The sequence below is a fragment of the Oryzias latipes genome, chromosome 21 (genome assembly GCF_002234675.1).
Source record: "Oryzias latipes chromosome 21, ASM223467v1".
Lineage (NCBI taxonomy): Eukaryota > Metazoa > Chordata > Actinopteri > Beloniformes > Adrianichthyidae > Oryzias > Oryzias latipes.
This window is the reverse complement of record NC_019879.2, coordinates 17,932,837-18,004,925: the sequence shown is the minus strand read 5'-3', so window position 1 is coordinate 18,004,925 and position 72,089 is coordinate 17,932,837. Positions and strand designations below refer to the sequence as shown.

The window sequence follows — 72,089 nt, the reverse complement described above, 5'->3', positions numbered from 1 at the left end:
AGGTTCTTTGTTTGGTTGAAAAGTTGTGGTACGTTTGTCGTTATAGATGTTATGTTCTTTGAAAGTGTCAAAGGTCACAAGACAGCACCTAAACATCAGCCTGAATTTGTTTTTCTTTCCTGTCATCTCTCAGTCCATCAGCAGTCTCTGTAGTTTGCACCGAACAGACCCACCTCTCACATGCGAGTTATCACATCAACTCCCATTTCACCACACCATAATATTCAATATATTTTGATCCTAAGGGTGCACACTTGGTCTTAAATAGAATTGTACTCAACATCCTAGCTTCCCACCACAAACTTACACAGGCCAGAGCACTTACACAGCCTTACACATTTCAATTTGCAACAGGAAACAGGAAGTGATTTTGGATGTCAGAATTTTAGTTTTAGTTTTTTTCTGTCTAAATGATTTATGTTTCTAACTAATTTCTGTATTTCACACGTTAAAATCCTGTTTACAATAATAATTTTATTTTATGGTTTATGTTTAAGAATTCTCTGAGTTGTAAGGTAGAAACTTGCTTAGATGAAATATTTGAGTAATTGGCCTGTGGGAAGGGCTAAGCCTTTATCAGGGGGAGAGCTCTCAACAAGCTCTCCAAGAAATGGTCAAATTTCACTTTAAAAATTAGATACTTTTCATTTGTTTCTTCTTGGTCAGATTCTTTACACCACATTACCCCCCCCCCCCCCCAAAAAAAAATCGACCCAAAACCGCATTGATGCTCAAACAAACCATAAAAAACCAACAGTCAAACTGAATTGGAAAGGGAGACAAATGCTGGTCAGAGTGGTTCAGGATCTTCATGTTTTGATTTAGAAGTTCAGAAGTGCTTCCATGCAGTCACTTTTAGCTCTAACCATCCCAACATTCAACCACAAACTGAAACTTATGCTCACTCAGGGAGATAAAACAGAGCAGGCAGCATCATCAGTTCACATAGCTGCACATTTTTCAGATAAATAATCAAGAAATCCCCACCTAAAGTCAAATCTTTTTTTAAGAAGCTTTTGAGAAAGACATAAGACAGGGAAGAAAAACAATACAAATGTGAAGGACATTTTGACCGGTAGCCCAACTGTAAAAAAAATGAGACAATAGTTGGGAGATTTTTGGACACTGTCTGCGTTAAACAGTAGTGACATATTTTTTTCTCTTTTAACTTACCCAACTTATGCATTTTTTGAAGAGAATTTAGGAAAACAAGTCTATCAGAAGCATTCTTGCCTCACAGTGAGAGAGAGGGCCCTAGTTCTGTGTATTTTCATAAGGAGTTTGTATGTTCCCCCCATGCATCCGTGGGTTCTCTCTCAGTACTGGAGCTTCCTCCCGCAGTCCAAAACTATGCATAAATTGATGACTAATTTGTCCCTAATTGTAACTGTGTGTGGTTGCAAGTGTGGCCCTCTACTGAACAGGAGTATACAGGGTGTGCCCCGTCTTTGTCTGACAGACTGAAAGGCTCCAGCAACCTCTCAAAAAGAGATTAAAGAGATTAAAGTCCAAATTCAATCATCTTCTGATCTATTTTTAAGCCATGGAAGTATAATTATGGTATTTTTAGCCAAAATCAAAGACGTACTTGGATCTATTTGTCTGCAAGTGAAGGGGAGCAGGGAGCTTGTGGCCCGCCGACTGAAGCACCTCCTGCTACAAGCTTTATTCAACAGCATGTTCCTCAGAAATGCAATTTTAAGCTCAATTTTCATTACACATGTCCTCCAAAATCAGAAAAATGCCATTAGAACATGTTAAGAACACCAAATCCACTATTTTCATTGGAGTGGGTCTTTAAGTGGTTTTAGAACATGGATGGAGGTCTATCAAGTAAAATGCATCTCAAAATGTCCAAATTACAGGTCAATCAGTGTCTGGGTGTAATTCGAATACTAGAATAAGTGGGGAAAACTAGTTAAACTTAATATTCGGTTTAATTTTTCTATGAAATTAAAGTTTATACAAAGTAAGGTTTTGCCTTATCAGTACTTATTAAGATGGAGTAGGTGATGTTTTTCCCACTAAAGATTGATCAAAATACAACCATGCCAACCTAAACCTAGACAAACAGGTACCCACTTCTGTCTCTAAGTTTTCATTTACCTTTACAACTGCTGGTAAAACACAATACTTACCAATTTTATTTTTCCTATTTTGGTAACCTGCAGAACATACAACTCTTGCTTTGTAAAATTAGCTCTGCTTTGTGTTAGCAGTAAAAAAAAAAAACTATGAGTCACCCTGGCAAACTCTCCTTTCGATGAAAGCAAACCTCAACTGCCACCTCAACCATGTCCACCTCCATCAAGCATTTTCAAGTTAGGATGAGGTAAAGGTCCAAGGTTTTTTATGGCACAGACTTCCAACTCTTGCTGCATTTAATTCATGTGAACCCAGGCCGACCATTATGTCTCACATGTGGTTTTCATGTGTGAATGATGTGAACAGCAACAGAGAGGTACTGGCATTAATCAAATAAATAGTGATAGTTAGACCAGTCTATAAATCTGGGTTACAAAAGTGAACACAGCAGCTATAAGTCAACCACCACAAAATGAACTGTTCAGCTGCAGCATGGCTGACTTCCTGAACTGCATTTGTCCAATTAGCAAACCCTTATTCATCCAAATATTATATGGCAGCTACGTTAGCACAGAGCACTTCAAACCAACTGTGACCGATACACGTTTGACACGCAATTAGAACATGATTGTCAATTAACAACCAATCTTCACTTCAAATAGTTGCACCGTCATCTGCACGGGATCTTGCCTCTGCCTCTCTTCATTTACCCCCGTAAATGAATTTTTTTCACTTGTTACTTAAATCTATTTAGAATTTAAATGTAAATTCAATAAAACTAGTTCTAACAGATCCAATCTTTCTAATTATCTCTGCAGTGTTTGCCAATTTACTTCATTTTTTCTAGGCATTGCTAAAAACCATAATGAGACTAGATATTTGGACAAATAAGGATTACATTTATAAAGCAGCCATGGTGTATTGGCTGAACCCAGATATCATTGAAGATCAGCATGCATATGGACTTTTAGATGAGAATAGCCGGCAGGAAAATGAAACAAGTTGCTGAGTAACGTTTTAGAAACTTATGGCTACATGGCAAAAGAACTGTCACTTATAACAAATAATTAAAGATAAAAATGGTTTGATAGTAAAAAAAAACTGTACCTAAATTTGTTCACAACATTAAGTCACACAAGCTGTAGTGGATCTGTATATTAGTCTTATTTTTAAAAGCAAAGAGAAAAACCGTATTACTAACTGACAGGATCTTAAAAAAAAAACCACACAAAATCAGCAGTCTTTAACAGTTCTTAGGGTTTTTTGAGTTGTGTCTCACAGTTGTATATTTTCACACATAACATGATGACAGTGCTAACAGTGCAGTGATAACAGAAATGGCATCTTATATGACTACATTCTTTGCTGAAACACAAACCACATTTATTTTTGTCAGCGTTTCCCAATTCTTGTCCTCAAGTACCCCTTCGGTACCCTTTTTTCTCACGTTTAACACACAGGTTTCAGCTCATCAGCTCTGTTGGGATTTGACAATGAGTCACAGTTATTTGATTCAGGTGTGTAAGACGAAACAATTATAATAACTGTAGGGACTGGGATGCTTGAGGCCAGGATGGGAAACACTTGATTTGATTTGATTTGAAATGGTTTATTTTAAGCAATCAAGTGTCATGGCTACAGAACACTTTTCGAACCCAGATGCTGAAACCCAGAAGAAACACAGCGGGAGGCAAGCATGGCAGGTAAGAGGTTTAATACGTGGAGCAGAGAGCAGAGCGTGAGCAGGACTGGATGTCGGTTCCAAACTGGAGACAGAGGTTAGCGGCGTCACTGGTGGATTTCTCCGTAGGCAGATGCTGGCGAAGGTTGGGATACTGGAGGTGGCAGAGGCTCGTGGTGGGACCGCAGGGGAGGACAGATTGGCGAGAACGGCTGGAAGCTGATTCAGGCGACCACTCGTGGTACTGGATTCCTGAAGGTGAGTAGAGAGAGACAGATTTAGTCATAGACTTGACGTAGCAAACGAACTATAGCTTGACTTGAAGACCAACTATGCACCATCAGGGGCAACGGACTGGCGAAGACTGATGATCCTGTGGCTCCTTATGAAGGCGGATGAGGTGATGAGGTAAGTGGTCACAGGTGTTGAGAATCAGCAGCCAAGCGGAGAGGAGAGGGGGAGGAGTCTGACAGAGGCACCATATCAGTACCCCCCCCCCTCAACGACCGCCTCCAGGCAGTCAAGGGCGGCGATCAGGGTGGGCACGGAAGAAATCCTCAATGAGCGAGGGGTCCAAAATAAACGAGCGGGGAATCCAGGAGCGCTCCTCCGGACCGTAGCCCACCCAGTCGACCAGGAACTGGAATCCACGACCCCTACGACGGACATCCAAAACCCGGCTGACGTCATAGGCCGGAGCGCCGTCGATGACCCGGGTGGGCGGTGGGGAAGTGGACGGCGGGCACAGAGGACTGTCCTGGACTGGCTTGATCTGGGAGATGTGAAACGACGGGTGGACCTTCAGGGCTTTGGGCAAACGAAGACGGACACAGGTAGGGTTGATGAATTTGTCTATGACGTAAGGACCGATGAATCGGGGAGCCAGTTTCTTGGAGGATGCCTGAATGGGTATATTGCGAGTGGAGAACCAAACCCGCTGACCAGGTTAATAGTCGGGTCCCACCACCCTGCGACGGTTGGTGATCCGGCAGTTACTCTCCTTGGTGCGGAGGAGAGCGGCCTTCGTCTGACTCCAGACGCGTTGACAACGCTGGATGTGATGGTGGACGGAAGGCACTGCCAGATCCAACTCCTGGGATGGAAACAGAGGTGGTGAGTACCCTAGGGCGGCCTCAAAAGGAGAGATCCCGGTGGCAGATGAAGGATGAGTGTTATGGGCGTACTCTATCCATACCAGGAAGGTGGACCAGTCCTTTTCATTCTGTGCCGCCAGACAGCGGAGAGCTGCCTCCAGCTCCTGGTTCGCTCTCTCCGCTTGGCCATTAGACTGGGGATGATAGCCGGACGAGAGACTGACCGTGGCCCCCAAGGCCGAGCAGAAGGCCTTCCACACTTGTGACGTGAATTGGGGGCCACGGTCGGAGACAATGTCCATAGGGATGCCATGGTGGCGAAAAACGTGGTTGACCATTAGGTCAGCAGTTTCAGTGGCCGTGGGGAGTTGAGGAAGGGGAATGAAGTGAGCCATTTTCGAAAAACGATCAACAACAGTGAGGATAGTTGTGTTACCGTGTGACGGGGGGAGACCGGTGATGAAATCCATGGCAAGATGGGACCAGGGTCGATCGGGAGTGGGGAGTGGATGAAGCAGACCTGCCGGAGCAGAGGATGAAGATTTTGATCGGGCACATGTGGAGCAGGCTGCAACATACTCCCGCACATCCTTTTCCATGGCAGGCCAATGGAACCTTTTGCGAATAAGGTTAAGAGTCCGGTGAATTCCCCCATGGCAAGCCAAGCGGGATGTATGCCCCCAAGTGATGACCTCGGACCGGAGATCAGCAGGAACGAACAAGGTACCCCTGGGGACAGGAGGGTGATCATTATTGTCTCTCAGGGCTTGGAGTACCTTGTTTTCAACGTCCCACGTGAGGGCTCCGATGACGCAGGTGGAGGGAAGGATAGTGGCTGGGGCGCGTTCTGAAGGGCTGTACTTTCGGGACAGGGCGTCAGGCTTGACATTTCGGGATCCGGGTCTGTAGGTGATTACAAAATTGAAGCGGTCAAAAAAGAGACACCAACGAGCTTGCCTGGAGTTGATCCGTTTGGCTGAGCGGAGATAAGCCAGGTTCTTGTGATCGGTCCATACGATGAATGGCTGTTCTGCTCCCTCCAACCAGTGACGCCATTCCTCTAATGCCAGCTTGATGGCAAGTAGTTCCCGGTTGCCGACCTCGTAGTTCTGTTCTGCCGGTGATAATTTGCGAGAAAAAAAAGCACAAGGTTTCATTTTGCCTGTTGAGTCTTCTTTTTGGGAGAGGACGGCCCCCACACCGGTATCAGAAGCGTCGACCTCGACGATGAATTGGCGAGATGGGTCAGGTTGGATGAGGATGGGTGCGGATACGAACAGTTCTTTCAATTTGTCAAAGGCTTGTTGGGCGTCAGTGGACCAGACAAAGGGGTGAGAAGTAGAAGTAAGGCGCGTGAGAGGAGAAGCTATGCTGCTGTAATTACGGATAAAGCGCCTGTAAAAATTGGCGAAGCCTAGAAACTGTTGGAGTTTTTTTCGAGTGTCTGGAGGAGCCCAGTTGGTGACGGCTTCTAACTTAGCAGGATCAGGTCGGATGCAACCGGCCTCAATGATATAGCCGAGAAACTGAACGGTTGAGACATGAAACTCGCATTTCTCAAATTTTACATAAAGCTGGTTTTCCAATAATCTCTCCAGCACGAGACGTACGTGATGTTCATGTTGGGCCTGATCATGAGAATAGATGAGAATGTCATCTAGGTATACGAAGACGAACCGGTTAAGGAAATCACGGAGTATGTCGTTAACCAACCTCTGGAAGACTGCAGGGGCGTTGGTGAGGCCAAAAGGCATGACCAAATATTCGTAGTGGCCTAAGGGGGTTTTGAATGCAGTCTTCCATTCGTCGCCTTCTTTGATGCGAACCAAATGGTACGCATTGCGGAGGTCTAATTTAGTGAAGATACGAGCTTGTTGAACGGAGTCAAAAACGGATGTGATTAGCGGCAGGGAGTATTTATCTTTGACTGTGATCTGATTAAGTTCGCGGTAATCGATGCAAGGCCTGAGTGTCTTATCTTTTTTCTCCACGAAGAAAAATCCAGCCCCCACAGGGGAGGAGGAGGGACGTATGTGCCCTAGCGAAAGCGCTTCCTGGATGTACTGTTCCATGGCGTTTCTTTCGGGGCCCGACAGGTTGAATAGCCGCCCCTTAGGTAGAGGAGCACCAGGAAGGAGGGTAATAGCGCAATCGTAAGGTCTATGCGGGGGAAGGGCGCTAGCCTTAGTTTTACTGAAAACTGCTTTTAAGTCGTGATAACACGACGGAATGGAAACAAGATCTACTGAGACGGGACTCTCGGTATCAATGGAGCACACACGGGGAACCGCGGACAGTAAACAGTTAGCGAGGCAGTACGAACTCCATTGAGTGACAGATCCTTGAGCCCAGTTAAATTGGGGATTGTGCAATTTAAGCCAGGAGAACCCTAGCACTATGGGAGTATGAGCGGACTGGGTGATGTAAAACTGAACTGATTCCCTGTGATTACCTGACGTGACGAGTAGAATGGGCTTGGTACGGTGGGTGATACGAGACAGGTGTTGACCCCCGAGGCCAGAGGCTTCAATGGGGTTTTCTAGGGGCTCTGTGGGGATAGACAAGTGGTTAACTACATGAAAGTCAATAAGGCTCTGTTCCGCCCCAGAATCTACGAGGGCCCTAAGATCATGAACTTGGAGATCGAGGCATAACTTGACAGGTAAATACAAAAATTCTTTACCAGAATCTGTGGCAGATAACTCCCCTCGCGGCCTGTCGTCTAGCGAGGGGCTTGGGAGTTTAAACGTACTGGGCACCCTGAGAATAAATGGCCTTTAGCCCCGCAGTAGAAACAGGCACCAGCTTCGCGTCTTTTGCGCCGCTCCTCTTCTGACAGCCTTGAGTGACCGATATGCATGGGTTCATCCATAGTCTTGGAGGGGACAGGACACTCAGCATACGGGCCCGGAACGATCGGTGGAGCGTGGACTGACTTAGTCGGGAGACGTGGAGGCGGATGACTTCGTTCTTTTTGGCGTTCCCGTATCCTAACGTCCGACCTGAGAGCGGCGGAAACTAACTCCTCAAAGGATCGTGCTTCCGATTGAGAACAAAGGTGGTCTTTAATTTGTTCATTCAAGGACTGGTAGAAAACACCTTTGAGGGCCAGATCGGGCCAGCCAGCTTCAACCGCTAGAATGCGGAAATCGATGACGTGATCGCTAACAGGACGGCTCCGCTGTTTGAGTGCAAGCAGCCGCCGGGTCGCCTCTTCCTGTTTACGAGGTTGGTCGAAAATCAGGCGGAATTCGCCGAGGAAACGCTCGTAAGACAGGTGAGAGATGGGATTGGCAGAGAGAAAGGCTTGGGCCCACTGGAGAGCTTTACTTCGTAGAGAATTGATGATGAGTGTGATCTTACTGTGGTCGGTCTGATAGAATCGGGGAGCTTGTTGACATATTAACTGGCACTGCAGCAAAAATCCTCCGCAGGCTTCCACATCCCCGAAGAAAGGTTCCGGTTGGAGTCGGATGTTTTCGGGTGCGGACGGCGATCCGGAAGTGGAGGAAGCTGGGATGACAGGAGTATGGGCTGTGGCAGGCGAAACCTGGGAAAACTGGCTGGTTAGTTCATGTAAGGTCTGAGTCATACCATCTAGGCGATGAAAGAGATCCTGCTGGGCCGCAGCCATTTGAGACAGAGCGTCCGCTTGACGTCCCAGCATAATGCCTTGTTGGGAAACGGCTAATCTGAGTCCTTCTGGGTCAGCTGGGTCGGAGTTATGGCCAGTCCGTTCTGTCATGGCTACAGAACACTTTTCGAACCCAGATGCTGAAACCCAGAAGAAACACAGCGGGAGGCAAGCGTGGCAGGTAAGAGGTTTAATACGTGGAGCAGAGAGCAGAGCGTGAGCAGGACTGGATGTCGGTTCCAAACTGGAGACAGAGGTTAGCGGCGTCACTGGTGGATTTCTCCGTAGGCAGATGCTGGCGAAGGTTGGGATACTGGAGGTGGCAGAGGCTCGTGGTGGGACCGCAGGGGAGGACAGATTGGCGAGACCGGCTGGAAGCTGATTCAGGCGACCACTCGTGGTACTGGATTCCTGAAGGTGAGTAGAGAGAGACAGATTTAGTCATAGACTTGACGTAGCAAACGAACTATAGCTTGACTTGAAGACCAACTATGCACCATCAGGGGCAACGGACTGGCGAAGACTGATGATCCTGTGGCTCCTTATGAAGGCGGATGAGGTGATGAGGTAAGTGGTCGCAGGTGTTGAGAATCAGCAGCCAAGCGGAGAGGAGAGAGGGAGGAGTCTGACAGAGGCACCATATCATCAAGTTAGAATAATACACAAAAACAATACAATCAGCAGGTATACGTTCATACACAGACGTATCAAACTTAGAATAATTAGACATAAAATTAAATATTGCTTGAAAGGGAGTGGAAGGAAGCAAACTTTCCCTGTATGTACTGAGGATTGGCAACAAGATTTCTTTAATAAATTGTTTTTTGGACTGAAGAACTGCCCCTTCAGGAGAACCGGAGATTTAAAAAAAGTGTTGAATTGGAGAAAGTCGCATTCCTACTTTGTTGGGACATCATTTGGTAGTTTAACCCTAATTGTACCGGTAACCTTAATCCTAACTTCAACCCTTCCTGTGGTCCGTGCGGGCAAGAGAAAAGTTGAGGGCTGGCAGCAAATACTTCCAAAAAAACTTTAAAGGGCAAATATTACAACAACAATGTCCCAATATTACAACAACAGTCGCCTCAATGGGCTTTACACCGGTAATTGTATAGTAAACATAAAATCAAAAGGATCATGAAGTCATAGAATTCAATAGGTACGTTCTAAACAAAACTAGCTAAACAAAGTAAACTAAACTGGGCATCCCTGCCCTTAGTCCCTTAAGGAAAATCTCCTAATGGATTCCGGAAATAAAAGACGAAACCTCAGGGGTGCCAACATGAAGGAGGGATCCTCCCCCAGGAAAGACAGGCGATGTACCAGAATTCTTAGAGAAGAATTAACTTATCTAACGCTACAACCACATATTTAAATAGTTCAGCAGATAGGCTTCATCCAGATGGAGTTGGGGTACGGCTGGGGGCGCGAGACGAGCAAGTGGCAGGATCCACAGCCAAGTGTAGGAGCAGGAGCAGAGACGAGCCAGAGACGAAGTACACGATCAGGTACAGGGGCACAGACGAGTCAGAGGTGAGGACCACAGCCAAGTACAGAAGCCCGGATGAGCCAACTGGAATCTGGATTCACTCCCGCTCCCCTAGAGGGACAACACATGAATCCCACTTCAAACACAGACATGGAGAACTAAATGACAAATAAATGAATAGAGGAGAGGAGGAGAGGAGAAGTAGATGAGAGTAGAGGATAGAACCCCAGTGCACCATATTTTCCCCAGGTTCTTTCTTCTAGCAGCCTACCATACTGGCAACTGTCATTGTTTTTTAAATTTAATTCAAACATGTTAATAATGGTAAGTTAAATACTCTCTGATTACTAGCTAGTGTAGCAATAAGCCTGTCCAAAGAGAAATGTAATAAGCCTAACTTGGAATGTAGAAACTGTGTTGGCCTCTCTTACATGAGCTGGGAGCTTATTCCGTAAAACAGGGGCTTGGTCCATTTTTAGGAAATGAGATTATCTGTAGTAGAAGATATTTGGAGATTGCCAAATGTTAGAGAAATTCAAGACCAAACTTCCACTACCAACTGCTGACTCTCAGACAGTTGTTTTGTGTGAAGCTTATGTGAACTCTGGTGCAGACCAAAAAGGGAGTCTCTACTCTTTCAATAAAACAAAACTCTTGGCTTGATTGCAAATGAACCCCTGGTGTTGTCACATACATCTGTAAGGGAGGTTGTCCTGTGTGTTTTTGGGTTGTCTGAGCCCGCCTAGGGTTGTAGAGAGGAGCAGCAGAAACTGCGGCCACCACAAGAAACACCATTAACATGGTTCGCACCATTGTTGTGCGTTTATGGTAAGTATTAGTAAGGCAAATGTAAATTGCACACATTAATTATGTATGGATGATGCAGTTGCATAAATCATTTACAGCACATTCTAGTAATTAGCAAGGTGCATCAACTGGTTCCTTTTTAACATTGAGGCTGCAAGCAAAGAGTGCTTACTTGCCACTTTAACAGACTCCTTGCGCAGCCCAAAGGATTTTATTTATTTATTTATATATATATTTTTTGGGGGGGGGTTAAAAAATATAAAAGTCATACAACACGCTTGCATCTCACCAACATTACCCTTACTCCCCTTGCGTGATGTCAAATAGTTTTGCTACTACCAACACGCCTGTTGGAAAAAAATGTGCATATTTTCCGTGGGTCTTCTGCTCTTCAAGTTGAGATGGAGTCACTCTCACTCCTGCAGCTGCTCTTTCTGATCAAAGGAAAGCTGACATCCATGACACTGGAGAATATTTTACAGTTCATACTCTTATTGGTTTGTGAAGATTTATATAACCAATTTCATGGACTAAGTATACCTCTGCCCTGGCAAGTTGTGATTTGGCGAAGTATTTCACCCAAAAAGAAAAACAACATAATTTAATATGCAGTGCACTTTGGTTCAAGTGCTTTCCATTATGCTGCTTTCCTTTTCGAGTCCAGAAGAAATCCTATTTGCCTATAATGTGAACCTGTTCCAAGTGTTGAGAAAATATCATCAACTGTCCAAAAGAAACACATTTGTGTCTGAGTGGTAATGGAAAACATCTTTGTTCTTTGCTAAAGACCTGGTTTTTGTCAGAATGTCATCTTTTGTTAGTGAAACTCAGCAAATATGGAAGGGAGATGAATCAGCTCCTATTTATAATCAATTTGGTTTCACATCAATCCAGAGGACAGAGAGGAAACCTGGGAAGTAGACTGAACAAAAACAGTCTGTGAAAACACACCAAGGGAGGCATTACAAGCAGATGGAAGATCACTTTGGAGGATATCTTCATAAATTTGCCAAAATATGTCAACGGAACTGACTAAATGCAATGATATTTATAATAAATCATAGCAATATGCTAAATTAATTTCCCTCGGGTGATTCTTTGCTGTTAATAACATATTCATTCAAAACCTAAAACAATGACAGCAGCCTTTTAAGTTTTAAGACAAGAAATGAGTGATCATTCGTATGATGGATTTTCTTTCTTTTTATTTTTTATTTTTTGAACAGCTGATGCTAAAGGGTAGAGGTGATTCCAGTAGCATTTTATGCATACTTTTATGCATTCTATCATGGTCAGTTTTGTTTTTGTTAACCTTTTTGGACGACATTCCTTTCAAAGCTTTTGGTTCTTTTTTTCTAGTAATTTGTTGCCTGAAACATCAGTTTATTTTTAAGATGATTGGATTTGTGTGTTTAGATCACTTGAAATGGGTTTAATCCAGCAACTAAACTGAATGTGAAAAGCCAATTTCTCAGAAAAACTCTAAAAAGGTTTTAAATAACCTCAAGAGAATCATTTTTACAAACTCCAAAAAATACATCTACTTACTTGCTAACGAATATCAATAACATTTCCACAGATACTAGGACAGGGTATGCTTTTATAAACTAACTAGATCAAAAGTCTTAATACTGATAGGTTTGGATAGGACCAGTGTATGACTAAAACAGGGTGAAACTTGCTCTGGTTGAAGCAGGATGGACCCAGATCAGGCCTTTGGGGCTGCAGAACTCCTGTCTGGTTTACAAGCTTTGATCCTTGTTCTCCAATTTGCTGTAGATGCAAAACATGCAGAAGAATACACATGGAGGATTTTTATGCAATCAATCTTTGTTACATCTGTTCAAATTAGAGTGCTTGTTTATTGTTAACACTATTGACTAAGACGGTCAAAACACGAGAGCATTGAGAATTTTTCGTCTTAGAATAATTAACATTTACCATCCCTGCTTCTCAGTGTCTGTATTCATAGCAACAGAGTTCACTTTTTTGCCCACATTTTTTTGCCCGATATAATTTAATTAAAATATTACATCAGATCAGAATCTATTTACAATTTAAACAGAGCAACATGGCTGGATTTTATCTATAAGGAAAAACATATGGAAGGTTGTTTGTTGGGACAACACAAAGGATGTCCTTGAACCATTTACGGTATCATATTCTAAAAAAACAAATATGAAGTGAGCAGCAGCTGGGAAGATGATCCTTGAGGACTACAGCTTCATCTTTGTCAGGGATAAGAGGTTAAACAACCAGAAAAGATGTTAAGAAATGGAGGCTGGTATCGGTGTTCCATAGAAGTGTGTAAAATGTAAAGTAAGCCACCAAATAGAAATGACCTAACAGTGCTGAGATGTTTAACCTGTCACACCAGATACCATCAATCAATATGTTTTTCTGTTGATAAGGAGTTTTGGGTGATTTTTGGGCATGTGGTGGAATTCTGTTAGTGCTAACATGTAAAATGTAAATCAGAGATGTTAAGAAAAAACACTATAAAAATAGACAAATGGTATTATAAAGACCAAATGAAAAGAAAATGCATCAGCTTTTTTTTCTGAGCAGGCTGTAGATAATCTGGTTTTTAGATTTTCAAAATTCAGTTATAATTACAGTTTACCCACAAAAAAGAAACTTTAAATAGTTTTAAGATTGTCCATCAGTGACTCACTAGAAGAAATTACATAGACACAATACTTAAAATGTTAGTTAAGTAGCACTTGAAATAAAGCAAGAATTTTGCAAAATGCAGTGTGTATATCTATATGTATTAATATACATATAGTCTGCTGCCAGATCTGATGTTTGGTTTTATTGTTAATTAAATGAGCAACAACTTTATTCCATTATGAGCTGAGACTTCATGTAAAAAAATGCTACTGCCATTTAAATATGATCAAGAACAGATGAACATTAGGCATGAATCTTCCTTAGAAAATGTAAATTCCTAAAAAATGATAACTCTTGAAAAATACATTTGCTCACTCTTTCTCTTCCAATCTTACTTGGATGAGAGTTGAGTCAAACCATTAACAGTTTAAACAAATACAAAGTGTAAAAAGACAATTTCATTATTTTAACAAACCACAAATCGCAAGAGGAGACAATTAAATTCAAAATTTTGAGTAGGTCTTTTGAAACAGAAATCCATCCGTTTATAAAATAAGCACCATACACTACTGTAGTTCAAATCCACTTGTAGTAATCTCTCATCACGTAGAACCTCTGGGAGCAAACACTGGCCCAAACTTCTTGCTCCTGATGAGAGCATCATCTGTCATGTAGCCACTCCAAATAAAACACCAGGAAATGGAGATAAAGTGACACGGCCTACCCTAAACTGGACAACATAGAAACTAAAGTCTTGTTAAATTTCATTACATCCTGATTTTTTATGGGCTAGTCACTTTCTTGCAATTCATTGCAAACCACTAATATTTCATTTCATTGCAGCTGGATGGAGTGGATAGAGCGAGGCCAAACTCCCTTTTAGAAGGAAGATGCCTACAGGTAATTCAGAAGGAACAGATGCCAGTAGCTTCAACCAATGCTCTATGAAGAGACAGAAAGAGACCAATAATGAAAATTAAGTAGTAGCCAAGGTTACATACAGTAAAGAAGATGTATAGAAGATGTGGATCATACAATATCTTCGAGCTGTCTGACCCTTTAAAAAGCATAAAAAACAAGATGTCAAAGCAGCTACAAGCACTATTTAAAGGATGTATGAAGTTGGATGTTTTAATGCAAGTTATAATGACATGCTTAGATAAGTCCATTTATTGCTGATATTTTCTCAGCAACATAAATCAAAAGCAAAATTGTAATTTATCTCGTCAAACAAATATTTTTTTTAGGGGGGGAATTTATATTAGTTACCTAGAATGCAGTTATTAAGTGAAGCTTAACACAGTCTTTTTTCATCTGACAGCCTCTTAATTTTTAATCATGTTCATCTGGGTTTTTAACCATATCTCCATAACCTTCTGAAAAAAGCGTTTGTACATCTTTAAACATTAATCCCTGATTACAAAATAATAAAAGGATACATTGATTGAAGAAGAGACAAAGGCTGCAGTTAAACTATCGTGGTATGCTATGAACTAATTGCAGCTCTACATATGATTAGTTAAAGGCTGTTTATACAAAACTGTTAATAAACTATTAAGAAGTAATATGTATGTAGCTCATTTTTTAAACCCCAAGAAACCAGAATTTGTGAATTAATAAATACGTTGAGTAGACAAATCAAAATTGAAGTCTTTTAAATTGTCTCTCCAAACTGTTTTGGTTAGCAATCTCATCCAGCTGTTGATTTATAAATAAAATGCCAATGTACCATCCATAACTCGTTAGGAATTAAATCTACTGGCTTATAAAAAAAACAAATAGAATGAGGATTCTCTATTTAGCCACAGAATGTTAATTTATATCAAAATTCTTCAAGTTTTCTACTTACACATAAAACTACAAGACACTTTGAATTTTGCTACAGAGAACCTTTGGCAGCAATAGGTGTTAGATGTTCCACTAAGGCCGTAATGTTGGCACACTTGTGACTTTTTTTTAACTTATTGGCAGAATCTTTTAATTATTTGAAACCAGGTTTAAAGGGAAACATTATTTTTAACAAACTCTAAGAACTTTGTTGTGGATAAAAGCTGGACTTGGGGTTTTTATGAAGCTAAAACAGTGTTTCCTCAGTGACATGCCTTAAGCCTTCTTCTTGTAAATGCAGAACTTAATAAATCGGTATTGTCACAAAACAGGCAGACAGCTGGTTACAATTGCAGCAAGTTTTTTTTTAGCTCAGCTAAAAGTCCACTGAGTTAAATCAGGGTCAGGCCGACAGAGGTCACTAACAAGCATGGGAGCATCAGAGAAACAACGAGAATAGTCAGGATCCAAACGAGAGTCGGGGCAGGGGGCAGGCAAACAGATTCAGAGACAAAACAGGGTCAGGAAATCAGAAGATCGGGTCTGGATGAAACACTCCGTAATGCAGGCAGAGTGGCACAAACAATACTTTGCACTGAGTGAGGCTCAGTACAGTGCTTACGTGTACTGTGAGTGATTGCGAAAGAAAGTCAGGTGTGTGGCATCCAGAAACTGTTCACTGGGGTTGCTGGGAGATAAAGTGCACTCAGAACTCGGTTCCCGCTGGTGACCAAAGGGGGAGACAGAGTTCTAACTTCTGACAGGTCTTGCATTGTTAGAGTTTGGCTCAAAGCTTTAAATTGGAAAAATAAAAACAACTACTTTCAAACACAAATATTTATTTAAAAAAAAATAACCCTAATGGAACGTATAGCATGTAAGTAGTAATTTTTCCAGTAATGGCTCAGCATCAGCTGTAAAGTAAAAACATTCATGACTGAACCTGGTGTTGAAATTACTATATTTGCTTGGAGAACTTAAAAGAGCTTCATTGTGTCACTTTGTTTAGTGTTGCAGACTCCAACTCACAGGTGGGTTTGACTTTGTCATGCAAACAAAATAAGCATAAACTATGCCTGCAAATGAGTTAAAACAAATGTGGGTGTCCTCTAATATCCTCTGATTTTTTCTTTGGAAAAAAGTAATGTTCTAGTGCCCTCATGTGGATTAAAATGGTAACTGCTCTGTGTTGAACTGATTGAATGGAAATATGGCAAACCCAGATAACATAGAACAGGATAAGCTGACACAAAAATTGTTTTTTTGGTAAGAAAATAATTAGTATTATATGAATGTAGAGCTAAAAATGAGCAACTCACAGATCCAAATCCTTTTAGCTTGGACTTAAAAATACATAATTTCCAAATTCCTATCACTTCCCCACTATTCCTAACACGATCAATATAATACAGTAAAGATTAATTTATTTGATTTTCAATCGAGTTCAGAACAAATTTTAAAACAAGTATTCCATGTCTCATTGGATTGAGGATTAGTTGTCAAAGGTTTCCGAAATGTCAAAAAGACTAACAGCAGGGCTGTAACGAATTGTAATCATGCCAACACCCAAACATATTTCAAATACTTAAATCGACAGCAGCTGCTTCATAGACTCATAAAGCCATTGCCATCAGTGATGAAGGACAAAAATTCCACAGCTTTTCAAAAGAATAAATGTGGTGGTCCTGTTTTTAGCAATAAAAAAAGTGCACATTAAACCATTACTTATCCCAGAAAGCACCTCCTAACAAAAGGAGACACCATAGTACAGAATTTCTGCGTACTGACGTTGAAGTTTTTGAAACAACAAATTCACAGTAACCTCGTAGTGATTTCACAACTCTTACTGACTAGTTTACACATAGTTTTTATCTATTTCACATACAAGAAAAGTACAAAAATAATAACAATGAAGTGGATAAAAGTTATAATGTTGAAGGTGCAGCTTTACACCTTGTAGTGCAAGAAGGGTAAAACAAATCAAGTAACATGGTGTGTATATATGGCTATAATGACAAGAGCTTATGCACAATAGAAAAAAAAATCAGAAAAGCCACTTTTCCTTTACAAGGACTGGAATTCACTTTCAAAAACACAATCTGCTCTTCTCAAGATTTAATTTTATGAGAACAGTCTTGCTTAAAATAAGACATTTGAAGCTACTTTACCCTTCTCTTTTCTTTGATAAAGGAAATCTTTTGCTGCTGTGTAGTTATGCTAACAGGCCAGCAAGAGGCAGTGTTTCATCACGGAGGCAAAAACCCCTGGGTTTATGTACACTTCATTGACATGGGTTATATTACAGTTTTACTCCATTGGTTTGGCTCATTTTTTGAAACAGAAATTACATTCTGAAAATTCTAAGATCATTTGGCAAAACTGTCTTACATTTCAGCACAACACTATAGCTCACTTGCAAAATCTAATATAGCTCCCAAAACTGTTCACTCATGCTTCAAAACTAAATTCCTTTCCCATGTAAAGAGTCAGTGCCACGAAAAAGGCAAAGATCCTTCTCAGTGGCTTTGGCTCATTTCTTGAAGCAGACCGGACGTTCTCAACACTCTTGGTGCTTTTGCCAAAATAATGTGGATGGTTTGGCACAACACCATGGTTCACCTGCAAAAGCTCATATCTCTCCCAAAACAATTCACTCATGTGTCTAAACTAAATTTCCTTCTCATTTAAACAGTCAGTGCCCCCAAAATACTTTGTCCCTTTGGCATTGTGTAAGCACTGCAAGTCAAAATGATTAGATGTTTTGTCACTATAGCAGAGGACCATTGAAATATCCCTCATGTCCACCTTTCAGTCTTAGCTCAGTCCTTCATTGGCAATGGTTACTGTACTGTTTTTGTATAGCAAACAGAATACAATTTTGTATAAAACTGAAAAAAAGGAAAAGGATTAGAAGGTAAGAGTAGCCTTTACAGTAACAGCACACATTGCACTCATACTGCCAAGGAAATCCTTCATACACACAAAGTAACATCAGAGTAAAAAGAAAATGTATACACTTTATAATATAAACACAAACAAAACAATGAAAATGATATGCAGTCTACAGTGCTGTAAATAATGCTTGAGTTTCACAACTAACAGTTCTTCACTGGTCGCTGTCCTCACCCTCTCTCTCCTGGCCATCGTCCTCCCCCTGCTGGCCGTCCTCACGCTGCTGTCTGTCTGGCCACAGATTCGTCCACATCTCAGCATATATTCTCCCTTGCGATGCAACGAGGGAAGAAACGGCGTGCATGTCGCAACCAGGGACCTCTGATCTTGAGCCCGATGCTCATACACTCGCCACCTCCAAGCGGAGAAAAACTACTCAATAGGATTGAGGAAAGGAGAGTAAGGTGGAAGGAACACTATGACCATCCTTGGATGTGTAGTGAACCAGGCCCTGATGAGCGAGCCACAGTGGAAATTAACATTGTCCCATACAATAACATATAGTGGTAGGTGAGGCCCTAAGAGACCTCTCTCATATTCAGGGATCAAATCAAAATAATAATAAATGCATAGAATGTTCCAAGGGATTCCTATATTGTATTCATGGTATTATGTTCTGGACTAATTTTGAGGATTGAACAGACTATTGTGCATGTGATGACTTACACAATGAAATGATGCTGGCTCATTTTGGAGTGAACAACCATTAGACTGAGAATCAACAGTCAGTTTAGATCAACACAATCTATTCCCTTGGAAATTGTGCTAAATGTAGGCTACCTGTACTTAATCATTTGCAAAGATGTACTGAGACAGTGAGACATGTACTAAGACTTTTGCAATTTGATGAAATTAATGAGAAATTCCATTCTGTTATAAACAATTGCCAAGTTGTTTGGAGGTTTGTCCATGTTGTTTGGAGAATATAATTTCTGTTTCAAGAAATGAGCCAAACCAATGGAGAAAAACTGTAACTACAGTATTCCACCAATTATTTACCTTATGAAAACCTGTAAAGGGGTTTAAAATTATTCACAACAGTAAGATTTTAAAATTATGATAATGCAAGTAGATATCAGGGTAACAACAACGATAGCAACAAAAATGTTTTTGTTGTTATTGAGTTGTTAAGTTCTTCATTAAATTTATTTAAACTTAATATTTAGCAAGTAGAATTTGATAGGCAGAACTGAATTTGCTTTTTTTTTTTCAAACCAATAGCTTTTAAAAGTTAACTTTCCCTTCTGAGTTTAACTCTGTAGTAGCTTCAGGAATGAATGCCAAAGTTTTAAAGATAAACTCTGCAGGGCTGAGACACATACTCTATAATTCCATTCTGCAACTGCAAGGAACTTTACCACCTTTGGTTCATTTTTATAAAGATGAAGACATTTGTGGGATCGGCAAAGCAGCTGTGTCTCCTACCTTTTCAAATAGAAAAAGCCAGCTTGTGCAGAATTAGCTCTATATATGTAACTGGGTTCTGTTGCCATTAAACAGTATGGTGTCTTGAAAGTGCTGATCGGCTCTTTGTTGTGGCAAAGTTCCTGTGCCTTTAAGGCCCATGTTATAGCATGCTGTCTAAATAGTTATTGCAGTTCTGCCTGTTCACTGTAGGTGTACACAAACACATATGCTTACCCTTGGGACACAACTAGACAATAATAATCAGTGTTAGTCACTGAATTAGCAGCATATTGCCATATTGTATTGCTCAACCAATTATCACTTGTCTCATAACATAAAAGCCATGTGCACACACACATTCAAGTAGTCCCAGTCTCAATTAACGTGGCATTGCCAGATCTCCGCTGTGAAAATGATTGCTTTTCAATTGGCATGACTTTTTGTGTCCACAGAGAAGTATTATGTATGCTAATGCAAGCTGTAAAAGCGGATGTGCAGTTCAGGGGGGTGGACCCAGAGCAATTACAAAGCCTCTGAGCTCCAGACAGGATTGCGCGTCCCATTGGCACGCCCAGTAATTTTACGAGCTCCTCTTTATTAAAAAGTATAGATTTTTAAACCTACAGGCTGTAAAAATATAAAACATAATGGATACATACAGGATGTGCATATTGCCATACAATTTTCTTTAAATGCAGGAGTTAGATGAGATTTATTTGTAAGTAAACATGTCAAAGATTTTTTCAGTTAAAATCTGAAGTCTTGATGACAGAGCTGTTGATACACACAGATCTTTAATGCCTATTTGCATTTCACTCTTTCTGTTCCTGCTTTAGTTGGGGTTTGCATTCCATTTCACATGTTTATTCTTTTTCTCATTCCTTTGCTCAGTAATCAGATAAACTCCCCCACCAACTTTCATATCTCATATCGGGTAAAGTTTAGGTAACACATTTTTGCTTACCAAATATTTCTTAGACCAGTAGCATAAAATAAGGCAATAATTGTAAAGTTTTTGCCTCTTAGTTTGGGCTATTTGAGCTCAGTTGTAGTTCTGTTCTTAGGTTCATGTCTTTTTTAGTTCAAAAACTGTTCGTGGGTGACACCACTCTCGAACCAGGAGTGTCGGCCAGAACACTTCTTCAAGGCCTGGATGAGGCTGTTTCTGTTAGTTGGTGCGTGGAATAAATGACAGCAGGCAGGAGGGTGGCTTCAATAATAATTATAATCCACGATTCAGGCTTTACATCTTTTGGTTTGACATACAGAGGCAGGTAAATTTCCATAGGTGGATGAACACAGGTAGATGTGTGTGTGGTCTCTAATAAACACAAACACAAATATAAACTTAATATGCAACTTAAATCACATAAAAAGAACAAAGAAGTCAAGAGCGCCCACGTGCGCTTCATGCTCATTATTGACTAATTAACGCTTATAAAACGGGCAACAAGTTGTGTTGAGCAAAGCACAGATCAGTCAAGGTACATATGTTAAACTACAAAAATGCATTTGTCTACCTTTTCTATTACTTAAACTAAGAGAGATTAAGGGGTTCTAATCCCCTTGTCCTGCTGCACATTATTCTGACTCATTCAATCTCCACAGCTGCCAAAACCCTGGACGATTTATCCATCATATCAGCTCATGCTGTAATAGCTTTGCCAGATTATATTTATTAGATTAATTTCAGCTACTTTAATTGATACATGAATATTTTAATGAAAGCCTTTTATACACCATAAAAGGCTTTTGGTGCTCTAGGAAACCGCGGATGAGAAATTCACTTTTAAATACACTCTTTTTGGAAAGGAAAATGTGGGACAAATGCTTTTAATTATTTAATGGATTCATAGTTAATTCAGACTTTGGGATTTGTTTAATTATTACAGTGCTGAAATAGAAATAGGATTTAATGATTATAGTTAAGTAGGCAGCATAAAAGCAGGCTGGAACGTAAAGAAATATCATTTTTTGTACTGGTAATGTCTCTACTCTTAGCTATGGAAAAGCAGGCACTTCAATTTTTCTTTCCTGATCCACTTCCAGTTCTATTGGCCTCATGCCCCCTATTCTTCCTGATTTTATTACAGTTTCAGGTTTCTATTGCTAATGTAAGTGTGCATCTGAAGAGATTTTGCAGTTTCTTTTTTAACTACCTTCAGCTAAAAGTAATTTGTAGGACTTTGTCATGCAGTTTCTATTGTTTTTTTCTTGCAGGGTTAAAAAGTGCCCCATTCGTGTTTTGGTCATTACTCAATTTTTTTAGCGTACAAGAAAATGTGCAACATTTCTTACTTTGAATGACCCCTCCATTGCAAGGAAACACCAGACGTCACTGGCAGATGATCATTCATCTAAAAATTCAAAATGGTCACTTAAGTTGCGTCAAAGCCTTCCTCTAAAACACAAATGGCACTTTTTGCTCACATGATGAATAGAGTCACTGTTTAATGGATAGCTGCTACTGCCAGCCTCTTTAGAAGCTGAATACATTGACACAAGCCATGATGGCAAAGACTGACCTAAACTCCTACTCATCTTACTCACTGTTCCTGCAGAGTAGTTGGGCTGGTTAATAAAATAATCATGCATTTTGTGGTAGACGTTAGCCACAAGAAAATCCAAGATTTACATGTACTTACATACATATAATTGCATTATGTAGGTAACCCTCAAATCTAAAAAACTGCATTTTGTGCAGCCTTTTGTTGTGATTGGGGCAAATACACAATTGCGAGTAAAGCATCATCTTTACCAATGGCTTCCAATTTTGGATTTTTCCTTGTGGCTAATGTGCTTTCTTAAAGACAGGATCCTAAGGTACTAAGGTAAAAAGCAAAATTTGTCTGAAACATCTACTTAACCCGCTAGAGTGTATGATTGTGTGAGTGTGTAACTCTCGAAGATTTGGAAATGTTGATGTTTTTTGTTTACATACTTGTAGGTGTGGACATATCACCCAAAAATGTGTTTTACTTACAACACAATCATGTAAAGCAGAACCACTTGTTTTTAGAGTGTGACAAGAACATTAGGAAAACATAGTTTTACAGGTTAAAAAAATGTTGTTTTTAATATTGACAATTTTGTGGCATCAAAGTTACCAAAAAAAAGCATTTCGAAAAAAAAAAACATTAAAACCTATGCTAGACAGTGGAAATTATACAAAGTAAGACATGAAAAACACAGAGATAATATGTATGTATAGATTTACAGTCAGAGCATTGTACCAACAGAAATATGTTAACATCTATGGTAGTCTGTACAGTGCATGAGCTTCTAATTTTTTTCTTTTAATAGCCATATATAGTGAATGTTGAATCTCGATCTTCATCATAAGTCATGATTACGTCATGCGTTCTGTAGCTATTAACCCTTTGAATCTAGACTTTAGGAGACATTTCTACACAACTGGCATGAGCCAAACTAATCAGCTGGGGTTTGACCTTTTTTCCAGGCACATTAGATTAAAAATAACAAGTTGTTCTCTATTTATTGTAGTTCTTTTTTATTGAGAATGTAATCCTGCAAATCCATTGGATGAGAATAAAATGCCTGCCGGTTTGATAGATTTTTTAGTTTTCCTGGCCCTTGAGCTGTTACTTTACATCATGTTTTGCTTTGATTTTGTTTAAAAGTTTAAGTTTACTAGGTGTGGGGTTCGTTCTTTAGTCCTCAAGGTGATTAAGTCTATGGTTTTCTGTTTTTTGGTGCCAGATCCTCTCATTTTAATCCCTAGTCATGCCATGCCATGTTTCAGGATTTTGTTTTGTTGTGTTTTTATTTATTTTTTTTCCTTTTTTTATTGGATCAAGCTTAATAATTAAATTAAGTTTCTGCCTTTAAGCCTGTCTCTTTTCATGTTTTTCTTTCATGTCTTTGATCTCCATCAGATTAGGATCATAATTTTTCATTTAATGTAGGACTTTGGCTTGGGATGTTTATTTTTTTATACATGCTAGTACGATAATCAACTTTACGTGATACATTTCTGGCTGTCCGCCATCCTTGATTACAGTTCATCTGCATTGATCAAATTATTGACGGTTTATATAATGCACTCGTCCTCTCCAGGTCATGCTTCTGCTTCAATCTTTGAAAGCTCTTAAGAGTAACTAATATTATGGAGAATCTCAAGGAAAAATGCAGGAGGACAGAAATAGAGGGAGGAAAATTGAGAATTTTTTGGGAGGGACTAAATCTATGAGAGGACCTTCATTGGCGACCTTAACGATGTTGTAATTCCTGCAGTGTGGAGTCATGTAGGATGTTTCTGGGTAGTCTCAGGGCCCAGCAGCCCTTTTTAGGGAATGTCATGTTTTAACAACTCCATTGCCTTTTGATTCCTGCTCCTGAAAGTCTGTCTGGATGTAATGGAATGTGTGTGAGGCAGCAGGCCAGACGCTAGTATTTGGAAATAAACTGTCTGCCCGATCTGATTGGCCTCACTCTCAGGGACGTGGGAGCTGGGAGTTTGCCAGCATGCTAACCCCCCCCCCCCCCCCCCCCACATGCATGCACAAGCATGGTTAGAACACACCTTACAGCAACATTTCCATTCAATCAAAATTATGTATATATTTAACACAGTGCACATGATGAAATCTTTGCAATTACACTAATAACTGAGCTAACTTAACACATGGCCATAGGCACACACTGAAACCAGTTCAAACCTCAAACAAGCAAACATGTTCATGTGAGATTCTGGATTTCAGATTTTTTTCAAAGATAAACAGAGACATCAATGGAAAAGCTAATTCCTTTTTTGTTAATGTTATTCCCAAAACAGCACTGATGGGGTTGATGGAATGGATGCAATTGTACTGAGGGAAGTTCCTAGGAGACAGAAAGAGAGTTAATGGACCGTGCGAGTTCATAGCATCGGGTTTGTGTGGTGTGTTTCCTCAGTCTCAACGGGAGGAGCGGTGGAGGAGTGATGAAATAAGCTACAACAAAAAGGAAGACATAAAAAGGAACCTAATTGTTCCCTAAGGGCCTCGTGCTGGAAAAGTGACAAGAATAACTAAACCTCCCACATCTGTGCAGAAGTATGGACAATAAGTGCAGTTCAGGCTTTTACTGAACTACAACACCAACAAAAACAAAACTGAAATAACCAAAAAAAAAAAAGACTTTCAGACAAAGGTGTATTTGGAGGGTTCAAAGACAGATGCAGTAACTTGATAGAGATTAACCTTGCAAAATTTGAATACTTTGAGGAATGTTTGACACCATGTAAACTCCTACAAACCAGGTTGGTGACTTCAAAGGATAAACCAATGTAAGATTTTAACAACCTACAAAAACATAAAATTATAAAATTATCATTCTTTGTGAGTATGATTCCTGCAGACTGTTTTTGAAAGTCGAGGTGGTTTGTCAGAGAACTTTTGGGTTTGAAAGCACTTCATAAACATTTTGGGTAACGCTTTCTTTTACAGTACAGTACTTACAGTGTACTAAAGTGGTATTTACACGGTACTTATTGTGTAACTACTGGGTACTTTCAGGGTACTTACAAAATTCCATAAAAAGTACCATGTAAGTACCCTGAAAGTACCCAGTAGTTACACAATAAGTACCACTTAAGTACACTGTAAGTACTGTACTGTAAAAGAAAGCGTGACCTTATGCATTATGTTTGGTCAATAACTGTAGAAAAGAAAAAGGTGATCATTTTGACATGAAGCTTAACAGAAATGGTTTTAATTGCATTATACTGTATTTATCTTAAATTTTTGATTATGAGCTCTTCTTGCAAGTTAGTTTTATTCTACTTTAATCCTGTCTTTTATTTTGAAAAGAAAAAGAATGAGAATCATTACAAATCAAAAACAAAAATAAAATCTGGTTACTGAAAAAGCACATAAAAGTTGCATAAAAACCAAAACACGTATTGGAAAAACTGTATAATGCTTAGATTAGTAAATTACTTTCATCTGAAATATTATACCTTTGGGAAATTTTTGCACAGACCTTCAAACTTTAGATTATCGTCAGAGTAAATATACAGCAAAGAAAAATCTATTAGAAGGAAAAGGAAAAGTTTAAACAAGTTTTCATATGAAATAATATATAGTTGTGATGTATTGGAACTAAATATTTATTAAATATTTTTATTTATTGGAAAAAAAATGTTTTTTATATATATTTTTTGTGGAAAAAAATGTAGCTCAAATAGACTTTCCTCCAATATTAGTTGACCAACTTAAGAAGTCTGGCCATAAAATTGTGTTCCTCATAATGCAAAACAAATAAAAAACATACCAACATTGGTGGTGGAGATGGATAGAGAAAAAAGCAATTATGCTATTGTAACAAATCCTATGCTTAAATAGTGGCCTTCTATTAAGGCCAGAAGGGCTTTATAGTCACAAGTTCCATACACACATATTCAGTGTCCAAAGACACCACTCTACCTCTGCACTTATTCAGAAAATCTGAAGTCTTATCATCATAGGAAACGTTTTATAATATAAGATTTTTAAGATTTTAACATCATGTGGTTAATTCATACTGACAAAGTTCAGCCTTTTTGTTAATTCAAACACAAATCTGTATCTTAATCTAGTCCGCATCAAACAGCAGCCATACATTTGTGAAAACGGAAAATCATAAGATGGAATGGGAAACTCTTTAAAGACACATGTAGGTGGCCTAATATTAGTGGCTTTGTGGTCTGCATATCAGTACTACAGGCTCTCTAGTGACAGATGAGTTGTATAATCTTTTGTTCGTCCAAAAATTGTTCTGTGATCAGACTATTTTTATTTATATTTGTATGTTTTTTACATTGATATCTATATCGATTTACTCAATGTAAAATGTGTTTAGGTAATTTTTGTTTTTTTGAATTAAATCGCTATCAGCCATCTACTTTAGATTAAGTTGCAAATCTGACAGCCAAATTGCCCCACTTGAGAAGGAACATGTATCCTAACAGAGGGGGTTGTTCTCCTCCATATCCTATTAGCATTTTCCTTGGAGTTGGCCTGTGTGCATCACAAAGTCTTTCCCTCACACAGACACACACACTCATATGAGAGGGGCGTGCGTGGGCAGAAAGAAAGCAGAGGAATCCGCGATAAGCCAGTGGCCTGGCGGACGACACAGAGAGAGGAATGGCAGCTATGTCGAGCATTCACAACACTGTGTGGTGTCACCAAACAAAGCTTTCCCTTCTCCCGCCTGTCAAAGACACCATTGTGTCATGAGGAGAGGGTCTTTATATCACACACAAATTCCACACACTCTGTCCACCATGCACATACTCAAACTAAGAATTCTGTTCTTTATTACAAAATTTGTGTTAAAAAACCCAATTATTGCAATGAAAGGATTGAGACTATTGAGACCTGTGCTGACAGGATGGATGCTGTGTGCAGAGAGGATGGAGTAAAACCCCTAGTGAGAGTCACCTGTGAGTGGTGGGAACAAGAGGAAGCCACTTGACATGCTGGAAGCCAGGGAACTTAATGACAGCTGACACACTCACAGGGGGTCTGACGGTGAAAGTGTTGGAGGGTTGCTCCTGAAGGAGAGAGGGAAGCTGGCTGGCGGTGTGCATGTGACTGTGTTAGTCTCTTCCTGTTGCTCTGACAAGCTCCTGACTGCTCCTGCCACCTCCACCTCAGCCACAAAGGACTCATGGGAAGGTGGACATGACAGGAGGGTGGGACTCCCATATGCCACATGTCTGACTTTCCAGTACCTCTTGAAACATCTGTCAATCACCCCCGGAGCTTAGTTACAGCAGGAATAAGCAAGTTTGGACCAGAGAAAAATTACTACAACCAAACTTCTGATTTAAATGACACGAAGAAGACAATCCTGTTAGTTTGGGAAGCAGACATTTTGATCTAATCTGTTTCATGTCTCTTTGATCACAGTGTTAGGAATAAATTAAATTTTTCTGCCAATACACAAATGACTCATGGCAGGATAGATTGTGATGCTGTCACAACTATCATTCACACACTGATGGTGGCAGACCTGCCATGCAAAGTGCTAACTAGACCACCAGGAGCAATGAGGGGTTCAATGTTTTGCAAAAAGACACTTTGATGCATTGGTTAGGCAGGTACCCGAACCTGGAACTTTGTGGTTAGAGGTCCGCTCTATCTCAGCTCTCAGCTCTATCTCTGTACCAGCGCATTAAACATGCATTAGAAAAAAACAGAAGGAAACAAAAGTTTTCACATTTTTTTTCTTTAATTTTGATTGTAGGTTTTGTGTGTAGAGGGGGGTTCCGGGGCTGCTGATACAAGTTAAATTATTTGGGGCCGGCGCTCCTGTCAGCCATGCGGAGAGATCCCCAGCATGGGAGTCACTATCACAGAGGAAGCTCCCAACTTCACTTCCACAGATTACAGTGACAGGACATGCTGGGTTTCTGAGCCTGGACAAGAACCCCTGCTGAGGTACTTTTTATCTGCAGGGAGACTGGCCCGATTGGTTAATAAAGACCCAGACAGTGGGGGTAATAGTAGAAAACACAGACAATAAAGAAACAATGGACAATCAGTAGGGAGAGGGAGAAATTTACCTGCCAATTAGGCAAAGTTAAAGTGAAGAATGATGGGTGTCAACCTGTCAAAACCCAGGGAGGTGAGAAACCAACTGGATAAGTCATGTTATCCCTCAGATTACACTGCTGCTTACGGACATGATCACACACTCAGGAGCACACACACCCACACGGGCACTCAGGCATGCAGGGCAAATGGGTTGGAAGCATCTTTACAACATTCACACGAGTGATTCCAATTATTTTAATGATACAACAAATCAATAATCCTTGTAGGGCAACTACAGAAAACAACTGGTTGTAAACGGAGCGACAAAGAGGTTTTTGTATTTGTGAAGTATTAGATAAGACCAGATACATTCAACAGGCACAAAAAAAACAACTCTTTAAAATGTTATGATTATCAAGAAACATATTAACTATAAATATTGGGATTGTTATTTGTCTGTATGAAACACACACAAACTGTAAAAACACAACTTCAGCATAGAATTGACCTCTAGTCACATTTAAAAAAGCTTCAGATTAAAGAAAACTGTGTTTTTAACATGTTCTTGTAACATTTTCGTCATACTGGAGGACATCAATAAACTTAAGACAAAAGTGCATATCTGGGTATTTATTTATTCAAATTGTTGTGAATCAGGGGCAAACAAAAACCTGCTTTTTTAAAAAGCCAGTATCAGGGACATACTACCTATTCAGTTGACAGGCAACAATCTCCCTGCTCCTCTCCATTCCGATGCATCCACTTTCTGAAAAATAGATCCATGCGTTTCTTCATTTACTTCATCTGAGCTGGCATCTGGCTCAAAACTGAACAGCTTTGGGGTGTGTATTGGCAAGAGTCTATAGCGATACGATATATCTCGTGATACATCCAAAGACTTCCAGAACACTTTTTCAATATTCTTTTAGAGAGTATGACTTAAAAAAAAAACTCGACTTGAATATTAATATGCATTTCATTGTAAAATAAAATGTTAAAATTCAATTTATTTAATGATCACAACATTAAGCACTCATGCACAGGTTGTTCTAACCCAAACAATTTCATAGTGCTTTTTTTATGCCAAATTAATATTTATTTGTCCTTTATGAGCCAAGCGAAGAATGAATGTGCCCTAATAAGGTTGGTTTTGCAAATGTCTCAAAGCTTAAGCATCTTAAGAGCTGTGATCCTTTTTTTGTTTTACCTCAAAGCAGCACTTTGCAGGACTGGTCAATCTACTTTTTTATTTTTTCTGTAGTTTTTTAAAGAGCATACCTCAAGGGTTATCTTACAAGATCAAGAAACACTCTAAAATGCTTTAAAAATTTGCATTTTAAGGAAAGAATAAAATTAAGGCAGAAGCCTATAAAAATCTATCTTTTTTTCAAGATGTTGTTAAGTTTTTGACTTCATAGCTCAACCAGGATTCTGTGTTTTGTTTTAGTTGTCTTTGAGAAAATGGTTCCTGCGTTAGTCATGAATTGTAACAGCATTTTCTGTCAATCGGACAGGAATGCTTTCTGTGGCTCTGGCATGTGTGGTATGGTCGTTATGGAGAGCATGGGACAGTAGCAGCAGGTAGGGTCACACAACAAAACTATAGATGATGGACAAGCAAAGGTCTAAGAAATTCCTCATGACTGATGGGACATTCTCAGCTCTTTTTTCCACAGATCTAACCCAAAGCCCATCTCCACAAAGAATTTATGAAGATTTCTAATGTCATAGTCTCAACAGCGATTAGAATATATCAAAGGTCTATCCTGCTTAATATTTCTAAGGAGAAAATACATTAGTAAAAGTAATTTTCAAACAAACAAAAATCCTTACTTCAAAATGTGTGCAAAAATCATGGCTCTGGGTTATATACTCAAGTAAAATGGCTGACACTTTATTGGGTTCGCTGAATTATAACCATCTGCATTGATGGAGACACTAACAGTTACATTAAGGCGGAGAGGGTTCCAATTTGCAAACTGGCAGGTCTCTGATGAAGAATTTAACATTTATATAAATCAAATCACAAAAACAGAGCAGAAATGTGGGATTGTGATTAAATGTTTGAAAAACGGTGGGAATGCTAATTCAGGAAATATATGGTGGCCTATAGTTTGAAAGCAATTGTTGAAACACTGGAAAAAAGGACATTTTACCTGACTTGTTTATGAAATATAAAGTAAAACATGCTATCATTGGAAACTATGTTGGGACTGTTTTCAGAAAATATTTCCATTGTTATTCTTGTACTAAGTATACAATCATTAAAGCCCCCAGTGTCTGCAGGGCAAATATCAAACTACGGTTTGGGATCATTTGCAAATGTAATTAGCTGAGCATTATGGGTCAAACTAAAATATTTTGCAAACTCTCAGTCTAAATACATTTGAAGTGTCAATGGTATATTATTTTGCTCATTTTTGTGAGTTTTGAGTTTTAGATTATTGCAAAGCTTATCATTTTATTGAGGAACTACGTGTGGAGGGATTAATGAACTTGCATAGTTTACCATGCAGAATACCTTGACTTCTGGAAGCCTCACCACTCCTTTGAGTTTGTATTTTTCTTTTAACTGGAGGAGGCGCATACCGACTGGCTGAGAACTAATTTTAGAACTAGAGAAAAAAAAGGAGAAAAAAAACGGAAACATTGATAATATGATCTGTCTTTATCTTGCCTGGAACCCACATTTTATCAGCCACAGAGAAGATATCCCAGACCTTTTTGGGATGTGTGGTATTTTCAGTAGAAAGAGTTAAAGACTGAGTATGAGTTCATGCAAATGCAGTGAGAGCTGCTGTGGACCAGTCTACAGTAGAGACATAGCAGAGGAACAGGTGTTGGTTTCTAAATCTGCTTTCAGTGAGCAGAGGAATGACAACTATGCACTGGCCTCTGTGGATACTGGCACAATACCCAGAAACAACGGACTGCAACTGCAGCCACTGCAGCTTTTATGAATGGATAGCATCTACCCTATAAGAAAAGAAGTTTGATTGGCAAACTGCTGTATTTGCAAACGGTCAATGAACCTGACATAAATTATTAAAGGAATTAATTAGTGTATAGATTATTTTAATGGTCTACACAATTAAGCTTTTTTCATTTAAATTTAGTTGCATCAACTAAGTGCTTTGTCAGTTTTATCTTGGATAGTATCCTCCCATTGCTTCAGTGTGAATATTCTTTCCTGGCTTGCATTATGGCTGAATGTTATGTGTTGTACACAGTCTCCCTAAACTGTAATATATTCTTTTGCCTTAACTGTTTATTGATTTTTTTGTTCTTCCTCCCTTCTCTTAGGCCTGCAGGCTTGATGCATCCGACTTTGAAAATTCCAGATTTGTGCAAAATTATCCCTTCCACTTGTCAAATGTGCCCTGCGATGGACTGGAAAAAGACACCCTCTCCCTAAAAGAGCTGAATAGATGCTCTGAACATCTAAAAACATTTATCATCATTCACACCTGATTGACAGATGACTGCCTTAACTTATTATAGTCCCACCCCAATCATCTTTCAATATGTTTTAAAATTATTTCCCATCATCTTTTTGTGTACACTTTCCCACTGGCTTACAGCCCCTCACAACCCCAACCTAGCATTACAGAATACATATGAAGACATACATACTAGTTGTTTACAAGCAAAAGCATCAGAATGGAGCAGAGCAGGGAACTTGTGGCCTGCTGTTGTAGTTTCTACATCACACCTACATGTCTTTTCCAACAGCATTTTTCAGTCTGCTCCTTATTAATTATTTGAAGACAGAAATACTCAGAAATGCAATTTTCAGTTGAACTTTCTTTATATATGCCCTCCGTTATGAGAAAAATGCTACAAGAACATGTTAAAAACCCCAAAAACTGGATTATCATCATATTGGGTCTTTAAAAAAATTGCTCAAAGACATTTTTAGAAAGAGATTTTTGATAAAAACCCAACGTGAGGCAAATCACTGTTTTTATTTTATAATGGTGGTAGTTTTTTGTTTCTAAAGCAAAAATGTGTAATTTTATTTTTATTTAATATGATTACAGCTGATTCCTACTGTATGACCCATTAAGCCAAAACAATACCTTCCTCCAGAAAGAATGATTAAGTATAAGCTAATTCCATTGAAAAAAGTGGATAAAAATACATTGACAATGGTGTTTCTTAAAGTAATTCTAGAAACTGCAACACAAATTTAGAAGGAAGCAAATAAATTCAGTTTTCAGCCATGATGGCTTTAGACAAAAAAGCAGATCTACTCTCTGTATGATGCTCTGTTCTTTTCTTGCTAGTATAATAACTTAATAAGATGTTGAGTAAATGTATACCGGTAATTTACATTTTTTATTTCAATCGTGAAAAATACAGATCAACGACAAAATATAGGAAATTCTGAGATAATACTGAAACTTGAGCTTTCATTCTGCTCTGTGGGTGTTCCTTGTGTTTATTAAAAGGGATTTTGGTATTTGTGAAAGCACAGAAGACCTTGTGAATTAAGCACAATCAGCAAGAAGAGCGTTCTGTGACAGTCCCAGCACGCTTCATTAGGCTGCTCTGTTGAAGCAAACAGAGCAGTAAAAGCTGAGATTTCCCCAGTACCCATAACACCTTTGACACTATTACAAGGAGGGAAAATTAGCTCCAATTAGCACCAATGATTTTCAGTCTCTCAGCTGGTTTTTGCGAGCTAGGGAAAATAATGTGTGTTTGAAAGCTTAGAAGGAATTATTAAAAAATGACTGATAAGAAATTCCTCTCCTCCTCTTTCTTTTCATCACATTGAGTAGACTAGTCCTATTATTGGTTGTTCCCAACATCTGCTTACCACCATCTTCACTCTTACTGTTTCTTCAAATTTGAGATAATTTCACTACAGGTAAAACTATTAAACTTTCATACAATATTTGAAAATAAGAAAAGGTTAACATTTCTTGTAAACAGAAAAAAACTTGTTAACCATTACCATTGTTAAATAATGTTTTAAAAAATAAAAATAATAATATCCCTGTGTTGAAAAATATTTTTTTTACACTAAAGATATCAAAACAGTATTGATATATCACTCTAATGGATGGATGGATGGGAGGGATGGATGGATGAAGAAAAAATGAATAATACATAACTGGCAATGTTTATGTACTTCAAAAATTACCAAGCTAATGAAAAGACAGTTTCAAATGGGAAATGAAGGTCAGCAGATGTGAATTTCAAGAAAACAAAGATAAAAAATGTAACAATCTTCTGTCATCTCTTAAGATAAATACAACTGTATGTCATGATAAGGACATGAAGTCTGGTCATAGAATAAACAATCATTACAAGGAGGATATGAGAGCCCCCAATTTCAGATTGGCTCTGGGTTTTTCTTCTTTTTTTCTCATTTTGTATGTTTTGTGCAGATCCAGGACAATTTTTCTTGAGTAATTGTGTGTGTCTGGAGTTGCACTTGAGTTTGTGTATTGTAAGAAAATATATTGAACTTGATTGGACACAACATGAATTGAATCAAATCTGTTTAAAATGTTTAAAGACACAGCTTATCGCGGCAAAATGAGACTCAGTTTCTTCAGACCTTCAGACACATATTTCATTAAATTATATGCACAAGAATGATACAGAAAAATAGGCTATTACTTACATTTTATCGAGACTTTCTGACGATAAGGAAATATACTTGGTTTGTATATATTTAATTGTCTTTTTCCTGCAGTGGAAGTGCCTGTGGTGATTCTGCAGGGTTGACAGCAGGATGCCAGTTAGGATGCTGTAAATGCGGTTGTAGTGGCTACATGCTAATGCTAATGAGGTTCTGAAATGAAACCACTGCCTTTTATTATCCGTAAACAAACACACACACTCAGAGGCATCACCAATTTCATTAGGCACATAAAGATGCCCCTTTGTCTTGTCCACCTGCAGTTTTGAGTTCCCTGGTTTGTTCATGATGAATGAAATGTTTTGCAGCTTGCTGGAATATTACTTGGTCAGTCAGTCATATTGCTCAAATTAAATAAACTACTGAAACATTCCAAAAAAATGTAAAATAAAACGTTTTTAATGAGCATGTTTTTAGGGTAGTTAAACCATCTTAAATTGTCATTTAAGATACCCAAACATTGTTAGTTAATCAGGGAAGTGATAAACAACCTCTGCCTGCTGTCGGATGATTGAAAATAAAAGAAAAAAAATCAGTTATTCTTCCAGTGTACTATGATCTGTTGATTCTCAGCAGGCCGGACATGCAGCTGCTGTGTTCCAGATTTAAAGTCCTGCTGTTTGGTTGAGATGGAGACTGAGATATGTGGGAGCGGAGGCTGGAATGTCAGTGGGCCAGTACAACTGATCACACCACCTGGTCAGACCACTCATGGCACACACAGACAAAACTGGTTTTTCATCACTTCAGAGGACATCACAATGATTTGCATTCACTTCTGGAAGACAAAATATAACTTGAACAAAATGTTTATTCCTACAATTTACGTAAATAACATAATTTTATTTGAGAGAAAAAATCTGTAGTGTACATACAATTCAAAAAGTCCTTTTTTAGATAAATGTTTCTCAAAACACTGTAATTAGCTATAACATATTTATTTAGAGGTTGTTCTTTTTTAACTTTGTTTTCTTAGATTAATATCAACATCCAAAATCATCTATAGCAAATTCTTTTAGCTAAAAGTGGGTTGGAGAACCCAGCTGAATATATTTCAAAATGCCTCAAATCAAACTCATACTGAAGCATACAACTATAGTACCAATAACTATGTCCCTCTCAGTGTGTGTTTGAGCATGTAAGCAATATGTGACTACCTCAAAAACTTCCTGTCCAGACAGGAAATGCATTCTTCTGTGTGTTTTGCCAGTCTGGGAGTTTGTTTTCGGTGTCTGTGTTTAGGTGGAAGACACATCACAGCATCCCACATTAACTGTCTTTGGAATGCAGCAAGTCTCCCTTTTCCTTGCAAAGGGAGTTTAGTAATGCAGATTATTTGAATATTTGAACTGATTTGTAGGCAGAAAGGCATAATCAAGTTTGACTTTTTTAATGAAAGACTTTGATCAATTTATGAGGAGAAAGGAAAAAAAATTGATTTTCATAAACAGTTTAATAAATGTATTAATTTGTCACATTGAACCAGTATATACACACACAACAACAAATAGTGGCAACCAAGCAGCAAGAATAGCAGAATTTATCTGGCACACAACAGTTTGGCATGAAAGAGTGCATGCACACTGAGCAATTTACAGCAATTAAAAAAACAAAACAAAAAAAAAAAAACACAATGTGGATCAGACATCCAGCTCTTGAAACAGAACTACTCAATCTCACATTTATTCTCACATTGGTGTATCAACAGCACGAAGGCTTTACTGTATTTAAAGCTAGTAGTCTTTTGTAAAATCATTCTTTGCGTCTTTACATGGTACTACACATTTTTGGATGAGACTGGGTTGTTACATGCCCTCAAAAGCATCAATGTCTGAGTCCAAGCCTGAGTTCATCCTGAAAATATTTCTGAGGACATTCTGTGATGCACGGGTAAAGCTACAGTTGGCTAATTTGCATGTAAAGTTGACATTACTGAGCTGGTGTGGCAGCCAAACAGACATTTCAATCATTTTTGGTTCAAGTTGCTTTTCCATCTGAATCACATCAGTTAGAACCAAACTGACGTCTTTACTTTGGTCTGATCAAGAGCTGCAGAACAAAAAACACAAAGCAAAAATATTAACAGCTTTTTACTGATTGAATGCACATTCTAAGATCCTTGACTGATCTTCATCACATGTTCTCTCACATTTACCTGAGTCATACAGAGAACCATGGAGAGAAGAAGGGGTCCAGGTGACAGAGGTTGCAGGAATGGGACTGGGACTGCTGGGATCCATCTCTGTTTTCACCACCTCGCTGTGTGGGGAGCTGCTGGTGCTGGAGGTGGACTGACTTTGGCTCCTTACACCAGGCAGCAACAATGCATTGAATCTGGGATCCAGTGTTGGGCTGTGGGGTGAGTAAGTGTGAAGCATGGAGTGATGGTGTCTGGTGTGGATGTGGGAACGAACGTGAGGATGATAGACGTCGTGGACATTGGAGTAGGCGCTCGTGTTCTGGGGGCTCAGACTGTAGGTCCAGCTCTCGGAGAATGGAGCTGCAGAAGGAAGGCTGGCCTGGGAAAGCACATGGCCAGCCCACAAGGCTCCATCCGGAGGACTGAAAGGCACAGGGCTGGAGGAGACTTCTGGGTGGAGTGAGATAGAGACAGTAGGGAGGCAAGAACTGCTTTGGGATGTAAAAGTGTTGTTCCAAGCCGAGCTGCCTTGACCATCTGATCGGGAATCGCCGTCTGGGAACATTTCATCATTTTAATCAAATGATCACAAACAATACTGTACCACAAAAATAAGCTTTCATTACTCACCTTTCCATAAATTTGCAGCTGCAGAGGGTTGAGTAGTTCTGATAGGTTTAGTCTCACCGCTGAATGTGCTGGATTGACTTAGAGCGCGGGAAAAGTGTTCATCCACCACATCCCCAATGTCGCCTTGAAAGTAGGTAAATAGCACACACCTAGAGCTTAGGTACTCTGCTTCTGCAGGCTGACAACTGTCTTTGAGCTCCAAAGTGGTTGGTGATATGTTTCCTAAATCAGCAACTCCAGAACCTTCCAGGAGGCCCTGATCCCTGGGCAGCATCCCTCTTCCTCCTCCTTGCTGCTGTTGCTCCATGCACTCTTGCATCTTACTGTAAACATTTAGCTTCCTCTGCACAAATACACAAAAAACATTTCGATCGTAAAAAATAATAATAAATAATAGACACAATTTAAAGAAACTCTTTTTCATAGACTGTACAGAATAATTTTTGTGTTGGCACCTGTTCAAAAAATATCATCCCTGCAGGCACACATGCATTTTTATATTCAAGAATGTTCAAAAACCTGCACACATTAAAGATCATTCCATAAAATCACTCAGAAAGTCATGTGAAAATGACCTCTTTTTTCTTATTAATACTTTACAATTATATCAAAAGCTCTGATTCACATTCCTGTGACTGATAGGCTGTCATTACATCACCATTTGACCGCAGGATTAATAGCTCCGTGTCATCACGCGTGACCTGAGTTAAATACTGAACCTCAGACTGGAATTTAATCATTCAAATGTAAGAGTTGCATTTCAGTGGCACAAATAAATAAATAAAAAAGTAAAAAGTAAAACGAGCACAGGATAGTTAGGGACTTTAACAAACTTTTAGTAGTTATTCTTTGTGCCATAAATTTGACAAAAATATTCCGCGAAAAGCGCTCAAATTTGTACTTTTTAAAAATCCTTTTAACGCTTCTTCATTCAGAAAATCTTAGAGGTAATTGAAGAGTTCCCCCACTTTAAGATTGTTTAGGAGCGCTGCTCACCTGTTGTTGCTGCGGATGGTGGTTGTGGTACGTCGTCTTGTACGCCGCCGCAGGGAGATAGTGCGCGCCATAGTTCTGGTGGAACATCACATCCAGGCAACTCATAGCGAGGGAGCAAATTAATCAAAAAAGAGAGGGAGTCAGAGGAGAGGAACAACTGTGGGCAACTCTCATTGAGACTTTAGACGGGCAGTGTCCTCCAAGCCAAGAGCGCCTCCATATATGCCCAAACGTATACAATGACCATGTCGAGCAGTTTGCATGAAAACAATGCGCCTCCCGCTGTGCAGTGCACCAGGACCATCCGGGGCCACAAAATGAATCAAAAAGCTAAAAGATGAACTCTATTGCCAGGAAACAAAAGTCTGGCCTGGCAAGAGTTCAAACCGCTTTTGATTGGGCTAGAATTCCGTACTCCCTTTTCTCTCCCTCTGTTTTGAAAGAGGAGTTATATTTGGAGAGGGCTGTGACCATTACGCACGCCCATCGGGGACGGGTCTGTATGGCGCAGTGGAATTTGGAAGGACTTATATGAATCTCGGGGCCCAAAATGTGAGACTGACTTTAAGCCTGGTCTGGATTCAAGCCACAGATCCCAAGTGTTCCCTCAATAACAGGTTCCACCTTTCAATGCATCTTCGGATAACGGTTTAACCTATTCTCATTATTTTTTTCACTGTTTATTATATTTTATGTGACATAAAAAAAATCAAACAACCTACAGATAATCAGGAAAAAATAGAAAACACTTTCCACTTTTTGTCTTACCTACAAAATAAATGCAGTTAAAATGTTTCTGTGACAATTGTTCTCTTAAGATATGAATGTAGGATTTGCTTACTTTTGTGCAAAAAATGCAAATAAACTATAGGTCTATGAAATTATTTGAACCCCTTCCAGAGTGAAAAATTATTGAAATCATCCCAACAACAACAAAAACATTAATACAAATAATAATTATTATTATTTCTCTTCAACTTTATTTTTGGACTTCAGCTGTTTGCTGCCATCTATTGACAAGTTGCATATGACATTTACAAAGCAAGGTGGAACTGAGATGTGCCAGGACATTGAAATTCTACTGTAAATGTGGCTGATTAATTGCAAAAGTGAAAAGTTGAGTTTTAGTAACTGTATTTTTAAAGAAAGCATGGTACTTGAGGGGATTCACAGTGTTTTTCAAAATCGAACCACTTTCCTCAAAGAATATTGTAAATGGACTGTTTTTTAGTAGATGATTAACCCTTGTGCTATCCTAGGCATTTTAACATTGGGAGCTGGGTCATCTAGACCGACTAAACAGTGCGCTGAACCTTTTTTCTTCAATGATTTGTGATCTTCACTGGTGTCCATGGATTGCATGAAATCTTTCCACCTTTATCCACCTTTGTCATGGTAGGGAGAACACGTCAAAGTAAGGGTGGGGTCATCTAAGATAGCACAAGGGTTAAAAACATGTTTCTGTTTTTTTGTTTGTTTTGTTTTTAGAACTTTCCAGTAAAGCCACAGACATATATAGAGTCTTTCTTAGTCTCAGATTTTACCGTATACTTGCAACACAATGTGCATGTCCCTCATCTCTGAGAAGTAACATTTAATACACAACCATTCAGAACATAATCATGTGCAAATATTTTTCACTAGTTTATATCACTTTTTTCATTCATTTTCTAATCTGTTTTTTCCCTTTTGGGGGTCATGGGGCTGCCAAAGCCTATCCTGGCCACTTGTGGGAGAAGGCAGGGGATACCCTGGGCAGGTCACCAGTCTGTCGCATATCACACACCCATTCACTCTCAAATTCACACATATGGACAATTTACAGTGACCAATTAACCTATTAAGCATGTTTTTGGGGAAAACTCCACAAACTCCACACAGAAAGGTCCCCCATTGGTGTTCTGTTTCAGGTCCCCTAGCTGGGACTTGAACCGGTGACCTTCTTGCTGTGAGGCAAGAGCACTAACCACAAAGCCACCTCTTAAAAAAAAAAAAAAGAAAATAATTTTAATAAATGAAAGTCAACACAACCCAAAGTAAAACTGTGTTAACCCAATATGTCAAATATTCTACAGTGTCTCTTGGACCAACACTTTGAATAAACAGAATAAAGCTGAAGATGCTTTCCCTCACTACTCACGGACATTTGTGAATGATCAAGGATTTATGGACTTCTCGCAAGCTGTCAAGCACAGAAGTAGAGGGGAGATGATTTGGGCTTGTTTTCCAACCACAAAATATGTAAACTTTTACATAAATGTTCCGCTTAAATTCATCACAAACTGTAGCATAAAGAGTCAAACAAAAACCCACGTATGTGACATTTGAAACGTGCGTTTATACAAATGATCTTAAGTGCAACATCTTTAGCTGAGTGCCTGGAAAAGAAAGTGTTTGCAATAGCTCTGTCAAAGTCTGGATTTAAGCTTGTTTGATGTCAAAGTCTCTCAACTTTTGACAAATTGATTAAAATTTAAAAAACTAATCCTAAAGTGATTCATGATTCCTTCACGAGAAGATTACCTTTAAAGATGTAGTGATAAAACTGGAGGTAAATACTTGCTTTAATAACTGGGTATTTTTAAGTATTAATTGGTGTTTGTCAAAATATGCATTTAATGGATATTTAAAACATTGTCCTAACATTTGAAACAAAAATAATAATTATAAAAATGCCTTTTGATGCCACCAACTATTTTTTATTAGAAAGCTACTGAGTTAGAGCATCAGCATGCAAAAAGAAATATTGTGAAGCAGTGCAGAGTTTGTCTGCACCTCCATCTAGTGTTCTCAAAGCAAAGAAGTAAAGCAGTCAGAGACAGAGAAGGAAGCATCTAGCTGTCTTGTAGAAAAGAAAAAAAAAAACTGACAAGAATAGAGATCTCAGGAGTTTCCCCTAAACATATAGAAGCCAGAACGTCACTCCTATGCTCCTCAATGAGCCAAAAAGATGAATATTAAAGAATGTTAAAGAGGGAAAAAAAGAGAAAGAAGAGGGGAAAGAACAAGAAATATAATGAAGAATTACTGCTTTTCTCCCAACTGTTATGGCCCAGATATGCAGTCACTTCAATATAGTTACCAAAGATGGGTCACAACATGTGAAATAAGGTAGAGGACACGAGAGGGGATCCCAGCTTTTTTCTGATGCTGTCAAAATATTCTCTGCCTGAAAAAAGAAAAATGACTTATCACTGCTGGTAAAGGCAACCTAACCCAAACTAGCCTGATAAAAGAACAAGCAAAGCCTATAAATTATTACTACCAAATGCATGGAAAACCTTCCCAGTGTGTCACTCCCCACACTTAAAAACCCTTAGGGCACAGATTCTTGATGACCTACACCTGTGTTACCTGTACCAGGTGAGTAGAGAAAATCACATGGTTTAGGGAAGGAATTTAGTGAAACCTTTAGATCTGTTTTATTGAACCTCCATGATATTAAATGACAAAAGCATCTCAACAAACGCAGAAAAATACACTTTGGCTCCTTCAAGACACAAAAGAAAACAAAAAAAATAAAAAGGTTTGCATTTTTTCCCACAAAGAAGAACTTTGGACAAAATAAAGGCTTCAGGATGATTAAAATTGAAATAATTTGAACCCCTCTTTTAGATATTTTTAAATACAAAATGTGCTCCCTTTTGACCAGACATATAAAGGAGAAAGTTGTGCCAGGAAGGCAAAACGTAGCATCATTAGATTTTCTGTGGTTGTCATCATTCTGTTGGCCTGTAGAGAGTCTTTGAATATGCACACCTGCCTGAGCCAGCTCTCAAGATGACCTGATGAAGAAGATCAATATGCTGATGAGGAGGAAAATATCATACTTTCATTTTTTACAACATAATATCCAGTTGTTATGATGGTGTTAAAAATACATTTCCTATACTTAGTATTTTTATTTTTTTAAATCTTTAGTGACACAGAATAAATGTCCATGCAGCTGCATGTTGATTGAAGATTTTGTCTTTTTTTAATGTAACATAGTTTTTCTTTGTTTATTGATAAACTTTTAGGGTGAAATTTCATATCGTGAAACTGAAACATCATTAGTTTATTTATAAGTCTCAGTCTACAAAACTAAATTCACTTTAAAAAAAAATAAAATTAGATGTTCCAAAATAACTTTCAGGCAACACATACTTCAATGTATCATGTCTTCTTATTTCTTGTCATGTTTTTAAGTCTTTTTTAACTTGTTCTTTTCTGTTTTGTAAAATAGAATCTTAAAGTTAAGATGAATACTTTTTGCAATGATTTTGAATGATGCTGAGTCGTCTAATTAAATGTGTCTTCTTCCATGCCCCTGTGGTGGGGGAGGAGAAGAGCCCAAGTCTAATTAAAGTGTCATTAACACATCTGCATTATACAAACTGATGTAATGTGAGTGTATTTTTAATCATTAACAGTGAAGTTCGAAGGGGGAAAAAAACTGCTAACTGAGTTAATAATCAAATACTCTTCTACTTTACAACCAGAATGTGATCATTTGGTTGGCAGAGTGGTACAAAACAAATTGGTGAACTAATTTGCACTTTGACATCCCATTAATGAACAAAAGACTGTCATTTGGCAGTTAATGGAAGTAAAATTTACATGTTTAACCAAGAGGAAAAACAAAACACTTATATCGACTTCATTATTTTAGAGATCACACACTTTGGGATTTTATTGTTCTCTCCAGTTTTGCACATTTTCATGGCTGAAATTAGACTTTTAATTGCAAAACGTGAACAAAGAAAAGTGTTTCCATTGTGCTTTGTGTGTTTAACCTATACAGTCCGTCTGGACAGTGTGTTCAGAGTCTGCATGCTGACCTTGCTTAAAAAGCACGTAATTACTCAGTCCATCTTCCATTTTTAACTTCTGCTCTGTCTGTATAAAGATAATGGAAGCTGCTCAGGCTGCCCGCCACAAGTTAATGAGATGATGGAGACTCAAAGGCAGGGTCATGGTAACGGAGGAGAATTCCTATGTGAGGGTCACTCTGGAAAAAGAAACTTCCCGCTCAAACAAAATGAACAAGTATGAAAATCTTGGCCAAAGGGGAAAAAAATAGGAGCCAATTGTTTTGACATTTTTCTCCTTGAGATGTGTGAAATTATTCTAATAAGTACAACTTATGGTAGTTTAAAACTTACTTTTCTGATAAAACTTTTCTGATATAATAATAATACTACTACATATAATGTGTCAAAAAAAAACAAAACTCAACAGACTACACAAAGAAATACGGTGTCACACGACAAAAACGGAATCTTTAGAAAGTCAAACTGTCTCAGTTTGGTGTTTTTGTTCTGTTTCTGACTGCTTCTATGTTTTGCAGCTCAGCTGTCACGTCTCCTGGATGGTTCCTCCCTCCTGTACCTGGTACTCTCTGTGGAAGAGTGCACAGCTGCTTGCACATTGTATTTAAGCTTATTAAGTTGAAGTCACTCAGTCCCCATTGTGGGTGCGTCCCTGTTAGCTCTGTGGTTCTCTTGCTCACCTGACACTGAGGTCTGCTTGTCCTTTGGTTTTTTTGTGTCTTTGTTTAGTTCATATTTTTTACCTTTTGCAGTTTTCCCTCCAGTGAGGAGATTGGATTTTTGTTCCCACCTACATTTTTTTGTCATTAATTAAATTGCTTTTTGGCGCATTCTAGAGACTCAGCCTGATTCCTTTCTGCACTTGGGTTTCCATCATTCCAGTTGTAACAAAAACGGCTTAGAGAAGCATTCCTATTTCCTTTCTTGCCAGGAGAATAATTTTATCTAAGTTTTTAAATGGCAGAAAAAAATCTTAATATTTCTTTATGAAACAACATTTCTTACCCCATTGACAGATTTCTTTTTGCTTATTTAAAGACTTTTTTCTTAAAGAATATTTGACTAATTTCAAGGAAGCCTGTTTTTACAGTGGAGTATTTCACTATTCTTGATCAAGCAATAAAAAGTTATTGGATAGTATTGGCAAAAAATGGGAAAAACATCTGACTAAATTCAAGATCAAAATTAGGAACATCTGCAAACATTAGAAGAGCACATTCAGGTTTATGTATTACATTTTTGTGCTGGGGCAGATTGAAGCAATTGAAAATGTTAAATTTGAAACAATAATCACTTCAGTTTGAACATACACAGACCTGGAAGCATTTGCAAGACAGAATCATAAAAAAAAAATGGTGAAATTATTAAAAATATATTTTACCATCTATGTGCAGGTGGTTGCAAAATTACCTTTGCATTTTCATATTTTTTATTTTCTTTTGTGGAGAAGATCTTAGTATATATACAACAGAATAAATCTAGTTTCCTACAACTGAACAAACCTCTTTCTCCCATTTTTGGAGTGAAGGACTTGTCCTCCATTACCCTTCTAGCCATAATGACTCTAATTCCCTCCTGATTATTGCGCGTCTGATGCTGTGCTCCTGCTGGGACAACTGGCTCACTTCCTTTGGTCACATTCGCTGCAGGGGAAAAAAGAACATGAACTGAGAAGACAACAGAGAGTGAAAAGAGAGAGGGATGGGGCAAAAGAGGGCTCTGGTTTGACGCATGTACCCTTAGACAGATTGATATCTCCAGGCAAAAAGGACCTGTGGAAGAAAGAGTGGGGGTCACCGAATCGTGCAAATGTGTGAAATTCCAAAACAAGCGCCAGCAGCTGGTTTAAATAATAATACATTGAAGATGACCTTACTCAGAAAGACAGCATGCCCGTAGGTTGCGGGGGAGTGTATGTTCACATCTAGTTTATCTCTCTTAATATTCATGTCATTTTACACCTGCATATGAGTACTACTTCTTCCTAAGTGTGTGTGGTGCTGAGACTGTGTGCCTCCTCGGAGGCAGGGGAGATTGGGGGTGGCAGGGATGATGAGCAAACACTACAGGGGGAAATAATCTCTCATTACCCACAATTCCCAAATGCTGCACTGCGCCGGTGAACGCGGTTAGATTTGTCCCACAGGCAAAAGAGTGTGGAGTCACTCACTCGATTTATTAGACCATCCCAAACTCCCCTGCCCTCTCCTTCTCCTGCTGCTTTCACCCCATTTCCTTGCTTCTTACACTCCCTCTGTCTCTCGCGTCTCCCTGTCAGACACCTGCTGTCTTCCATATGTCCTCTGTTCCCTCCACTACTTTGTTTGAGTCCTGCTGAAATCTGAATGTCAAAACATTATTTAAAAGCTATAAACTGAATTAAAAAAAGCATAATAGTAGATCAACATAATCAGTGGGAACCTTAAATTCTATTAATATTGACCTGTCCTTATAAAACCAAAATGTTTCATTTCAGCTTGGTTTTTATGGAACACTTCTCATTTGCAAAATTGTCTCATTAACTAAAACAATTGCCTTGCCTCGCCAGAAACTAATTCAGTCACCCCATTCCAACAAGCTAACATACCACCAGACTTATTTCCCCTGCTACCTCAAATAGTCTATAAAATTCCTGTGAAGTTGATGACTATGGTCATCAACATCACAGGAATGTCTGGCTATGTGGTGGTGGCCAAAATGTACCCCAAAATTTGATCTATGACAGCTGGGATGAAGGGAATACATGTAATATCAAAGATTCCCTCTCACATGGGTTTACAGCATGCTGTAAGGCTATCTGGCCCTGCGACTGTAGAGTGTTTAACAAAAGAAAATTATTTTGAATTAAATGATGTGGATTAGTTGTGGCCGTGCCATGGACTGGTGAACTATCCAGGTTTCATCTGCCTATCTATTCGCCTTCGCCCTTCGTTAGCTGGGTTTGCTACAGCATCCCTGTGACCCCAAGCAGGAATAAAGCAAATTAAAAATAGATAAATGGATGGATGGATGGATGGATGGATGGATGGATGGATGGATGGATGGATGGATGGATGGATGGATGGATGGATGGATGGATGGATGGATGGATGGATGGATTTATGATCCTTATGATTTTATGTTTTACTTCACAATTACCGGTATGGATCCCACTGAGACAACTGTTGTTGTGATTTTGGGCTAAACAAATTAAATTGAATTGAATTAAAATCAATTGAATTAAAATGGATAAATGGATGGATAGATGGATGGATGGATGGATGGATGGATGGATGGATGGATGGATGGATGGATGGATGGATGGATGGATGGATGGATGGATGGATGGATGGATGGATGGATGGATGGATGGATGGATGGATGGACATAAAACCAATAAAAGTCCTTTTTTATTTTATTTTAAAGAGAATTTGAAACAATAAAGAAAAAATAAAAGACTTTGCCGGAAATCATAGCTAGAATCGAGACGACTGTTGTTGTGAATTTGGGCTATATAAATAAAATTGAATTAAATTGAATTGAATTGAATTAACATTATTAAATTATATTATGTTGTTTATTTCTTTGTTTATGTATCATTAATGGAATTTATATTTTTACAAACTGATCAATATTTATAATCCTCCACTAACACTTTCTGCATTTTAGTGCGGTGAAATGTGTCCACGTCTCTCAAAGCCGATTGTTCCTGAACAAAGGGAGAGACAAAAGTTTCATTTTATGGTATTTACATAATCCAGTTTGAGACAACTTTCGATGTGAAATCAAGATTTCAGAATTAGCCACTCAGTTGCAACACCCTGTAGTTTCCAGCTTTGCCACTTTCCAAATGAAAAGTAGAGGAAATAGTTTCTTGACTTATTCATTTTGATAATTGTCTTTTCCATGTTTAATTTCTCTGCATTTCTTCTTCCTCTGTTCTTTTACTCCTTTTTTCATGTTTTATGTGACATCAGTAACATATATTTATAACAGAAAAGCTGCTGAAATCCCACTTCTACCATCACAGTCCATGTTGTCTCTGCGCTTACAAACAGACATAAGTCACACTGCAGTTGTTTGTCAGGAGTGAAGTGAGGATTACATCTTCTATTCATATCTTGTATTCCATTGTGATTCAGAATTTATGGTATACTTGCTGTGGGGCTGAGACACGCAGACTGAGGAGGCCCTTGGGAGGTTAGTCAAAATTCTATTGGGAGGGCCAAATCATAGAAAAATAATGAAATTCATTGTCTGGTAGATATTGCAGCCCTCTGCTGTAAAAGTCGGAAAGCAATGATTCAGGTTTGTTTTCTCATTGTGGTAAACGTAAAGTTGCTGATTGGGATTCTTTACAGTTGTTCTGGATGGTTTATCTTTAGAATGGTTTCCAGAAGGAAAAGTTCAAAAACACGGTGGAAAACGCTTGTGATTTATGTTGTAGTTAGGGTACGAGTATAGCTTCATATCCTGAGGTCCATGATTAGCTTCATCTGTGGAAGAAACAAATACACAGTGGTTAGTGAACTGCAACAGCTTCACCATCATCAAGAGTAAAGATCTGTGCAATTTGTAACGTGATACCTTAAAGCTGAAAAGCTTGATGTGCTTTATGGCTCCAACTCCCTCTGATTGTGCTGAGATCTCATTTCACACATGATTGTCTCTCTCTCTCTGCTTCACTCTGCTAGGTATGTGTCGACACACTCTATAGTTAGTCCCTTAACATCATAGGGCTGCTTGCTCCGGGCTAAGTTACAGGATGGAGCGAGATTGGGATAAAGAGATAATTGAAGAAAGTGGAGACTTTGGTGGAAAGTAGTGCTAAAATTAAAATTGGCTGTTGTTTCTTTTAAAAATCTTTTTCTTAGTTGATCTGAGGAATAGTGACAGTATCATCATCTACAAGGTGACAACCTTTAAAAAAGCACACAAACATTAAGGGAGGTGTAATAGTGTGCATAAATTGACAAAAAAGTATGTAAATCCACATTTCTGTGTTATTAGATATATTCCTTTCAGTCTATTTAAATCAACGATTAAAGATTACTGTTCATTTTTTAGAAAAAAAAAGAGGGGACAAAAAGTGGAATAATAAAACTACTCCTGCGTGAACTCAAGCACTGATACAGTTGCTGCTGTTTTGCAGCAACAAAGTCACAAAGGCTTAGCACTAGTTGGTCCTTTGTGTGCTTGGGGCAAGATGTATCACTACTTGAGCGATCTGATGGTGAGGCTGTTTAGCAGGAGTCCCTATAGTCCTCCACTGATTAGTGCAAACCATCTCCCCTAATAACCTTAACAAGAGTAACGCCTTAGGACAACATGCCGACACAGACGTAAAGAGCCCTCATGCATCCACCTCCTTGAAGATAAAATAAAAAATAAATAAAAATAACAAAGAGCTCCCCATCCTCCATGCACGTGTTCAAAGTCACCTTTCTCTCTTGTGGTTCAATTGTAACTTGGTATCTCCCACCATCCCCGGGATGAGTTCTCCTCCTACACTCCTTTTTCTCCTTTGCTTCTGACCTACAAGGCAGTTCAGAAAAACATGTCAAAATGAGTTGTTTAATGGATCAGAGTCCTACTCCTTTGTGTGTTTCACATTTTCAGGATGAGATCAGTGAGATATATCCTTACAAACTAGTGTATGGAGTTTGGGAGTATCTATAATTCTATTCAAAGCTGTGGGAATATTTTTTTTTCACTACTACAACGTTCTTACATGAAAATGTTTGTGGCTATGAACAATAAATTAAAAGAGGAAAATGACAAATGTATCTTTCTCATTTAGCCTTGTTTCTTAATTTCCTAAAATATTTCTGAACAGCTTTTCAAACACAGCTACGTTTAAATGCTACACGATAAATTGGGCAAAAAGGTGTTTAAATATTAATTTCGCTTAATCTAATGAAATAATATGTGTTTTTTCTATGTAAGATTATATATATATTTTGTAGCACTATTGTGTTTTATTTTATTAAAATTACAGCATTTATATCCCCTTTAAGCACGATTTCCCACTATATCCAAAATAATCGTGTTACATCAAAAGCATTTGGAACTAAGATATTGATTGGTATTCCGCTACTTCTTGTTTACACGTATATATTGGCTGACTAACCTATGATAGGTTGCAGTTCATATTTTTGACTTTGTTTTAATTTTTAATTAGGAGATTTCATTTTTACGAAGAACACAAAGGCAGCATGCGAGTCCCGCCGTGACGTCACAGAGAGCTTCTGAGTGAGTCAGCTGAGACAGGAACTCTCCGGCAACAGAAAAGTCAGCCAGGAAGGAGAGGCAGCTGAAACTGATCCAGTGTCCGGGTCTGGCGCCTAAACGAAGCCTTTCTCGACATAATTCACTTAGCATAGGATTTATACTCGGCAGTAAAGTAAACATAGAGCGGCGAAATGGCTTCCCTTTTCAAGAAGAAGACTGTCGATGGTAAGTTTGGTCCCAGTAAAGACCTAGCTAAGTTGTTTTTAGCCTTTGCGTTTCGCCTTCCTTGTTCAGTTGTTACCATCGAAAATTAGCTTCACTCACTTAACTAGAATAACCCGTTCACAGGTTGTTGAGTCACCTGTCACGCTACTCGACGCTTATAGCTTTTGCTCATTCAGTCCTAGGCTAACAATGCTAAACTACTGCATAGCTTGTTTAAGAGCTAACCACCGAAATGGTGATTAATTAATGGTATTTGCTTGTTCCTATAGAATAATTCATATTTCTCCCTTCGTCAAAAATGGTTATTTCAAAAAAAAAAAAAAAAAAACACTACGCGAAACAATTTTATTCTCTTAAAAAAAACTGTCGAGTCTAGTGCATATTGTATGTTAGTCACTCAGTCAAAAATTAAATTTCTTGTTCCTGTATCTGTTGTCTTATTTTACTGCTGTGTTAGTTAATCTAAAAGCCATACACTATTTTAGTACCCATTTCATATAAATATTATAATTTTTTGTTATATTGTAGCTGATATATTGTTCTTCGCACAAACCCTGTAGTAAAGCAGATTAATTTCAGTCAGGTGCTATATTAAAATTGTGCAATAAATTTAGGAGAGGTTGTTGCCGTGACATCATTGTCATGCTGCTTGTATGACGAGATCATTTTACTATTGTCCATATGATATCATTTTTACATTCATTCAGTTTTTTTTAGTAAAAATGTTTTAACATTTTTCTTTTAGGTTTGGAAATCAGTCTGAATTAGTTAAGATGAATAATCTGCTACATTTTTTGGTCACCGTAAATTAATCAGTCCCAATTGCTGGAATTAGAAATGTATATAACTATTTCAAATAGATTGGTACCAGATATGTATCTGTGTGCAGAAACACATTAAAATGAATTGAATCAGGTTTAGATTTATGCTGGGTTGGTCAGGGAAACTTTTTTTTTTTTTTTACAGCTTTTTTTTTTTTTTTACCGCTCCCAGTACCTCTCATTTGAGCCTCACCCACACCGATCATCCGCATATTATACTCACTGTGCTGCCTTACCTCTGATCCACTCAGATGTAGTTAGGTTTCCTAAGTTTGAATTTCTGTCTCCTTCTCATGAGTTTTCTTTGGTGTCTATTCCTCATTTTAGAAAAAAAAAATATGGATCTCACATTTTCAAGTGGTTTCTAGATATTTGGCAAATTTGGATGGCGGGTGGCTTAGGTCGCACGTATTTGTAGGATGATATCCCTCCCACTTTAAGACGTTGGTGGCACGTCACCTTATACGTATGTAAGCATCATTATCAGTAGTGGTCAGTTGCAGAGATGATTTTCTACCAATTTTATAATTATTTACCTTTTTTCAAAATTGAAAAAGAAGCATTAAAGCTGGACTTTATAGTGTTTTTCCTCTATTTCATTTCTCAACTTTCTTCAACCTGTTAGCTGGGATCTCTAAGTTTTTTTTAGTTTTTTTTTAAGTTAGTTTTTTTATTGACAGATTTTTAAAAACTTTGTTAAAACTGACAGTATAAAAGCAAATCCTAAGAAGTCTTAACTGAAGTATAAAAATCACTGCGCTGTATGTCTTTTAAACTGAATGGCAGGTTAAAAAAAAGTTTAAACTGTTTTGCACTTTTCTATTTTGTGTTATCTTTACTTTTAACTAATTTAATGTTTATTCTGATTTATTATAATCATTTTTTTAATTAAATTAACCTATTCTGATTTATAATACTATATTTTTAGAGCATAACCTCAGAATGCATTTTAAAATAAAATCCTGTATTTGCAGATTAAAAAAAAAATAATAATTTTAAACTTGTGTTTAGGTAGATGCAGTCCTTGATTACTTTGGTTTAATTCTGCCAAAATGAATGAAGTGTAATATGCAATCATACTTGATGTCTTTTTGCTGTTTCTAAAACACTGTTGTGCAGCTGTTGGGACCAGTATGCATCCAATGTGCAGCTGTTTCCAAAGATGCATCTCACATGCCTCTGGGCGCACATATTCAGATCTGTTGTCTAGTAGGGTGAAGGCTACAGATGTCTGTGTGGAGTCTGTACCTTCTGTTTTTTTATGCACATTCATTGACATCCGTTGGAAAAAAACATCAGCTTTGAACTATTTCATTCAAAATATATTAATTTTAGAGAACAGCTATATGATCTTTGTACTATTTTAAGTTGATGGCTGTTCAATCTTTTTTTTTTAATTTAGTTGTATCTACTTTATGGTAATTTTCCACTTCTTTCCACATTTTTACCCCTTTTTTACACACTTTCTGCAGACATCATTAAGGAACAGTCGAAGGAGCTGCGCGGTACTCAGAGGCAGATCACCAGAGACAGAGCTGCGCTGGAAAAGCAAGAAAAACAACTGGTATGAAAGCATTTCACAATTGTACACACATATTGAAATTAAGAGGAAAGATGTAGCTTTCCTTTAACAGCCCCAGATGCACATTACACCCTCTTTCTATAATTTGTGGCTGATTTTGATTGGCTGATGGGTCTGAAACAATAGTCAAGAATGAGTCGGTGTGGTGGCTTTGCTTGAGGCAAGCATGGCTACACACATACACTCACACACATACACTCGCACACATGCGCACGCCCTTACTCAGAGTGGCACTCTAATTTCGGTGTTCACAGTTGTGCGCAACATTTCCCCTCTTTGAAAGATGAAAGAAGCTGACTGCAGCCTCCGCGCCCTGTCGTATTGAGCAAATATCGTCCCAGACATAATTACGTCCCAGGGGATCCACACTTTTCCTCTTCATTAATGGTTTTTTGCTAATTAGTCTGTTTTTTCTGAAATCTTTGTTATTCGTTTTCTTGAAAATCTAGCTCGTCTAAGACATGAAACTGACCCACATTTATGAATCGCCAACATAATAATTTTAGCCAAAGATTAAATGGAAAATGTAATTTCTCAATTAGTTGATTAACTCATTTTTTTAAAATGATCATTTTTTGTATGGAATCATATTTATTTCCCTGAAACTCTTCCACATATCTGCAGAGAAGCTTGTAAAAAACAAAAAACAAAAATCTGTGTTGAGGCTGCTTTAGCGTTACACTGTCCTGCTCTGAAAACCTCCTCAGTGTTTAGACTCAAGCAGCAACTTCTCTGTTTGAAGGCTGCAAAAGCCTGACAGCCCCTTATTTGTTTGCTGCTGTGAATCATATTCTGGACAGCTCTATCTATCTTGCACACTCCTATCTTCGTACAAAGACAAATAAGACACAATAAGACATTAAAAGCTGCTCCCCAATCCTGCTTTTAGTATATAGACGTGTTCTGAATTTCAAAACAGCATTATTGTTGTTACTTTTAACTCTTTTTCTTAAAAAAAACAAATCCTCCTTAGCTATGCACTTGTTTACAGCACAGCAAACACATTGAAACTACAAAATATATGTGCATTTGTGAGGAAAACCTATTTCTCCTGCAGCATCAAACATTAAAAATGTATGAACTTTGATTCTTGAACGGGATGCTTTCAGCACACACAGTAAACATACAAGATATGCTGCAGCTGGGAGGGCTGGTTGGCTGGTTTACAGGAGCTTTACGCTCATCGCTTTGCGCCTCTCACACTGACGGCACATGGACTCCCTGCAGACAGCAGCACTCTTCCCCAAAAGCTAAACGCATTAGCTGGTCATCTTGATGTTTGTTTACGGTGCGTGTAGTCATGAATGCTGCAGTCTATAGAGGTTTGTAGTGATTTGTTTTACAAATATTTGTGTGTATTTCTAATGCAATGTGGTTTAAAAATGGTTTTAATTTAAATTTCCTGTCAGTCTACCGCATCAGGAGGGCTGTGAAAATGTCAAACTCTCATCACATCATTGACGGAGATTTTCTTCTTTATATATTTACAAAGTTACAACTTTGTCGAACATTTTAGAAAACAGGTTCTATCAAAATGTGAGAAGACAGCTTGAATTGTTTCATCACAATTTCTCACATGATGGCAGAAAAACCTAAAAAGTATGAGATCATGGGCATGTAATCTGAAGCATTTTGTCTAACTTTGATTTTTCATACATTAAGAAAAGGCTGTTAAACATTTCATTAACTGCTGTTTACTTGAATGAGCCAATTTTAAAGGGAAACATGGAATGGGAAAGTGGGACTGCAGCCGGAAGCTTCCTCCAATAAAACTGTAAAGCTACAGACACACCTGACACGTTGTAACGCGCTAAATGAGGGTTCTCGGATACACATTTAATCTATGGTGTTGACACTGGACGAGCAGGGAGGGGCTTCTTCTTCTTTGTCTACTGTTGTACATCACCTACAGTTGGAGTAGGCTTGGTGCAAAATGTCGAAGTGGTGCAAATCTCATGAATCTTGCTCCAAGCTTTTTCTTTCAGAGCTCTGCTCCGATATATGACAGACTTGGTGTCGTATAAATCTGATTTGGCAATAACGGGAATTATTAATTTCTCTTCCATGATCACTTTTCAAACCGTTGGCACTTCCGTGAATTAAAAGTATCGCCATTCATACGTCTCTTTCAAATCCAAGTCTGTGATTAGTCAAAGTTTGACCTGGTTTAACTTCTAACGCGCATTTAATGGATGCATGTTTTGTACATAGATCCTGAAAATGGTCAGAGAAACTTGGGTAGCCATACAGGAACATGAGCTTTAAACACAGAAGCCCGAAATCGAGAGTGATGTGCTTCTCCTGTAGGGTTAAAGTCTGGACTCTCTTAAGTGATGTCTCATGCTGCCTAAGCTGCTCATTTTACTATTTAAACCTAATGAATCTGGCCATTGTCATCCTAGAGGACGGCTGTTTAGGCTGAGATCTAATTTATTTGCTTTTTCCGTAAATGCGGGCAGTCCTCTGATTTGACCAGGTGACTACTAAATCATTCAAATCCCCTGCAAGATTTTTCCACCATTGCTATCTCACCTTTTTGCTTACCGTAGTTAAATCTAGGTGTTACCTCTTTCTGACAGACCAAATCCAGACTTTACTGAGGTGTTCTTGATGTAAATGTCATCTATAGCAGGCAGCTTACTCTGTAATGAACCAAGCCATTCGTTGTTACAGCACAACCTTACTCACAAACTTAATGAAATGTGCAGCAGTGGTCCATTTCTCCTCCTGCTGATGCTTAACTCTTCAGTAGATACAGGAAGTTGCACTGAGCGTTAGATTTGTTTGTTTGTGTGGGATTCAGTGAGTTTCAGCAGACTGATGGGGCGTGTAGAGCCCTGCATTTGATCTGTATTGCCACCACTTCTGTTCTGGAAATTTATCGAGGACAATTTCATCATGAAAACCCTCACATTTATACACATTATGGCTTTTTACGACACACGCACAAAAACGAAAGCTATGGTTAAATAAAATCTGTTGATCTTCACAACGGTATCAATTTATAAAATTAAGGATTTCATTTAAGCAACTTATTGTATCTTGTAGTCATAAAATAGCTTCTCTATTAGTTTCTGATGGAATAATAGATGTTCTTTCTCAGATTTTCAGTTTAGTTTAGGTAAATATGATAAAAACTTTTTATATCCAAGGAAACTGTGAGTGTATATATTATATAAAGAGATAAATCTATGCATTTCATCATTTCTGTAATGAGTTTGATAAATATGTGTAAATTCTTTATTGCTTTGACTACAATACTTGAAATAAATCAATAAAAAAAGATAAAAATATAAAATAAAATCTTATTAAAAGTCCACTAATTGTGAAAAAGTGAAATAAACTCAAATGGGTTCAGTGTTTTGCAGGCTGGGATACCCAGCCTTACTGGTGCTCATGGTTTACTTCTTTTCCCTTCCAGGAGCTGGAGATCAAAAAGATGGCAAAAAGCGGTAACCGGGAAGCTTGCAAAATCCTCGCCAAGCAGTTAGTTCAGCTGAGGAAACAGAAGAACCGGACGTACGCCGTCAGCTCCAAGGTGACCTCCATGTCCACCCAGACAAAGGTTATGAACTCTCAAATGAAGATGGCTGGTGCCATGTCCACCACCGCCAAGGTAAGCTCAACATATCAACGGATTTGAGGTCAGAACTTTGAAATGTTTACATTCTATAGATGCAGAGATGGATAAAGGTTTTAGGGAGCCACATTTTGATAACAAATCGTGATGATTTTGTTTTGAAGGGGACGAAAACCTCCCCTTCCAGAGTGTGTTTAGGAAATTAAGTCGTAGGAAACGTTTTGTCTGCCACTGGTAGGGCTGCAAGATATGAGGAAAACTCGTAATTTGCTATATTGGTGATCAATATTGCGATGACGATATAACTTGCGATACATGAACAAATAGCAAAACAATCAAAAACATAATTTCCATTTCACTGTAACAGTTTAATTTAAATAAGAGTCAATGCAACTTAAATGACATTCCAAATGACCCTCGTCTACACAGGAGATGAGCATCTAACATAAAAGACCTTCATCTGATTGGTCAAATGCATAAATGGATTCATTTGATTTGTTGAATACTTCAAGCTGCTGTAAGATTGTTTTAGCACATTTGAGGTTACCATAAATTTGCGACTTATTGTGCTGGCCTAGCCTCTCAGATTCTTTTAAACGAGTCACGATTCCATTTCTAGACAGATAAGTTACAGTTGTAGACATTTTCAGGTTAACTCTTTTATCTAATAACTTGTGATTTAAAATGAATGTATGTTCTGATGCTTAAAAGCACGTCGCAGCCTGGTAATGAAGTGTGACACTGTAGTAAATGGTAGTAAATGGCTTGGAGTGATGTCCTGTACGGCATACACGCCTGGGTCAACTATAATTATTCTTGAAATTAATGGAGGGCAGTGAGGTGTATGAAAAAATGCCAGGAGGGGAAAAAAAAACTTTGTTGAATGCCAAACATATGTCTTTATTTTTATTTTTTTGAAAAGCCTCAGCGTCTGATGGTGTACTTGGCCATCACTGCAGCTTCAGGACTAAGATGTGTGTCAGCTGAGGCGAGACGGGCCTTGCTGTGTGTTCAGGCCAGCGGGTTCTGGCAGGCCAAACCTGTTTAGCTCTGCTGGCACTGGGATCTCATGATCAAAATAGAGCAAACCTACCATACAGTCAATTCTAAAAAAGGACAATTGCATAGAATTTACCCAATTAAAAACCCATGTTTTTAATGTTTGAATCTTTTGAAAAGAAGTATTTGCATTTAAACTGTAAATATTTTCAGGCATGCATATCATTCATAACTTGGCATATACCAGCACCTTTGGATTTCTTGTGTTTTTAGATGAATCTGCACAATCAGAAATTGTCTTTTTCATCCATCCTATCTTACAATTTCTTCCTCCATGTTTACCTTCTTATAAAAATGTCTACAGACGATGCAAGCTGTGAATAAAAAGATGGATCCACAGAAGACCCTGAAGACCATGCAGGACTTCCAGAAGGAGAATATGAAGATGGGCATGACTGAGGACATGAGTAAGAACACACAGCTCTGGGATTCATATACTTACTAGATTAGGTTGCTAATAGCTTTTTAGTTTGAGGAGAAAAAGAAATAGTTTAATAAATGCAAGAAAACAGCTTTACCCCCCCCAAAAAATGGGATTGTAATTAAACACATTTTTTTTTATTCTTTCTCCTTTCTGTCTGTCCAGTCAACGACACCCTAGATGAGATTTTTGATGAATCTGGTGATGAAGAAGAATCTGAGGACATTGTCAGTCAAGTTTTGGATGAGATTGGAATTGAGATCTCAGGAAAGGTAAGAAGCAAATGTCTTCTTTACTCAGAACATTGAACTTGAGTACCTGAAGTGCCAGAACAATATTTAGAGTAAAACACGTCATTTTACGGTACATGTTCCAGATTTAAATAGTCTTTAGTGCGTACATAACCCCCGGCAAGAAGAACAAGAAGTACTCGCCTGTTAAAATGCATCCCAGCTGCCACATGGTGGGGCTCGCCTTCAGCTCTTTGCAATGTGGTAACTGCAAGGCTGTCCATCTGCTGTGTGTCTGGCGCCCCCTGCGGGGCTGCATGAGTAATTACTTCTTATTAGGGAAACCCCACGAATTTACCAACGGGCCTGAATTCCCACAGAGACGTAAAAAACAATGTTATAACAATTTCAGACAGCAGATTCAAGTTACTTTTTATATGAATATTTGATCATCAACCAACAAACAAGAAAACAAAAAATAGAATTATATGGCTTTGTAATGCTTTGCCATTCTTATTTAGATTTGAAGTTCACTATGTTACTTCAGTGATGGAGCCAAGTTGGGTTGTACTTTGACAACAATTCGATTGATATTTTAATTTGTTGTTGACTATTCAATTCATAATTAATATTGGTTCATTTTTAACAATCCAATTCACTGACCTAAAATCAATCCAGGACATCTTTAGCCAAAAATTACACCAGTGTGATAAATAGATAAATACCTGGATACTGAGCAGTGCAGGTAAAGTTATTCACATTCCTTGTATTTCTTGATAGATAATAAAGTGTAAATTAAATATGTGTAGAAATAAACAAGAATTAATGTCAAATCTATTCACATTTTAGTTTAATAACGTTCAGCCCTGTCTTACTGTATGATCACGTGTCTTTGGAAATTGTTTCCACACATTGGACTGTAATGATGGCTTGATCATTTATTACTCCCATTACATGTGTGTTGTCTGCTGTGAGGCACTTGGTTGTTTTTACATTCTAGTAAAATAATCAATCAATAATCATATACAGATTTGACCAAACGTTTGGACACACCTTCCCATTCATTTGAATAAGAAGGTGTGTCCATACTTTCGGTCTGTACTGTAGATCAGAGCTGCACGATAAAACAAAACAACCAAAACATCATTTCAATTTCACCCCAACAAGTTTAATACAAATAAAAGTCAACATAACTTAAATTGTACTCCAAATGACCCTGGTCTACACAGGAGGTGAACATCTATCATAAGACGAGTCCATCTGATTGGTCAAATGCACAAATGGTTTTATATGATTCGTTAAATATTTCAAGCTTCATAAGGTTGTTTTAGAACATTTATGTTTACCATTTAATGCAATTTTCGCTGTCTTTTGGGATATGCATACTTTAATGCTTCATATTGTGATATTAATAAATTTGCAATTTAGTGTGCAGGCCTAATATAGATTATAATCCATTTATTTATTTTTTAAGTGATTTTGTACTAGTAAAAAGTAAAAGGGTGCTTCTATTACTTGCATTGTAGGAACATATATTGATTCATTGATTAAGTCAATTGTTACACCCTTGGATTCAAAGTGACCTTCCGCTAACTTCTAAATTGGTCTAAACAGATTTTCTTTCACATGGAATAGGAATGCATGTCCATATTTGATCAAAACTTCAGCAGGTGGTTTTATGTAAAGCCGGATATGCTGGCTTACGGCAGTTTTTATGTCGGTTTTTTTTTCCAGATGATCAAGGCTCCAGCTGCAGGGAAGTCCGTCCCAGGCGCGGCGTCCTCCTCCAAACAAGCTACTATCTCTGACGATGAGATCGAGAGACAGCTGCGAGCTCTGGGAGTGGACTAATATTCTGCTTCGCGTTAGTGTGGACCCTACGAACCAGTGCAACAATAATACTCATTGACATAGACTGTCAGACACACTGGTTTTCCCATGGTTGGGGGGTGAGGCTGTGGGTGTAAATGCACGCAGAAAAAGCCGATTGCTGTGGAAAGCCCACAGTCATACATCCACACTCCTGTTCTCACATTCAAATGCAGGTTGCCTTAAAGATCTACAGGATGACCCCTTAGTGTCAAAATGATATTTATTCAAACAATAGAGGGACTCTAACTTGATGATGTTGAAACATTACCTACTTGACTCGGAGAACCTCCTTCACCATGAAATTTTCTTTAATCTGTCTTTCTAAGGGCTACTGGAACATGGGTGAGCTTGGAATTGTCTTTTCTTTTTTGTTGGTAATTGTGTTTTGCTTGTAGGATTTATCAATGAGCAAAAGGAATTTAAGGTGTTCCCTATCTTTCCATCTGTTTTCTTTTTGTAGTTTTTCTAATTTTCACTTTTCACCTGCTATATTTATTGATATTAGTTATGTCTAACCTTCCTGATTAATTCAAATATCATCCATATGTTTTTTTTTTAGTTTTTTTTTAGGACAAATAAAAGCATGTTTTTAGAAGGAAAAACCTGTTTCACCTGTTAGGCTATAGTCTCCATCATGCAATTTTTTTGTCCATTAATACGTTAATTACTATAATTCTAAGCTTTTAATGTAGGCAACTGCATCTGTTGGGAATAGAAATATGCATAAACATGTGTAACCTCACCAAAAAATTCATCCATCATCCCAAAGCGTTTTAATGTACAGACTGGACAACAAGACCTAAATGCAGATCAGGACTAATGAAGGGCTGGCAGAGTTTAGAATCCATTTCTGATGCTGTTTAATGAAATAGGGTTTGTTTTCTTCCAACTTGTAGGTTAATGTTTGATTTAAACACTGATTGCAGGTTGACACTGGTCCTGCAATTCCTTTTTTTTTTGTTTTCAGCTGCTGTGCAGTTACTATCATAGGTTTTTTCAAGTTGCTTCACTCAGAAAACACACACATACATACACACTACAGCAACAAATTGTATGCAAAGTGTATGCTGAAAGCACACTGTGATTGAAACCTAACTTCTCCAAAGTTGAAGCTGACTTTTCTTTAGCTTTTGATAATACCAGAAACTTCAGGTTTTGTGAAAACAATATCGGCATCCCCTCAATTTGATGTTGTAGTGTGTCTCGCTGACCTTTTCTTCTCATTTTTCAATGAAAACACAAAATGTCTCATTCTTGCATGTGTTTTATCCCACAATTACTCCAAAGTCACCAACTTTTCTTTTAAGATATCCCTTTATTGTGTACAAATCAGTTGTAATTGTGATCAGAATGTAGGTCAGAACAGATTTTTGACATTTTCACTGATGGGACATTTTATGTTTGAGTGTTTGCAAACTCTTCTACTTCCCAGTTGTTGTAAATGGACTCTGTTAAACATTTGAGACTTTTATAAAATGAATAAAATTTCTTCATCTACATTTCTAAAGCATTTCTTTCTTTTGTTTCCACCATTTCTTAGCTTAAGTTTACAAATGTTAAAATGTGTGCATTTTTGAAAATGTTTACAGTATTTCAGGGCAGCACCTTTTGTGTATTTTTAAAATTTTATTTTCATATGAAAAATAATGAGGCTATAGTTAAGGCATATGCACTAATGCAATTAGGATTTTATAGGTCAACCCCTAACAAAGCTTTTGTAGGGTTAACCCTTGTGCTATCTTAGATGACCCCACCCTTGCAGTGACGTGTTCTCCCTACCATGACAAAGGTGGAATGATTTCATGTAATCCATGGACACCAGTGAAGATTACAAATCATTAAAGAAAAAAGGTTCAGCGCACTGTCTAGTGGGTCTAGATGACCCAACTCCCAATGGTAAAGTGCCTAGGATAGCACAAGGGTTACAGAAAATTAATGGGAAGTTTTGAATTCTTTGTAACTAAGCCTACATTGCACTTACCAGGACATAATTAAAATCTTTTCCAAGGTTCTGAGATTTAGGATGCAGGTATCAACAATTTTTGGAAATTTTAGATGGATTATGGTAGAAGTATTTAAAGTAGAAACATCATGTGTTAGGGGGGGGGGGGGGGGTGTTCATTTGGGTCATGGGTAAAAACCAATGTTTGTTTTATACCTATCTCTTTATCTACTTTAAATCAGAATTCTGAGATTAAAGTCAGAATTTCCCATTGTCCTTTTTTTTTCTTTCCCGGTGGCCCTAATCCTCCTTCCGTACATGTCACTCCCAAAAAAAAGTACCAACATTTAATTTCTGTTGTGCAAACTCATTGTTAATGCTTCAGCCTTCATTAAATACGTCTTAGAAAGTGGATTTTCCAGAGACTATATCAGCAGAGAGGGAAAAATCACCTGCCAGCAGGTCTGACCTGAACTCTATTAAACCCTTTGTGTAAATGTCTCCAACTAACACCAATGTTTCATTGTGTTCTGAGAAAAAAAAAAGGGATGTTGGAAGTTTGTCTCGCTTCTGAGAGTTCAGCCATACAAATCCAACTGACACAAGTTTAAACAAGAAAAACATTGGCAGAGATTTGACAATGATTGGATGGATGCAGTCCACTGTACTTTCCCATCACAGACTCTGTTTTAACAAATTTAAATTAATTTGAAAGGGGGGAAAAGCTTTTCAATGGAATACAATGAAATGTCAAGAAGTATTGTCCCAGCACAGGAAAGAAAGACCAAATTCAATCTCTTATTCCCTGTGTGATCATATATTTTTACAAGACTAATATTTAGAAATTTGTCATTAGATTAGAATCATAATGTTTGAGACACAGAGAAATCTTTCAAAGTGAGGATGATAGAAAATTGTTAAAAAGTTTTCTTTTCTTTTTTATGAAACTAAATAAAGAAAACATAGATTGGACATGAAATTCTATAAGTCTTTCTCAATTTGAAGTCATCTTTTTTTATCTCCAAAGTCATTTCAAACGTGACATTTAACTCTTTACTTTGTGCTGGATGTGTATGGTTGTCACCTTTGAAGAGAAGGACAAAAAGTCCTCCTTCCTGGCCAAATCTGACAAGATGGCAGAGAGAAGAGATAAAACTAAAGACGGAATGAAGACCTAGAAGGGGAACAAAGGCTCTCGGAAACCAGACCTTCTGGCCACTGAGGCTGGACGTCCCATTGGACGCTGACCGCTGGACCTTGATGCTCTATTGTTCAAAACATGGTCTTCACAGATGACATGACCCACTTCGACATGCCTATCAGTTGTTGAAACACACAGAGGAAGGATGATCTACTGCTGCAACTTCAATTTCAAGGACAAAATAAATCGGTGAGGTTTATAAAAATCTTTATCATGGATAATAAACAAAACCACAGAGGTGAAAAAAAGGAAGAGAAAACTTAATCTGCTAATGTTTTACTTAGATGGGTTAAATAGAAGGAAAGTTACTTTTTTAAAAGCATAACTTTAGAAATTTGTTTTTCTGACTTTGAGCAAAAATGATTCAAAATTTGCCTTCTAAATGTCTCTTTTTATATTTTTAAACCCATTTTTTGGTAAGTACAGCATGATAGATAAGTTTGCCTAAACTACTTTTTGAGAAATTATTCTTAATATTATTATTATTGTTATTATTATTGTTATTATTATATGTGTTCTGTTGTTTATTTTATTTTTTCATTTTTGTCATTTGAATGTTGTAAATAAATTAATTTATTAAAAAGAAAAAAAAAAAATGTTCTTCTCTGTTCCTTTAAACTCGTATTGTAAACATCTGTGATATTATTTTTTTGAGTTGGCATTGTTTTTGTCTCTTTCCCTGCTGCTCTCTCATTTGCGAAAATACAGTACAGACCAATGAGAAGAATGAGAAAAGTGTGTCCATACTTTTGGTCTGTACTGTATGTCTGTTGTCACAAATGTTAATTTACAAATTAGTTAAATTGAATGGAATGGAAAAGTTTAATTTTGATTTGTAGAAGAATTAACATTAATTTGACCTAAAAGTGGAGATAAATAAAAGATGAGGCATTCTGTGCTGAGGTGTACTAACAGTGGTGGCAAAAAACCAATTAGCTCAGTGTAAATAGAGGCTCCGTTCAAGGTAACAACAGAATAGGAAGTAACTTAATGATCCTTTAACTCCTTGTTTTGTTTCTTTTCAAAGAACAGTTGATTAAAATGATTATTGTTATTACTCCATGTATACCTACCCCCCCTCTCTGATGCAGTGAGATAATCTGACTACAGTCACACAATTTGACCAATGATCTTGAGTTCATGTTGCCATTCTTTGAAGCCTTTTTAATACAGACTAGATTATTAGGACAAATTAGCTTTCGTTTGTTCCTTCTCTCTGATCTTTGTCGCAGCCCCTCATCTCTCCATCAGCACTCGAAGACCTGCTCTTTTCATCACCACAGCCATTTGATCTGAGCCTATGAGCCCTCCTCTTTACTACACCACAAAACGGATGTGAAAAGAGCAAAGAAGACCCATTTTTTTAAAAAAGTATTGTGTTGCCCCCCCACCCCCTCCCCCCGATAGTGTCATCCTAGTAATTATGTTGTGTCATGGTTAGGATAATTATAAAACCTTTCATTTTACCAGCTTTGCTGCTTTTATCAGCTCTTTGAATTGTAAAAAAAATAGAAAAGCCACACAGAACAGCGATTTTTTTTTTCTCATTTTTTCTGTTTTTCTGTGACGAGAGACAGAACCTGTCCTGCATATTAAATCAAAAGCTGTTCTGTGCAACGGCTTGTCTGGTGCTTATCAGTGGTAGAACTCGTGTCTGCAAACGTCATCTTTTTATATTACATGTGCGCTATCAAACACATTCAGGATGTGAACTTATTGGGAGAACGGTGAGATTTATTACAATCCTTCAATATTTACTTTGGTTGAAGCCTCCAGTTGAAAAGCATGGGTCATCCAGATGTCAGCTTTATAAGAACATTTTCTTCTTGGTGGTGATGATAAATGCATCAGAGCCCTGTTATAAAGACAGATGAGAGCTTTAATAGTTAGCCTTCAAAATTTGTATTGATAACCTTGTAAAACTTAAAATTTAATGAAGACAGCTCACTCTATTTATAATAATATCCTCTAATTGAGATTTATTTTAAAACACAACTTTAAAGCATGGCTTTTTTATGGTTCTCCACTATATATTTTTCCTTTAAACACACTAATGTCTAAGCCATCCAGCACTGAAAATCAAAATCCCCTGACTGAGCAGACACTGATACCCCTGTAAGTCCAAGGGTCCAGTACAAGGACCCTTGGATTAGAAGGGGAAGGTCCCACTAAGAGGTGGAGGGCCCTGATGGGAAAAAAAGAAAGAAAAAGAGCTAAGCCAGAACCCACCGGGCTCCAATTGCCAATGCAATGATGGACAAATCACAGTGAACCGATTTGCAACAAAGGGGAGAGGTTCCACTGCCAAGCAAACCAATCCACAGATGTGTCATAGGCTAAAACCTCTTCCCAGATCCAAAAGAAAATGTCTTTTGAGAACAGAAGACAGTTAAAAGAACGGCTCTAAACTATCATCAGTCTTTGGAATACTCAAATCCCCCCAAAGAATGGGGCAGATGAAGCATACCACCAGGAGGAATAGTAAGGACGCTCTGTTATGAGGCAGCTGCCATTCTGGAGTGGATTGTGCTGCCTGGTATCATAAAGTTTACATTCACACATCCCTTGGCAATGCTCGTCAAGCGACCACTTTCAATGAAAAGTCTATGTAAACTTGCACTTCTGTGCTCCATGTGCAAGTAAGAAGTAAAAAGATGCCCCTCCCATCTTATCCACTGTGAACACCATGGGATAAAAGTTTAAAAAACGTTTAAGAATACACATGACATGCCTAATGCAAATGTAACATTAGAATTTTCCAAAAACAACATTGGCCTAAAACACAAACGACCCAAAACACGTAACTCATGCTAAGAGCAAAACAGTGGACTTCTCTGAAATGGCACAGAAAGTGGCTGTTTTGTGAGCTTTGGTCCAAATCCTATTAAACATTTGAGTAAAGAGCCGAAACATGCCGCTTTGAGAAGGAAACCTTCAAACTGGAGCTGTGTGCTGATGAAGAGTGAACCAAATACCTGTTGACATATGCAGTGATCGATTTTGTCGATTTTTGTTATTTTATTGACCATTGTGGCTCTTTCTTTCATTAACAGAGGGATAACAACTTTTTTTTGTTTACGTGAGGCAAAGGGGAAAAGACAGGGAGAGTTTTAGGAGTTTAATCAGAACATCAGATTAAAAAAAACATTTAAAAAATGCAATTAACTTATGTTAATTTATTAATTAAGCCAATTTTAACTTGAAAATCCACAAGACCTAAAAGGTTTTCTCAAACCACAACAGAGATTTTTGATAATGTATTAAGGTTAATAGATACGTGTTAGCTTGAGTGAAACGGAATTTCAATTTCTATGTATGTGAAAACATTATAGATATTCACAATAAAGTTTACTTGAACTTTGACTTAATCAATTAGTTCTAATGAATTGAGAAGTTAAATTGTTTTCAAAAAAAGAAATAAAAATAAAAAAAAAAGAAATGTTTTGCAGTTGAATAAAGGCATTACTATGAATGAGTCATTCCCTGAAATATTTTTTCCTCACTAGAAGCTGGAGCTGGTGATGTACGTTGAGCATTCTTTCAGAAGAAGTGCATCACATCTGAAAGGCTGCCTGGCAAACTTGAAGGGAGATGCTCTCCTGTTTGAGAGATGACACTGAAAAGTTCTGAGTCAGAGTTCAAGGTTGCTCTTGTGTGTGTTTGAGTTTTTTGTTGTTTTTTTTGGTGTAAAAAATGTTACAAATACAGAGGGAGCTTGTGAAAAGTTCTCCTTACTGGTCACAGAGAATTCGCAAAAGTGTCACCGACTTAAAAAATGCTCCAAACAAAAATCCTGAACCCAAAACCTGTACATAGTTTGTAGAAGTTGTTTACTCTAACATCTCATTTAAGCCATTTTCTCATTTTCCTACTTCTGCAGCACAACACAGCTGAAGGACAAAGTGACTAATTGGTAAAAATTCCAAAATAAAAAAAAAAACAAAAAAAACTCTGGAATGAGGATAAAGATATATTTAAGTTTGCGCTTAAGATGTATTTTTAGATTAAAAGCACATTTACATTCTGTCAAAATATCAATTACAAATCATTAACATGTAGACAGTTTGGTGAATTTAGAGTCCACAGTTATCATCCATCTTTTTATTGTTCTGGCAAAACCCTATCAAAGGTTTGTGAGTATAATAAGTGTCATGCACTGTATTTATTTTTTTAAGTGAAACATGTTATAAATGTGGCATCCTAATGATTGTTTGTGCAAAGTGTGGAGGTAATATGTGCCCACCCAACTGTATAGTCTTGTCTTTTTAATACAAAAAGGCTTTCTGCATCTTGTTTGTGATGCTGCATCTGTTTGCCACTTTTTTCTCTGCTTTCATGATCTTGACATAAAGAACTGAATGTTTGTTTGCCTTTCTTTTGTATGGCATTCTTATTTTGTTTTTTATCTAAAGGTGAGATTATCACTTAAGGTCTTAGATAGAAAACCAATGTCATTCCATGTGTGTAATATCTTGAAAAAGTACAAGTTGTTAAGCTTTGAGAATTTTAAAAATTTTAAATTCGCTTGTTTGATGTACAAGGTGTTACATGGACTTGCTCCACCTCCCATGTCTGACTTTTTTTTTAAAAAGGGCTCACAGCGCTCTCAGGACTAGGGGCTCGTCTCGAGTGGACTGTGAGGTTCCATATAGAAAAACAGCCTTTGGACAAAACGCTCTTTCTGTAAAGGCCAGTAAACTCTGGAACAGTCTTCCACTGTACATAAGGGAGTGTCAAACATTACAGACCTTCAAAACACAGGTCAAGCAGTGGCTGAAGGCAAACCAGTCCTGTGGCCACTGACTTTTAACTCTCATAATGTACCACCTTTTTGTGTTCTTATTGTATCTGTGACTCTGTCTTTTGTTTTGTCCTGTTTTATGTTTCCTGCTAGGGACCATGGATGCAAATTAGCATCATTGCTATAATCCAGCATGTTTACACCTATCATTGTTTGATAGATGCTCATTAATGTGCACTGTCCCTATTAAATAAAGCTTAAATAAATTATGAACAAGTAACATCTAAATCTAAATGAATACTTAGCTTATGCAAAAATGTTCTGATTATTTGGAACTTCACTCACACATGAAGTAACAAATCTGCCAAAAAGGATTAAAGATGATCACAAAAGCATAGTACTCTAGAGTGACAGTTATCCACTTTATTTTTTTGGTTTGAACATGAGTTTATAAAAACTGTTTCAATTAAATGTTTTCATTATTTGATCTCATACTTGACTTTAACTCTGATGATTTCTTCCTAAGTCTGGCAGATGGTTAGAGATTATGACGAGCAACATCAAAGAGCTGTAGATCCACATGTGCTTTGCTGTTGAATCTGCCAGAGGAAGCATCCAAGGAGTATTATTTAACATTTATCTGTGATGTGTATACCTGTATATTCTATATTGTGTTGTATTGTACATGAACAACTTTTTGTATGTTACAATTTGGTCGGGTGCAGATGAATGTATAAACCCATTTATGATGAACAAGTGTGTCTCTCAGACTGGCAGGAGCCCCGCCCCCCCGCATCACTCAAAATACAACCTATTTAAGTCAAACCACAAAGAACCAAATTCAATATATAATTCAACATCACCTCTTTTCATGCAAAAGAGCCTGTGCACTGTAGCACAGGAGAGCACCATCTGAACTTCACTAAGAATTTGACAAAACTGACTCACTGTGATGGTTCTGGCCTCCTGCTGGCCTAACCAGGTAATGACATGTTGCAGGGTTCGTTGATGTACTAAGAGCAGTCTCTCCAGGAAACTGCATTTTAGCCATTTTAGACATAACCATAAGGGTGCCAGTTCATTTGTTGAAAGCTCAACTGCATCTTAGTTTATTGGAACACAAATATCTGCTGTGAAAGGTTAAATACTAACACATTTTCTAATAATACATAAAGGTAAAATGGATGGGAAAAGAGGCAAAATGACAGAAAAACTAAACATGCAACAGCTAACTGTTGTTTTGTAATGCATAATCATCCCTAAAACACACACTTACTCTTTGTTAAAGGTGGCAAAGGCTCCCAAGTATGTAAAAAAACAACACACAGGCACACAATATTAAAAGTTAAGGTAGTTCAAAAGCTTTTGAGGACTGCCATCCCCAAAAGACTGAATAAAAACACAAGCTCTGAAAGATTAATGTTTGAAAAAGGCTAAAGCTTTCAATTTCATTTAACATTCATTCTTGTATTTATCTATTTGCATGTTTTGGACGTAAACTTCAATGATCAAATATTTACTTATCAATTTATCGAATAATGCAACTACTATAACTACATTTGATTAGCTTACAAATAATTCAATTATAAATGGTATCTAACTTTAGAAAAGTATACATCCTCAGAATATTTACCATTTTGTTTCACCGTCTGTAATCTGCGTGTTCCAGTTCACGTATTTGAAGAAAATGGAGACATTATTTGATATATTGAGTCAGTTGTTAGCAGATCATGGATAATGACAAGGGGATATGCATGGTTTCCCTCATGGTAGTTTTTACTTAGAAACATGGCAGATCTTTTTCCAGCAAATGAAGGAATGAACGAAGCTTGGAGACTTGCGTGGCACAGCTGAAATACCCTGCCTTGGTGTCTGTTGCCTAGTTACAGTTTAGCAAGACAAGAGCCAGTCTGTTTGAGATTTTTTTTTTCTTTTTTTCTTTACAGTGCAAAGTCACATTTTGAATCAAGTTTATCAGAAGACATGCAGATTCACACCATGTACAGGATTGTTGTCATCAGCTGCTCGGCCTGCCTCTTTCCCTTTCTGCATAGCAACCAAGTTGAAAGATTTGTTTGTGAAACTCATTCCTCCTTCGATTGTCATTTAAAAAATGCATGAGGTTGACTACATTTAAAAATGTTTTTTGATTTTTTTTCCCATTATATCAAACTTTCTTTTTTTTACTTCAGCAGAATTGCATTAGTTCAAAAGAGCAGATTTCCTCAGAGCAGTGAAAAGACCGAAGCAGCAACATTGACTATGTAAAGGCCGTGGGCGAAACTCACTGTGTGCCAGAACTGTATATGGATTGTAAAAATAAAAGTCTCTTTAAAAATTCAGTACACTGACCAATAAATATATTTAACATGTCTAATAATATTAGCCGGTTTGTCAGGGGGAAAAGAGTGCTCACTGCTGGGAGACGGTGGCTGGAATGTGGCTGTAGAGATGATGAAGTCCTCAGATGGACATGCACAGTAAGTTTAATGCCTTCATCATTTGTTGCTCGTGCTTTCTTCCCTTTAGTTTGCTAACGGCTTGAACTTTTTGGGTGAATATGCTTGATTGTAGCTTCACTTTTCTGTTTTGTAACTCTTTGGGTTTAATGGATGCTCCTCCACTAAGCTGTGTTTGGAAGTTGTATTAAAATATCATTATATGATTACAGAAATGTGAAAGACAAATATGTTTGCAGAAACAGGATCAGGCTGGATAACAGTGCTTTTATAGCTCACGAGGATCAGAAAAATAAAGATTAGTAATCTGTCATTTAAAAAGCTAATATTTGAAGCTGACATTTACTTAATGAAGAGAGATTGTAATCTCTGAGAGATGAAGAGCGCACGTCCAGAACCTGCTCTTGTTTCCTCCATGTGCACGGGTAACCTTTGCTGTTCGAATGGAGTTTGGTGAATATGTTGATGAAATTAGCCGTCTCATATGCATCTGGGTGGTGTTTGTGCTCTGGTTTGTGAGTCACGCACCACTGTGGGCAGATGGTGGTCAAAGCAGAGCAAAAGGTTTGCTTGATATTCATCAGGAGAACTGACCTCTGCCATGAATGTATTCAAGCATCCAGCAGACTTCACATCATGTTCCCTTGTGCATAATGAAAAGGTGGAGAAATGGAAAAAACAAGAAGGAGGCTGCAATGGCTTCGTTTTTTACCTTGTTGCTGTCATGTTGTGGTGGGATGAAATTTGAGATGTTTGAAGTTAATTGGGTTTAATCTTTGTATTGCAGGGTGCAACTTAAAGTAAGAGGTACAAGTTTTGTCAGTGCAGGTTCATTATTTGTTTCCAAAACTCCACTGTCAAACATTAATTTTTGTCTCACATATTTAAGCCAGCAGACTTTTGCAGTTTAATAACTTCCAATTTTATTTGTTTTTGTTCTGGTTAATAGGGGAGTAGTGCAACGGACATGGAGACTTGTTCAGGGTGTGACCCACCTTTGTTCCACAGTAGCTGGATTGGCTCCAGCAGCCCCAAGACCTTGAAAGGGATTCAGCGAGTTCAGGAAAAGGATGAATGGACTATTGATGTAAAGTTTTTATTTCTTATTTTTACTACTTTAAAGTACATATAACTATGGTGTCTAAATAAATAACTTTAATAGGCTTTTACTGTGACAACACAGCCATAGATAGGAGTACAGGCATTTACCTATCATCGTCTCCACTAAAAGGTTATGAGACGCTTTAGGAGCACATAGCTGGGAGACCAGTTTCAAAGGAGACCCATGTCACACATATCAGTGCGGATACCAGTATTTAAATCCATAGAATTAGAGACAACCCAAAAACTTTTATTGATAAATGAGGGAATAGTTGCACCTTTGAAAAAGAGGACTCATGTCCACCTAAACATAATAATGTTAGTACTTTTTAGGTAGTTAATTTCTCACAGTTCCCATTCGAGGTGGTGTCTTCATTTGCATTCTAAAAAAAAAGATTAAAAAGAAAGATTAAAATTGCAAACACTGTGGCTCCCCTGTTCATTTGCCAACCAAACATTAAAGTGGGGGTGGGGTTGGAGCACCTCGAGTGGCCTACCTGTGGCCAAGGTGCCTCCTGCCGGGGGTGATGTGGGGTTTGGGTAGGGTCATCAGCCTTGGGGGTGGGGAGTGCTTGGCGGTCGCTGGGGGTTATCTGGTGGAGTTTGGGGTCCGGCGACCAGGGTTCCCATTGGGTCCAGGATGCTCTGGGTGGAGGACCCTGGATCTGCGCCCTGGGGGCGCATGTCTATATTGGCTCCTCCCCAACTGCATGGATTTGGGTGGCTGGGGATGGGGGCAGGTGAGCTCCATGGTGCCCCTGCCTGCCGGGCCGTACAGCTGTTCTGTCTGCTGCGGCTCGGGGGGGGGGGCTGGGGAAGCATTCAATGTGATCAAGTACACATCAGGAAACACACTTTCATTCTTTAAACACATAAACATACTCATACCTTCTGGTTAAACATGGGCGTGGTGAATGTTTTATTTGTTGGACGCGTAATCCAATGTATTCTTGTCTACGTGCACGAGGAAGTGCCAGTCAGAGGTATGTGTGGCAGGAAGTATTTTATAAATACTGTGAATTTGTGTAGATATGATTAATACTTGTAAACATTTGTGTGGATGCCGCGTGGTGGTTGTGTGTGTACGTGTGTAAATGAGCATCAATGCATGTAATGTAACTTACAAATGACACCTATCCCATGAACTTGTATTATCATCCCATTTGGCGTGAAGGGGTAAATCATATTTACCATTACGAATCACACACTTTGCCATCAAAACTGACTAAAAACCTGATTTCTGTTATATAAACTCACTTATAGTATATACTTTAATCTGCACACTTACATTTACAAAGCATCATGTTTTTTTAATCATCTTGTTTTTTCTTCTTTGTAAGTATTTCAATTTTATAATAAAAATATTAAATACCGGTAGTAAATGATGTATACCTATTTAGCACTTTACTATCCTCTTAGAAGGCCAGCCTTAGTCCCATTCACCCAAGCACACACACACACTTATGGCAGCTATGACCAGAAGCAAAATGAGCTGCCCAAGGACACATGAGCGGGCAGGGCGGGAACCGAATGTGGAATCTTCTGATGAGAGGTCAACCACTCTACCTGTGCACCTCAGCTGCCCAAAATATTAAAGCTAACTTTAGAGGCAGATATGACCTCTGACTGGTAAATTGATAAGGCCACATTTAGCACTTGACTGTACTTAATTTATTTTTATTTTTGCTCTTTACAACTATCTAATTTTGTTTTCTATAAACCATTTACAATGTAAACCACAAGATGAAAACGTATTCAAAATATTTGATCAAACTCATTTTTATTTATTACAAAATAGGTCCTTTCAAAAACAGCAGATTTTTTTTTAAGTCTGCCAGTAAACGTCTGACTGTCACATATTATTTAGGGATTTTTGGGATACCATATATATCCATATATATTTTTTTGTTAAACTATCTGTTGTTTGTTGTTCCTTGAACCTTTTTAGGGATGAACAGAACTGTCTTAGTAACATTCTTGTCATTTCCTCAAACTTATGAAATATTTTAGCATGTGTGTTGAATGTCATAATGCAAGCCGCTCTGCAAGCCGGACTCAGACAAACACACCTGGTACACTGTATGTATGGAGGTGATACCTGTGAGAATGTGTCACCTTGCACTGTTCCCACTGCATCAGTGAATGGATCTGTTTTGTGCGTGTGCAGTGTGTGTGTGTGCTGTGTGTAGGGTAAGTGTGTGTACCTTGGCAGAAAAATTAGACCAGTTTTTAGTTTGTTTTAGTCCTGTTTTTGTCAAACCTTGTTTTCCCTGTATAAATGAATTCATAATGGCATTGGGATTA

General features: G+C 38.1%; 2 protein-coding genes and 1 long non-coding RNA gene across 4 annotated transcripts; 1 reads left to right on the top strand and 2 right to left on the bottom strand.

Annotated features, from left to right (window-relative positions):
* Positions 1 to 35,198: 35,198 nt before the first annotated feature.
* On the bottom strand, positions 35,199 to 39,429 carry vgll3 (vestigial like family member 3). Its single transcript, XM_011489649.3, has 4 exons — positions 37,531 to 39,429; positions 36,535 to 36,877; positions 35,920 to 36,459; positions 35,199 to 35,813 (listed from the first exon to the last, which is right to left on the bottom strand). The coding sequence occupies exons 1-4, from the start codon at positions 37,633 to 37,635 to the stop codon at positions 35,773 to 35,775; spliced, it is 1,029 nt and encodes a 342-aa protein (XP_011487951.1). The 5' UTR covers positions 37,636 to 39,429; the 3' UTR covers positions 35,199 to 35,772.
* A 1,499-nt stretch (positions 39,430 to 40,928) lies between these two features.
* LOC110017353 lies at positions 40,929 to 51,063 on the bottom strand. 2 transcript variants are annotated; one of them, XR_002292715.1, is made up of 3 exons: positions 49,834 to 51,063; positions 47,762 to 47,855; positions 40,929 to 43,984 (listed from the first exon to the last, which is right to left on the bottom strand). It is a non-coding gene; the product is annotated as an uncharacterized LOC110017353 (long non-coding RNA). The 2 variants fall into 2 exon arrangements; XR_002292716.1 differs by lacking the exon at positions 40,929 to 43,984 and adding an exon at positions 45,726 to 46,816 and having other exon boundaries at positions 46,908 to 47,855.
* On the top strand, positions 48,568 to 59,843 carry chmp2b (charged multivesicular body protein 2B). Its single transcript, XM_004081694.4, has 6 exons — positions 48,568 to 48,776; positions 51,070 to 51,161; positions 54,601 to 54,795; positions 56,123 to 56,225; positions 56,405 to 56,511; positions 58,204 to 59,843. Exons 1-6 carry the CDS (start codon positions 48,743 to 48,745, stop codon positions 58,318 to 58,320), a joined length of 648 nt encoding a protein of 215 aa, XP_004081742.1. The 5' UTR covers positions 48,568 to 48,742; the 3' UTR covers positions 58,321 to 59,843.
* Positions 59,844 to 72,089: the final 12,246 nt, after the last annotated feature.

Excerpts from the sequence above, each read along its gene's own strand:
- chmp2b (XM_004081694.4), top strand. The coding sequence starts at position 48,743 with ATGGCTTCCCTTTTCAAGAAGAAGACTGTCGATG. Across the intron at positions 51,162-54,600 it reads AAAAGCAAGAAAAACAACTG|GAGCTGGAGATCAAAAAGAT; the intron begins GTATGAAAGCAT and ends TTTCCCTTCCAG. Across the intron at positions 54,796-56,122 it reads CCATGTCCACCACCGCCAAG|ACGATGCAAGCTGTGAATAA; the intron begins GTAAGCTCAACA and ends AAATGTCTACAG.
- vgll3 (XM_011489649.3), bottom strand. The coding sequence starts at position 37,635 with ATGAGTTGCCTGGATGTGATGTTCCACCAGAACTATGGCGCGCACTAT. Across the intron at positions 36,878-37,530 it reads ACCATCCGCAGCAACAACAG|AGGAAGCTAAATGTTTACAG; the intron begins GTGAGCAGCGCT and ends GTATTTGTGCAG. Across the intron at positions 36,460-36,534 it reads AGCTGCAAATTTATGGAAAG|ACGGCGATTCCCGATCAGAT; the intron begins GTGAGTAATGAA and ends AAATGTTCCCAG.